Source organism: Pantherophis guttatus, chromosome 1 (assembly GCF_059756535.1).
Source record: "Pantherophis guttatus breed Tessera chromosome 1, ASM5975653v1, whole genome shotgun sequence".
Classification (NCBI taxonomy): domain Eukaryota; kingdom Metazoa; phylum Chordata; class Lepidosauria; order Squamata; family Colubridae; genus Pantherophis; species Pantherophis guttatus.
Genome location: NC_142063.1, coordinates 78305381 through 78377469, shown reverse-complemented (window position 1 = coordinate 78377469; position 72089 = coordinate 78305381). Strand labels below are relative to the sequence as shown.

At 38.8% G+C, this 72089-nt stretch overlaps 2 protein-coding genes and 1 long non-coding RNA gene across 4 annotated transcripts in view; 1 reads left to right on the top strand and 2 right to left on the bottom strand.

The window, feature by feature from the left end:
• LOC148116458 (uncharacterized) overlaps positions 1-5523 on the top strand; it is a 6047-nt gene extending 524 nt beyond the window's left edge. Inside the window, exons 1-2 of the long non-coding RNA XR_015729519.1 lie at positions 1-1139; positions 5166-5523. The exon at positions 1-1139 is cut by the window's left edge and continues 524 nt beyond it. This is a non-coding gene — a long non-coding RNA (uncharacterized LOC148116458). The remainder of the gene's footprint in view (positions 1140-5165) is intronic.
• SYT13 (synaptotagmin 13) overlaps positions 1-25072 on the bottom strand; it is a 30874-nt gene extending 5802 nt beyond the window's left edge. The window contains exons 1-5 of one of the 2 annotated variants that reach the window (XM_034417424.3): positions 24566-25072; positions 13984-14206; positions 10054-10188; positions 8021-8334; positions 1-6 (exon numbers count right to left, since the gene is read on the bottom strand). The exon at positions 1-6 is cut by the window's left edge and continues 124 nt beyond it. In XM_034417424.3, coding sequence (XP_034273315.1) covers positions 1-6; positions 8021-8334; positions 10054-10188; positions 13984-14206; positions 24566-24748 — 861 coding nt within the window. In that variant the 5' untranslated portion in view covers positions 24749-25072. Of the gene's footprint in view, positions 7-8020; positions 8335-10053; positions 10195-13983; positions 14207-24565 lie in introns of both variants that reach the window. The other variant, XM_034417423.3, reaches the window with a different exon arrangement.
• Positions 25073-45136: 20064 nt separating this feature from the next.
• LOC117666166 (astacin-like metalloendopeptidase) lies at positions 45137-71857 on the bottom strand. The gene is made up of 11 exons (XM_060687250.2): positions 71773-71857; positions 71623-71647; positions 66075-66215; positions 63739-63856; positions 62702-62880; positions 59985-60066; positions 58169-58296; positions 54833-54948; positions 50639-50864; positions 49799-49917; positions 45137-45463 (listed from the first exon to the last, which is right to left on the bottom strand). The coding sequence occupies exons 1-11, from the start codon at positions 71842-71844 to the stop codon at positions 45236-45238; spliced, it is 1434 nt and encodes a 477-aa protein (XP_060543233.2). The 5' UTR covers positions 71845-71857; the 3' UTR covers positions 45137-45235.
• Positions 71858-72089: the final 232 nt, after the last annotated feature.

The window sequence follows — 72089 nt, the reverse complement described above, 5'->3', positions numbered from 1 at the left end:
TGGTTCCTGCAGTTCAGGGAGGAACAAAAAAGGAATGCTCAATATATTTTTTACCTTTTTCTACACAAAGAAGATGACTGACAGCCACAGAATGAGATATGTGGAAAAGACAAAGATCTGTACAGTAGAATATAAAAGGTGAACACACATCACAAAACACAGCTTTGTTTTGTATCAAGATGTAAAGATCAATACACATTTCATCTTTCTTCCAATGTAGGCTTCTGTTTTTTGTTTACATTAGCCTGTGGTGAGATTTAAACAGGGTATTTGCAGAACTAAAATAAATGCAGAGACAACCATGGTTGGAAAGCATGCTACAAAGCTACAAACTCTGGGTTATCTTTCAGTAGCATCTTCAAGGTATTTTGAAGCCATGAAAGCCATGAATGTGCAGCTACCTAGTAACTCTGGATGCAGGTTTCCTAGCAACCAGGTTTAACAAGGAGCTTTCCTTCTGAAGTTCATAGGGAATGAATAGGGGAACATTTCTGATGTACTTATTGGTGGTATTTCTCTGGTCTGCTATTTTATTAGGCAAAGTCGTGAAGTGTCATTCTGTATGAAGTGTCATCCTGCAACAAGGCTACAATTTTATTCAATCTACTGGTTAAAGTTTTGATATTAAAGTTTTTTTGTCTTACTTATTATGTTATATTGGTATATTGTATAATGTTGTATAACAATTTTGCTGCCAGCAAGAAAGAAAACGAGTGCCTACAGAGTGTGTTTATCCTAGCATGACTTTAATTTAAGGGCTATCAAAGAAAAGTTATCTATCTGACATAGTCCAGTCCAAACAATTATTTTAATGAGAAATATCAGGAAGAGGTAAAACGTGAACAGCTGGACTTGAATAGTAAATTGAACAGGCATTGAATGGTCTACTGGTCACACTCTTCAGCACAGTAATTTTTAAATCCAAATTATGTTATTTCTAAATTTCAATCTACAATACATTTCTTCTAATATTCTTTTTTTTTTTAAAGAGATCATTGTCTTCTATTGATGATACGTTTCATCATTTTTGGAAAAGTATGAGTTTCACTCCTTGCTTCAGTGATAGCAATTTGAAGGTGTTATGCAGGGTAATTATAATATATTTTCCAGTACTGAGAAGAAGAAACAGCATTTCTCAGGTAAAGCATCTTGATTATGTCATGTTTGTGTGATAAACATCTACACTGATTTATAGCAAGGGGAGAGAATTGCTAGCTTTCAAATCCAGTCTGCCCAGAAGAGCCTCATATAAATCCCTTTCTCTGCGTCATCTTCCTCAGCAGCAAAAATCAAGCTTTCAGTCTTTCATCTAGAGGACTCACAAGTACACTCTGATTCATTTGCTCTATCTCTTACTTCTTCAGGAGAGGCAAAGTAGATGCTCAAAGTACATTCCTGTCATTCTACCCTTCAGAGGAAGTGGTGAGCTGACAATGCATGGGGAAGAATAACTCCATACAGAATGTAATAGGGAGTGATGACTGTCCACCTCACTTATGGTAGAGTCCTTTGGGGTGGGGTTTTGGTTGCCAAAGCTTCAAAACTTGACATCATCTCAAAACCTGAAATCAAGTGAAATGAAGTACTGGATCCAGTTTCCCAGATTAGATTTAGTTCCTCCAATTCATAGTTAGTTGTACAAATAAAATCATCTAAATTATGTTTCATTGATTGAGAATCAAGTTTTGTAGCAAATATGAATGTGTATGTTTGTGTGTGTGTGTGGAGGGGCTTTTTACTTGTACATCTCTTTGCCTCTCTTCAGGGGTGAGAAAAGACTTAGAACAAGCCCTTGAGAAAAAATGAGAACCACTGGTGAAAGCACTAAATTTTCTCTTGGAATATTGCAATAGCCTGTGCCACCCATAACTGTCACACATGGCTCAAGACAAACACAATCCATCCAAGCAAATTAATTAGTGCAACAAATAAGTACAGTATAATAATGCCAATTCATGGATAATGTTATTATTGTAATTTTAACACAATATATTAGGGGTAATAAATATGAATACAATAATAACATTAAAACATACATTAACATTGCATACTTCTAACTTTTGGCTTATATATTTACTAGTGAAGTGAGTCCAGATTGAAATATTGGCAAGCTTAGTAAAGAATAAATGGATACCTGGGGAAAAATATGATGTTGGTCTGAATTATCATATTTAGTAAATAATTCAACAACTCTCTTAAATTTAGCAATTCTTATAAACATAATCTTACTCAAGTCCTTTGCTGTAAGTTCATTTTCAGCAATCTCTGATACATCTTTCTTGAACTTTCTGGATGACTACAGAATGCTAGTGATTCTTCTAAATTTCTCTTTTGTTTCCTAATGATTCACATAGCAGCCTTTTCACTGCTATGTGAATCATTATTTCACTGTTATTTCATTCATTCATTCATTCATTCATTCATTCATTCATTCATTCATTCATTCATTTTTCTTTTTGCACAAACCCGTCAATCCCACTAACAATAAAAAAAAATTGCCTTTATTTATTTATTTATTTATTTATTTATTTATTTATTTATTTATTTATTTATTGGTTTGATTTATATGCCGCCCTTCTCCAGAGACTCAGGGCGGCTTACAATGCGTTAAGCAATAGCCTTCATACTTTTGTATATACCCTGCTTAGTAGGGCTTTCGGCCTCCCCTAAACGGTGTTCTTTTTTTTATATACAAAGTCAGCTTATGGCCCCCACAATCCGGGTCCTCATTTTACCTACCTCGAAAGGATGGAAGGCTGAGTCAACCTTGAGCCTGGTGAGATTTGAACTTGCAGTAATTCAGGCAGCTGGTGCTATTTAACAGCACTTAGTCAGCTGCGCTACCAAGGCTCTTTATATTCAGCAGGTTAAAATTTATTTGTTAGTTGATCTCAAAGTCACAAATTAATTTAATAAGGACTCGTCCAGTGGAAGGCAAGGGGTGGATAGAAGAGTAAATCTATAAGAGGTGAAAGGAAGAGAAAAGGGAAAGGAAACTGGAAATAAATATTCACTGTATTAATTCTATATTAAAAATGGGAACAGGTTACTAAAAATAAGTTCAGAGCATCATACACAATTAGCCTTGGGACTCCCACTCCCCCTATGTACTAGCGGCAATGTTATTTTCAGAGCACCAAGTATCATGTAATCAAAATACACAAGAGGAAAGTTTGCCTTTGCACATACTTTGGGAAATCCCCAAAGTATATGTAAGAATATAAAGTATTTAAGAGTAAATCTGATGTCCTATAAGAGCAGACTCTAGCCATAGTACATAAAATATCTTGCATAAAAAATAAAAACCGGCAAGGCAACAAGAAAAAGCTATTTAGAGAGGTATAAATATTTCAGAATTTTTTTTCTGACTAGATGACCCAGATTATTACAGACATGGTTTCCCCTCTCTGAGGGTAGATGTATTCTTGAAAGTCTTTTTTGCCTGGAATAGCTCCAATGACATTTTTAAAACTCAGTTTTCTCAGGAGAATTCAGAGTAAAAGATAAGGAAGAATATATTCAGCTCAAATTATGTATACCACTGAAACATCCATCTCATCTTGGCTTGAATAAATTCCCTCAAAATGCAGTAAACCAGACTATAAACAATGGATTCCACTGCTTTCATCCAAAAGGGATAATTTTTTAAAATTTTGAAATCTATTATTTTAGTTTAGTTTTATTTTGGGAATATGGTGAAATTCTTTCAAGAGAGTTCTCATGTAGAGATATATCATTTTGGGTTTTTTCCCCCCTAAAAAAGGCCTGTTTGGCAGAGTTGTTTAATGCTGAAAAATGAAAAGTGGTTGCCATTGTAAAACAAAATGTCTTATTTGCCATTCACTGAAGATTGCCACTACAGTGGGCAGTAATAGAATATTAGCTAAAGATACACTACATTAGTGATCTGTGGCCTGTTAGAAATTTTGTCGCACAGCTGGAGGTGAGCAGCAGGCAAGGGAGTGAAACTGAAACCATCCCCCCATCTGTGGAAAAATTGTCTTCCATGAAACCAGTCCCCGGTGCTGGGGACTGCTGCACTACATAGAGTAGCTCAATTATTATTCCAACAACTCATTTTATTTATAGACAATAGTGAGAAATAATCTGTAGTCCAATTCATGGACCTTATTGGATCTTACTGAACAGCAGAAATATGACAAATAGTACAGTTATATCCTATCAGTCAAGAAATACAAAACTTGAAGTGGCTACAGAAAGGATTCACATAGTAATGGTGAATTCATGTCATGATATTGTTGATGACAGGACCTTGATAGAGTAACTAAATAACTCATAGGGCCTAATTAGGCTTTAGGGTTATACTCAGTTTAACACTTTCAAACACAAGATGCAGCATGATCAAATAAGAATTGTTACTGCATACTAGGAAAAAGCTATAAAACAATTGGTTACCTTTGCCTACATGAAATTTCAATACTAGCTGTAGTTTAAGTTCTGTGGTTCTTTATCTCACACCTCCTATTGTTTAATAGACGTTTTGCTCTGCTGTTCTTGGCCTTGGGATTGGGCAATGGTTGATTCTGGTAGAACTGATACTTCTTCATCCTTGATTTGGCTCTTGAGTTAAATCCCACATCCCAATATTCATTTGAATATTTTGTCCAATTGACAAAATACTTCCAGCTGATTTGTCCAATTATTATTTAATCTATGAATAAGGGAAAAATATACTACCCATTCTAATATAGACTTTAACTTCAATTCATCAGTGCTAAGATAAGAAATGCACTGAATATTTGCAAAGCTGAGCTAAGACATTTTGGTGTTTGTCAGTAAACTATCCAAGCATTCTTCACTTTGCATTCATTTTAGTGGTGTTTCATCAGAATAAAAAATGTTTTTATTACATGGGTTAACATATTTGTTATTATCCATTTCTAAAAGCCCTCAAATATTCTTACAGTATTGAAGCAAATGCCTTTCATGATAGATCTACTTCTAAACCAATTCCTCTAACTGGAGTCTGTCCTTAAAATGAGTGATAAACTCATGCTGAAATTGTATTACAATTATTATTTCTAAGCTAGTTGGTAGAATGCAGGAGATACAGTTTTATATTTTGGTGATACCAGCAAGTACTGTGATGTGATACATCTTTTTGGAAATCAATGAATTTACTGAGTCCATTTTTAAATCTGCAGGACAGAATTACAGTGAAGAAGAATCTGGCATTTTTCAATGAAACTGTTGAAACGACATGGAAAACTTTCAGCAGGGCTATTCAAGTCATCCAAAATCATTCTAAATTATCAGTTCAACTCAATTTCAGTAGTTAAATTGACTGAATATTAATCATATATCTGATTGGAAAAATGTATGTTTCTGTATATAGAAAGCTGTTCAGAGGCACCCAATTTGATTGATACATCAATTTGATTCAGCAATTAGAAGGGGATTCAACTGAATCATTTTCCGATCAAAGCTTGAAACTGATATTATCATACAACTTTAACTTTCAACAAACCTAATAAGCTCATCTGGGAAATACAGTACCAAAAATATTGCTTCTTTTCCTTGTGCTCTTTTTTAAAAATCTCTTTTCTGCCTCGCATCTGATTAATGATTCAACTTCATTCAAGACTTCTGTCTTGGTTTACAATTTGATTGCAGTCTCTGAGATCCCCTGTGAGTTACCCTTTCTTTCTATATGTCAAATTGCAAAATGAGGACACAATTCCAAGCATGTTAATCTGGTCTTTTCAGGTTGGGAATAGCATTTCTACCTTATTACAATCTCAGAGGATTTTTGAAGAAGACCGATCAATGAGAAATATGGCTGTCAGTTGCTCAATATAACTGGATAGTATATCTTGCACTTATTATGTACAAACAATTTCTTGGCATTCTTGGTATCGTATGTTCCTGGAGACCATCTGTAAATTGACTGAGGCCATCTGTTTGAGAGGTATAATTAGCCACTTGCTAGGATTCTCCTAGGTTCAGAAGCAATTTTTCTAGAATAGTAAGACTTTAGTAGCAGCATCTCAACTTTAGCACCTCCAAGCATCTGCTGAAAAGCCGTAGTGCTTGCCCTCTGGAATCAAACCCAGAAAGTCCCCACCCTGTTGGTTTTCTGCATAGTTACAGATATAGTTGCTCTCCTTGGGCTAAGGTAGTTGATTTTCCTTTTCTTGCATATCAGTTGGTAGTGGCATGTTTTGGAGTTTGGTGAGTTCATTATATTTGCATGGATTAACCAGTTCAGAGGACAATGTAGCTGTGTGTGTGATCTGTTAGTGCATTCCAAGTCTGTATTACAATTACCCTAATTGTTTTTCTCCAACTGATGGTCTTCTATGATTGCTAGAAGCCTCTCCCACAATGCTCACAGCAAGATAGATTCCCCCAGTATTTCTACATTTGATTTTTCTTGCTGAATATTACATATCTCTTCACTGAACATTATTCTTTTGAACTTGTCTTAATCCTAGCAAGATAACTTTAAATCTTGATCCTGTCTTTTAATAAGGTGGTTCTCAACTAATGTGCCATGTGACATAGGCTGTTTTTCTTATGTTATTTTTTTTTCATTTTTTGTATTAGGTATATTCTATATAATAGGTATATTCAATACAGTGCAGCGATCTTAAAAATTTCATAACTTTTTCTCAAACCATGACTTACATGTTTAAAAATAAGTATATAGGATTAATATGGATGGGGAGAAACAGGCTTCGACTCAACCCTTCCAAGACCGAGTGGCTGTGGCTGCCGGCATCCCGGTATAGCCAGCTGACGCCATCGCTGGTTATTGGGGGCGAATCACTGGCCCCCACGGAAAGGGCCCGCAACTTGGGCGTCCTCCTGGATGCATGGCTGTCTTTAGAAGGGGATATGACGGCCGTGGCCAGGGGGGCTTTTTATCAGGTTCACCTGATACGCCAGTTACGCCCCTTTCTGGATCGGGACTCCCTACACACAGTCACTCAAGCACTCGTCACCTCTCGTCTGGACTATTGTAATGCTCTCTACATGGGGCTCTCCTTGGGGTACACCCGGAGGCTCCAACTGGTGCAGAATGCGGCCGCGTGAGGGATTATGGGAGCGACGGGTGCTCCCATGTGACTCCTCTCCTGCGCGAGCTGCATTGGCTTCTGGTGGACTTCCGGGTGCGCTTCAAGGTGTTGGTGATCACCTTTAAAGCGCTCCATGGCTTAGGGCCAGGGTACTTACAGGACCGCCTTCTGCCACCAATAGCCTCCCACCGGCCAGTTCGCTCCCACAGAGAGGGTCTCCTCAGGGTGCCATCGGCCAGACAATGTCGGCTGGTGACCCCCAGGAGGAGAGCCTTCTCTGTGGTGGCACCTACCCTTTGAAACAATCTACCCCCAGAGATACGAGTGATCTCCGACCTCCGGACTTTTCGTCGGGCCCTAAAAACTTATTTTTTTTAGTTAGTCGGTCTGTCTTGATTTTATGGTTGGTTTTAAAATTTGATACGGATTTTAAATTGATAAATTTTTAAACTATGGGCCAGATTTATCTAATTATTTTAAATCTATTTTTAATTGTACTTTATGTATAAATGTTTTTATTTTGGCTGTTCACCGCCCTGAGTCCGAAAGGAGAAGGGCGGTATAGAAGTTCGAATAATAAATAAATAAATAATACTTTTTGGTGTGCTACAGAATTGCTACTATATTCAATATTGTGCATCTGATTAAAAAAGGTTGAGAACCACCACTTAAAATTATTAGCCAATTACTTAGTATCGGGAATTAGTATCACATTGTCAGCCTTTCTATCCCTTCCATTTCATCTATATATCATTCATAAAGATATTGAGTATTGGACCAAGAATGGAACCCAAGGAGGTTCACGTTCAATACGTCTTTATACGCTCATGGTGAAATATTCAAAGAATCTAATAATGTCACTGTGACCATGGAATAAAGTTAATTAAGACTCTTAAGTTTAGGGACACTCACATGCAGCGTTCTATATCCCAACAGGAGAATATAACATGCAATAATCAATAAAAATGAATTGAAAATACCTTGTCAAGGACTTTCACTTTCTCAGACTGTACTGGTCCATATTGCTCCCCTACAGAAGCCAGATTTGGTTTAATTTCACCAATAATGCTGTGTCTAGAGAACTTGTCACAGTTCCTCAAGGTGAGGGTTAATGTCCCCTCCGGCAGCATCTTCTCCTTAACTGGAAACAGTAGAGCTTCTTCCCAGACAACATGGATTTGCTTCTTCTTCATCACAGTCTGGGCTTCTATAGTTCCAGAGTTGCTCACCAAAGTGCCTAAGATGTAGCAATCACTTCCATTGTTTTGGTCTCCTGATGTGGTTCCATATAAAACTGGTAGGGGCAGAGTAAAGGTGAAAATGCAATTATCATTTAAGTCCTGTGCTAAAATATTTTCAAGAGACCACTTGAAACCATTTGATTTGATTTTATTTAGAGCCAAGTCAAGGTTTTGATGTAATGCAAAAAAGCAAACTTCTATTTCTGCAAGCTTGATTGGACATGGGTCAAACTATAGACTTCTGTCACCTGTCATCCTGATTATATATAGATTACATATTTGCTGTTGTGATAACAGAGTTGAATTCTGACATAAATGAATGGCAGCAGAAAACATATTTATTTTCCTTTAATTGTAATTAATGCCGTTCAGATCTTGGTTTTATGGTGATTTAGAAATATCTAGAGATAAAGGAAATGAGAGAATAACAATGTCTTCTAATGAACTCTGTTATGTTTGATTTTTGAATTAAAATAATAAATGATATATGCCCACATTAGGCATAGTAGTCTTGAACCTGTTAATTGTCACAGTGGGGAGGAGTGTTGGGATTGAGGGGGGCATCCAGAGATCTCTAAATGATAATTCTTATAGTCCTAGCCAGAATGGCCAAAGTAAGGGATGTTAGATTGTATAATAGTTTAGCAATGCCTAGAGGCCCACAGAAATACCACTGCTTTTTTTTAATCAAGAGTGACCAACATTCTTTTGCATTACCCTCCATTACTTCCTAATTCAGATATCATAGAAAACCAGTAAAGCTTTTCAAACGTCAGCTGTATGAGAAGAGAGGGGAAGAACAAGGAACTAATAGATGGAGACATAGCTTATTACTAGGGTAAACTAAACTATAATTTATTAGATAAAGATAATGATTCCTTTATTGGACCTTTATATGACCTAGTAAATTACTTATTCTCTTCTGTTATGTTTGCCATATGCAAAAATAGTTTAATTTTATATGTAGAATAAAGTAAAATGAGGAGAAAAGGGAGACATTCAAGTTTATTAAGTAATTGATTGGCTACTCCTGCAAATCATTGCTTGGAAAGTAAATTATATGATTTTTTAAATAGACTTTAATGTGCTTTTTCCTTGCTTTTTTATGCTTTATACCTTTAAATCCAGACCTGAATCCTGATAAGTCCCTACCATCTCCTAGGCAACATTTTTCAGAACATTTTTGCCTCACCCTTCTTCCTGGGGATGAGAGAGATGGTCACCCAGCTGGCTTTGTACCTGAGACAGGACTTGAAATAACAGTCGCCCAGTTTCTAGCCTGATGCCTATAACCACTACACCAATTGACTGACTATATAAATGTCTTCTGTTAAAGTCTTATAGGTCTGGAATAGTCCTATGTCAGGCTTTTTTTTCCTCAAAGAGATTTGGATGGTCCCCATTCTGATGTTTTTTTTAAAAAATATTTTTTTATTGTTTTATATCATACATTCCATATTTATGTTGAGCAGTTTGTTCTCTAGGTGTCCATGGTGTTAACGTACAAACATTATCATTCTGATGTTGTTAAGAAGAGCCATGCAGACCTGGCTCATCACTCAGGATGTTGACGAGAGAGAATGATACCCCTTGTTTCATCGCATTAGCCATCATTTATTTTATTTTTACATTTTATTGAATGCATTGTAATTTCTTTGATTATTCTGAGCTGGCTAGAGACATTAAGAATCAGGTGACATACAAGTTTAATAAATTATAATTATCAGTACTATCATTTTCAATCACCAGCTTGCAAAACTGGAGGTCTTTACCTTCAAGGAAAGCAACGGACAGTGCTTCTTTCTGTCGGTTGTAGCCCAGACAATAATGAAGTTCTGGGACTTGATTGCAGCCTGCAGCACTTTCAGGACTGAGGTGCTCAGTGACACAAACATCCTTCACACCACCTAAAACTCAAAAGAATGTTAATTATAAATTGTGTTCTATTCCAGTTAAGATGACCATTGATGCATGTTGTTGTATCTTTCCACTTGAAACCATGATATCAAATGAATGGATGGTCTTTTGGAAGGCGACGTCAGGTAATATCTAGGAACTATACTTCAAGACAAAAAATAGGTGTAAATTATGTCAGAGCTAAATTTGATTTGACCAAAATTAAACTTAAATTAGAATTAATATGAAAAAAATTATCTCTGGGTATGGTAATTTTCCTCTTTTATCATATCAAAATGCATTTTGACTACTTTTGGAGAATATCAAAGTTTTTGTGGAAGAAAGCTGCAAATGTCTGACGGTCTCACTTATCCCTCTTCAATATAAAATTACCTATCCTATTTGTAGGATAGGCACAGTGGTGGCACAGTGATTATAGTGCAGTACTGCAGGCTGCTTCTGCCAACTGCCAGCTGACTGCAGTTTGGCCGTTCGAGTCTCACCAGCTCAAGGTTGACTCAGCCTCCCATCCTTCTGAGATCAGTAAAATGAGGACCCAGATTGTTGGGGGCAATATGCTGACTCTGTAAACCACTTAGAGAGGGCTGTAAAGCGCTGTGAAGTGGTATATAAGTCTAAGTGCTATTGCTATTGTAACTCAAAGTTTTATGATGCTTTGAAAATTTGGACATTTGTTATGGCATAAATGTTGATGAACTACTTAAAAATTACTCTGTAAATCGCCACTTTCAAGAAAGTAATTGCTTCATTGACTTCATTCTTTATACTCTACAACTTCCAATTTGGATTTCTATGTATACACAGAGAATCACACATGAATCACAGAAATTTCATCATGAAATCAAAGATGATGGTGTACTAGGGAGCCAAAAATATTTGTTGCAGGAATGCTGTGGGCTTCCTGGACATATCCTTGACCTGATGGCAAATAGGACAGATGGACAATAGACCTTGGTCTTGATACATGGCCACCAGAAATCCCATGTCACCAGCTTTAATCTCCTACCCATGGGCATTTTATGAGCTAGACATAATATTTACTTTTGAAATTCAATCATGTGCTTAAAACTGGCTTCACCATTATAGATGTATGTTTTGGACATTAAACAGGGAGATTATGGACTGGCCTATTCTTGCCCAGTATTTCTGGGGTTGGCCCTGCATATATTGGTCATTTCTCTAAAAGTTTTGAAAGCATGCCATCAAAGAGTTTATGGAGAGAGCCATGGAGATGAACTTGAGGAAACTAAGCAGAAGCAGTTGTTATATATAGGAAAGCATTCTTTAAAGTCAAAGAACAGCAAAAATAGGAGAAGAAACTCATTGACTCCTCCCTAATTCAGAATATGATCAGAGGGAGGGAAGAACCCATGCAGCCTTTCAACAGCCTTTCTTAATATAATCTATATCAATAAAATGTAGTTCCCTAAAGACCTCCATCTCCATCTTGATGTTTATACTTGCAGGGTCAAAGGCTCAGTAATTGTATTCACATATCCAGTGTAGTTGAGTGCTCCAAGGTTGAAGAAGGATATTCTTCATGCTTTATTTGAATCACACTAAGCATTTGGAACAATGCCAAGTTAAAATAATGTAGTCGGATTCAGAATTGTAGAGGAAGGAATTGGATGCCAAAATTTCTTCCAATAGCTGGGGAACAGAGATGCTTGAGTGTAATTATTTTTTCAGCTGGATGTGCTCAACTGCTATGCCATTTCAACAGCTGGTGCTAGTAATAAGGCTGTAAGGTATAACAGGACCTTTTTCGGGGCATGGGACAGTCTGCTGGGCCACTTGGCAAGCCCATCTTTTAGAGAGACACCCATATTAACTGAGCAGGGTCCCAGCAGTCCTAGAACCAGGAAAAGAAAGTTCAGCATCTTTTGTACTCTGATCAGTCAATCTCTTCCCGTATGCAGAGGCCAAATCTATCTCATGAGAATGACAATATCTAGAAGGCATCATTTATTTTTGTTTCTGCTCATAACTTTAGGGCGATCTTTCTGTTATTGGCACAAAGATTTGTTTCTCGATTCCACCCAAGATTGTTTTACTTACATGCTTATCACAAGACAGCCTGTCATATCTTTTACAAAATAGCTGCAATAAGGAGCTTGCCTATCTGCAACATGGTTGCTATGGTAGACCTAAGCAACCACAAAACATAGAAGGAGAGTGGGTGACACTGTTCCTCATAACATTCCTCATTTCTCAGAAGTTCTTTGTGGTTACCCTTGATATTAGAAGGGGAGACAGATATACCAAGCAAACACTAGGTTAAAGCCATTGGTCTTTTGATATTTTTCAGGAAGGTGTTTTGGGCAAGTGTTGATTTCAGAAATATTCTTAAAGAATGTATAGTATGCCTATCTGTCTGGCTATCTATTAAAAGGAATAGAGTTTCTGATAGGAGCAAGGATAAAATCTGAGTAGCCAGAAAAAATGATCCATTTGAAACTCTAAAGTTAAAACTGGACAAACCCTTTAAGATTTCAGAATCCTCTTCCACCTCACTCCTAGGAACATTTCCAATTTGCCATCTGACACGAATCTTTTAAGTTTTTTTCCCTTCTTTTCTTTCTTTATTCACAACCATTGTAGTGCATGCATCCATGAGCAAGCAATCACTGTTCTTTAAAAGGCTGAATTGTAATAGCAAGTTAAATTCTTTAAAGGAAATAAATGCATCAGTTTAATTTCTGTGTGAAACGTTCAGAAAAACAGAACTGGATTTTCATTTATTGTCATTAAAACCAGCTTAATAATATATATTAAGAGATTCACAATGCCATACTGAGCTGTCAACATCTGTTGTGCATTCGAGTGTTTTCTCTACATAAGCTTTTCCCTTGGTGCTTTCTGATTGGGTTGAATTATAAATTAAGTGCACCTGCTCTCTGGAATAATCTGCATCCTAATATCTGTAAGGTGTTCATAATGTTAGAGCATTCAGGTGCTTGTTCAATCTCCTCACTCAAGGCTACCTTTTGGATAGATGGTTCAGTTTCATTTTTCTTCTCCTACAACATTTGGATTTATTTTTTTAAAAAAAAACATCATTATAAAAATTCTTTTAATGTATAGCTGGTATTATACTTTAATTTAAATCACTTTGAAATGCAGTTGCATAGAAAATCATTTAAAAGTAACACAAGTAAATTAAATTACCTTCAGCCACTATGGCTATTGATCACACTCTCTGAGGAGGTTGTAGACCACAAAATAGGAAGCTGACCTATTAATATCCAAATTAAATCTCCTAGCTTACTCAAAATAATTACTGTTTCTTTTATTCTTTCATTAGTATAACAGGCAGAGCTCTCTGTCCTCAAGAAATTGAAAATAATTAAGTGCAAATGATTTTTCCATTCAAAATACATTTCTTTATATGCTTCTAGAAGTTTTGTCATGCCTGCTAGCAAATCCCCTAGAAAATTGAATAGCAGCTACCATCCTAAGAATAAAATGAGTTTTTTAAAATGATGCTATGAAAAGGAGAAAATCATAAGGGTGTTGAACAATAGGATGGAATTTGCCAGATGTGAACAATTACATAGATAATTTGCTCAAAGTAGAGATAATATAGATTAACATTGTTAAAAGCCTTGGTCCATTTCACCTTTTATATGGTATATTTTTGTGCAGTGTAAGCCTGACCCTTAATTGCATACTTTTACTATGTTGATCATGTGCGCTGGGATAATATTCTATAATTATAAAGAAAATCCATTATGATTCCTCATTTAAAGCAGAAGCAATCATAAGCAATTTAACAAAGGCCCTACCATTTTGAGGGAGAAGAAATAGCTCTTCATTGACTTGTATGGTCATCCTTTTCTTATCCAGAGCTTCAGGTTTTCCCTTGCTTGGTTCTTCTACTGTCTTCAAGTTGTAATCTACATAGTTAACAATTTCTGAGGTGGTCACAACAGGCTTTGGGCCATAGATGTGAGGAAATCCGAGGATTGTCCGGGGTTGTACTGGCTCTGCTGTCTTCTCAACATTAAACTGAAACAAAAAGACCCAGATTTTATTTTTATTGCATTCATTTAGAATTTATTATAGCAAAATGTGCTCCTTCGACTGTGAACTTACATGAGAGGAATGTACATTGCTGCCACTATTCATCATATTTTGGAAATCAAGGAATTTTCCTCTTAAAGAAACACATTGGGGCCTATTTTTAATTAGTCATTCCAGTCCCTACTCCTAATTCTCTTGTAATTCTTTCCATCTCCTTTTCTCTATACCCGTGATGGCGAACCTATGGCACGCATGCCACAGCTGACATGTGGAGCCATATCTGTGGGCACATGAGCGCTGCCCTAGCTCAGCTCCAGCGTGCATGCGAACACTGGCCAGCTGATTTTCAGACCTTCTGGGCCCTTCATGGGCTGTTTCCTGCCTCCGGAGGGCCTCCCGGGGGGGGGGGGGAGGAAGGCTGTTTTCACTCTCCCCAGGCTCCTAGAAAGCCTCTGGAGCCTGGGGAGAGTGAAAAAGGAGCTTTCCAGTCCCACCGTGCCATTGTGTGCCAAAAGTGGAGGGAGTGCAGGGTGTGTGTGTCACATGCGCATATGCAGGAGGATGGTGTACATTGAATTATGGATGAGAGCACGCATGCACGCAAACCCCCCCCCCCACGCGAACCCCGCTTTTGGCACGCGATGGCAAAAAGGTTAGCCATCACTGCTCTATACCATGTGGATTAGAAATCATTTAAGCAGAAAATGCAATTGCTTCAATATTTTGTAGTACATACATGTAGGTCCCTAGAGTAAACAACAGGAAAGAGTCACAATAAACTCCCCCACCCCCCACAGCCCCAACAATCATGTTTTATTATATAAACTTTGAATTCGTAATAAATATGTCAAGCTTTCCTGAAATAAATGCCGATTCATTCATATTGCACATATTTATGTTCTGAAAATATTTTTCATGTGTGTGCGGACATAAGGATGAATGAATGAATGAATGAATGAATGAATGAATGAATGAATGAATGAGGAAAAATGGAAGTCTTGATAATTCTAAATGGTATTTTCTTCCCTCACAAATGTTTCTAGATAAATTCCAAAATGCTGAGGATTGCTCTTTTCTTGTGAAAAAGCTAAGCTTACTGACCGCACAACCGCAGCTCTCTTTCAAGCCAAAGTAGAGAGAATGAAAGCATATGCTGAAGTGTAATTAATGTTTTTCATTCTTTTTTTTTTAATTCTTGTCCTGTTAATAATGCATGTAGACCGCATCCCAGAGGAAGCATTCAGTGCAGCCAAGTCCTTTCCTTGCCAATCAGCTTGTCTGTGGGGAAGCTGTCTAATTCATAATGCACTGTATTGTAGCATCTTTTGCAGCCACGATGAACTCCAGATCCTACAGTTCTAAACATAGCCAAGCAGAGCCAAGAATAAAGATGATGGGAGATGTAGCCAAATAGCTATGAAAGGCTGGATCACATTGTGTTCAAAGCAGTATTTTAGTTTAATCTTTGTATGCCACTTGCAAGCTCTACAAATTAAGCTCCTGCCCAAATTAAGTTAAATAATTATTTAATTATTTAAGGAAATAATAATTGTCTATTTAGTCCATTAGAGAACCTAACTAAGAATTATATGGATCCTTCTGTTCTTTTTTCTTTTGTTTTGCTTTTCATTCTATGCTTCCATCCTGTAAGGCCCCACAGTGAATTTAAAGCACATATAATTTGCTTAAACTGGTTCTTTTAATTGAGCTTTATAGTATGTTTATATTTTTTATTGCTGAGACTCCCATTGGTAGATGGGGAGCCATATAAATTTGCTGAATAAATAAATGGTAATAGTCCTAGTATTATTGCCTATGTTTTAAAACAAAGCACAAGGTTGACAGATATTTTAAAAGTAGCATGTTCTTCAAGCCTTAAGATAAAAAAAGCCAAAGGGAAGAACATCTTATAATGAATATGAGAGACCATAATACAGTTAATCACATGATCTATCTATCTATCTATCTATCTATCTATCTATCTATCTATCTATCTATCATCTATTGAGAGAGAGAGAAAGGGAGAGAAACTGAGCTATTAACTTTAAAGGGGTTGTTAAATTATCTCTCTCTATATAGATATCATGTATGAAATTATTTAATTTCTCCTTTCTTTGAAGGACAAAGTTTGGGCTTCATCCTTGGAGGGAAATATCAGAAATTCTGGTTCCTCACTCTTGTCTGTCTTCCAGCCTCTGCAAGCCAGGATTTTTCCAAAATCTTCCAGAATTTCCAAAGAAGATGAGGGAGTATTATTAGGGAGGTGGAGTAGAGATGAAGCAGCAAAGAGTGTACATCGAAAAAATTGTAATGATTGTCACTTGTTACTCCCCATAATGGGCCCTGATTTGGCAGTAAGCAATCATGTCTCCCCTTATAGGTAATAAAATGAGAACCCCCCCTTTTTTTGGAGGGGGGGAAATGGCTTATTTCTTTCCTTCTACTACAGGTACCATGAAATTGACTGTACCAGACCATGTTACCTCAGAGTAACACTATTCTGACAGCTGCTCAGAATTGTCCTGTCCATAAAATACTATTCGAACAAGGTTTTGTACATGAACAAAACTTTACTACTGATATGTGTTTCTACTCTATCTTTACTAATGCCTAAATGGATATTTTAGACCAGGGGTGGCAACTGTGGCCCTTTTACAACCTGTGGACTTCAACTCCCAGAATTCCTGAGATAGCCAAGCTGGCTCAGAAATTCTGGGAGTTGAAGTCCACAGGTTGTAAAAGGGCCACAGTTGCCCACCCCTGTTTTAGACAATCGCAAAGCTTATGTATCTGTATATTATGGAGTATTTTGTCTTACTTAAGTAACAGTGGATTTATAAATATGAGGCACTTTATTGAAGCCATCCTGCCAAAGCCAGACACTCTAGTGGCACTCTGTCATCATGTAACAAGAGAGCATCCCTTTGGGAGCCATATACAACTACAGTGGGGAATGATCGACTGCATTGCATCTGTTCCTGTTTATTGTGTATATGACCTACTCTGTCAGTCATAAAAAAGTGATCTATGTTCCCTTTGACAGATAGGTTTTGTGTTAAATAAAATTATCTAAAACGAAAGTTTGAATAAGAACAATCTGTAAAATACTGAGGCTTTAAATAACACTTTGGATCCCCCCCCCTTTGGCATGAGTAAAATTGGCAATAAATCACTGCTAGGCTGAACAAACACCAGCTGCTGGCTTAGAGCAGAAGAAAGAATCCTGCTATAAGGCAGACCCATCACAAATTAAAAATATGCAAATAAAATATATTTAGGTTTTAGACTAGTTAGACTGCATTTATTAACTAGATGTTAATTAACTGCTAGTTTATTAACTGTATCCCAAACTTGATTGCTTCCATTTGGGTTTAGGATTAGACAAGTTTAAGAGCAATACATTTGGAAGCCATAATTTTGAGAAAAATTAGTCTCAATTTGTGGCATTTCAAACGCAGACAGGCAATAATAATGCATGGAAATATTTGTGGCTCCTACTAAGCCATGGTCTTACAATTGGCCAAACACACTTAACTGTGGTTTACAAAATACAAAGATGGGTTCACATCTTTGCCCAGTTGTAACCATGCCCAATTCAAGCAAACCAAGCCATGGAATGTTAGTTCCCTCAAGGATATTGCAGTTATTAATTCAAACATGAACGTATGTGCTCGACATAACGATACTTTTTAATGGATTAAAACTTATTGCAATTATTATACTGCATCTGCAAAGCAACTGTTATAAATGGATACAAGAGACATGAAAATACACCTCACACACAAACAAACCAAATTCAGTTTCAGAATTGAAAGGAAGACGCTTCTCTTCTAAAACACACATTTGGGAAGGAATAATTTTCCTGGCATTTTTTAAAGGTAGAAGCAATAATCAGGATTACGCAGGCAGGCAGGCTGATCCTTTAATCATGTAATTATGACACCAATTCACACTAGATATGATCCTTGCTCATTGACTGTGTTGGCGGGTAGTGAATATGTCTAGAGAAACAGACGCTACAGATTCACATTCAAGGGATAGATTTCCTATCATTCCATTACATTAGAAACCTAACACTAAGAAGATGGATTCTGAATAGGCAGAGTAGTTGTAACTGTAACACAATTTTAACTTCTCTTGCCCCACATTTCAATGATGTGATCAGTCCTTTGTCTTGATTTATTGGGCCTTAAGTATCTCAAAAGCTATTTCATGTAAAGCTAAAATCACAAGGCTTTCATGGAACCTCTGTAGCACAGAAAAAACAGAAAAGAAAGCCTAAAGCAGCATGCACATATCATGTTCTCTATATTACAGGTAAAATCTGGCATCAGGCTAAATTGCTAAAATGTCATTACATGGAAGGAATCATTTTTCCTGTGTTTCTTTTAATAGAACCCCACTCCCACCCAAAGCAGTCTAATGTGTGCTTTTTATTATTATTGTTTTCCTGCTTGTGCCCTTGTTTTAAAATAATGCATGTCCCATAGAGTCGCTTTAGCAATTGGGGTGGCTTATAAATGGAGAAACTAAGCCAGTGGTGGGTTGCCCCCGGTTTGGACCGCTTCGCAAGAACCGGTAGTAAAACCGGTGGGAGGCCCTGCCCACCGCCCCAGATGTTGTTATCGGCGTTCTGCGCATGCGCAGAAGCAAGGCGTGTGCACGAGCGAAGCGAGCGTGCGGGCGCGATCCTGTTGTGAACTGATAATGGTCATGGGGGATTTCAACCTGCCATCCGTGGGTGAGGCGTCTGAGGTGGCTCGGGAGTTCATGGCTTCCATGACGGCCATGGACCTGACCCAACTAATTCATGGCCCTACGCACACTGGGGGAAACACACTGGACTTGGTTTTTGTCTCTGGACAGTGGTTGAGTGATCTCGAGATAGGGGATATAGTCATCGAGCCCTTGTCATGGTCAGATCACTCGCTCCTTCGCCTTGACCTTCGAACCGCAGCACCCCGCCGCAGGGAGGCGGAACCGGTAAGATGGTACCGCCCCAGGCGCCTGATGGAACCTGATAGGTTCCAGATGGAGCTTGGGCCAATCCCGGAGGTTCTGGCTCATGCCTCATCTGGGGACCTAGTGGCCGCCTGGGATAGGGCGGCTGCTGGAGCCCTGGATCGAGTCGTGCCTTTGCGGCCTCTGACCCGGCGTCGATCTCGCCTGGCTCCTTGGTTCACCGAGGAGCTGAGGGAGATGAAGCGCCGGAAAAGACGCCTAGAGAGCTGTTGGAGGGCTAGTCTTTCTGAATCTGACCGAACACTGGTAAGATCTCATATTAGGAGTTACCTAGTGGCGATAAAAGCAGCAAAATGTACTCATTTTACTGCTCTTATTGCGTCATCAGATAATCGCCCGGCCACCCTGTTTAGGGTGACCCTCTCCCTGCTCCACCAGGAAGCGCGGGAGGACCCCTTGGAGGGAAGAGCCGAGGATTTTGTTCAGTATCTGTATGACAAAATCACTCAGATTCGGGCAGGTCTGGACTCTGACGGGATAGATCCAGCGAGGGTGACGGAGACAGGTCTTGAGACTGTTATCTGGGATGAGTTTGATCCTGTGACCCCAGATGACGTGAACAGGATTCTGGGTAGATTGAACGCGACCACATGTTTGTTGGACCCGTGTCCCTCCTGGTTAGTGCTGGCTTCCCGGGAGGTGACGCGAGGCTGGCTCCAGGGGATTATAAATGCTTCGTTGGGTGAGGGTGTCTTTCCCGCCGCCTTGAAAGAGGCGGTGGTAAGGCCTCTCCTCAAGAAGCCTTCCCTGGACCCGGCAGTATTGGCTAATTATCGTCCAGTCTCCAACCTTTGCTTCGTTGCGAAGGTTGTTGAGAGTGTGGTTGAGCGACAGCTACCCCAGTACCTGGATGAAGCATCGTATCTAGATCCATTCCAGTCGGGCTTCAGGCCTGGGTACAGCACGGAAACAGCATTGGTCGCGTTGGTTGATGATCTCTGGAGGGCTCGGGACAGGGGTTGTTCCTCTGTCCTGGTCCTGTTAGACCTCTCAGCGGCTTTTGATACCATTGACCATGGTATCATGCTGCACCGGCTGGAAGGGTTGGGGGTGGGAGGCACCATTTTACGGTGGTTCTCCTCCTTTCTCTCAGACCGGTCGCAGTCTGTGTTGACAGGGGGGCAGAGATCGACCCCGAGGCCCCTTATATGTGGGGTGCCACAGGGATCGGTTCTCTCGCCCCTTCTGTTCAACATTTATGTAAAGCCGCTGGGCGAGATCATCCGTGGTTTCGGGGTGAAGTACCATCTGTACGCTGATGACACCCAGCTGTACATCTCCACCCCGGACCACCCCAACGATGCCCTTGAAGTGATGTCCCAGTGCCTGGAGGCCGTACGGATCTGGATGGGGAGAAACGGGCTCAGGCTCAACCCATCCAAGACCGAGTGGCTGTGGTTTCTGACGTCCCGATATAGTCAGCTGGCGCCATTGCTGGCTATTGGGGGCGAATCATTGGCCCCCACGGAAAGGGCTCGTAACTTGGGCGTCCTCTTGGACTCACGGCTGTCTTTAGAAGAGCACTTGACGGCCGTGACCGGGAGGATTTTTCATCAGGTTCGCCTGATTCGCCAGTTGCGTCCCTTTCTAGATCGGGACTCATTACGCACAGTCACTCATGCCCTCGTCACCTCTCGTCTGGACTATTGTAATGCTCTCTACATGGGGCTCCCCTTGAGGTGCACCCGGAGGCTCCAACTGGCGCAGAGTGCGGCCACGCGGGTGGTTATGGGAGCAACATGGAGCTCCCATGTAACACCTCTCCTGCGCGAGCTGCACTGGCTCCCGGTGGTCTTCCGGTTGCACTTCAAGGTTCTGGTTACCCCCTTTAAAGCGCTCCATGGCTTGGGACCTGGTTACTTACGCCTACTACCATCAACAGCCTCCCACCGACCAGTACGCTCCCACAGAGAGGGGCTCCTCCAGGTGCCGTCAGCCAAACAATGTCGGCTGTCGGCCCCTAGGGGGAGAGCCTTCTCTGTGGGGGCACCGATGATCTGGAATGAGCTCCCCCCAGAGATACGGAGGATTCCGGATCTGCGCACCTTCCGCCGCGAGTTGAAGACGCTTTTATTTCATCAAGCTGGCCTCACCTAAATCTTCTCCCTTTTAAGTGTAAATTCTAAATTTTTAATGGATTTTAAAATATGGGTATTTTAAATTATGGGTATTAATTCAGCCAAATTTATTTAATTCATTTTATTCGATTTTAAATTTTGTATATCTATGTGTTTTATTTCATGGCTGTACACCGCCCTGAGTCCTTCGGGAGTAGGGCGGTATAGAAATTCAATAATCAATAAAAATAAAAATAATAAAGGTAAGTAGAATCCACCCCTGAACTAAGCTGTACATAAATAGATAACCAGGAGCCTGGTGGCGCAGCAGACTAAAGCACTGTTATTAACATCAAGCTGTCTGCAATTACTGTAAGTTCAAATCTCACCAGGCTCAAGGTTGACTCAGCCTTCCATCCTTTCTAAGGTAGGTAAAATGATGACCAAGATTGTGGGGGCAATAAGCTGACTTTGTATAAATATACAGCATGAAGTAAGCTGCCCTGAGTCTCCGGAGAAGGGTGGCATATAAATCAAATTTAAAAAAAAACCAAAAACCTACACACCCCAGGCTCAACTTTTCCAAGCAGAGGTCTCTCATTTTACAGTAGAAGAGATCAAAGCTGTATTATGTCTAGAATGCAATAGGTCTTTTTAAAAACATGCAAGAAGTATAGTACATGTTTATTTGGACCCCCTAGTTGCTAGGCAACATGAGTCAGATCTACTAATTAGGGCTGCACCCCAAATGATTAGTACTTTTTATAGTAATAAACAAATTATTCCTTCATGCAAACCACCCCCATCTCCTGCCTCACTGTCATTCCAACCCATCAATCCAGTACTATCTATTGTGAGTCTTAGTCCCTTTTGTCATTTCATGGTTTTTAATATATGACTTACATACATTTTTAAACAGCAGAAGAAGCAGAATATTTGTCGCATTAAGCTCAAACATCTATTTCAAGAAAATGGATGTATGTATTTGTCTATCTGTTATTTCTATTATCTATAGATATAGTTCTAATGTGAAGGAGCATGGTGGCTCACATGGTTAGAATACTGGGCTGACAATCATCAAGCCCTTGTTTGAAACCCAAGTGCTGCTGTGTGATGGGATGAGCTCCTGGCATTCGCTCCAGCTCCTGCCCACTTAGCAGTTTGAAAGTGTGCAAATGCAAGTAGATAAATAGGTACCACTTCAGTGGGCACATTAATGGGGATATGAAAGGAGCCTCCAATCAGGTGTTTCCGGGCAATGGTGATATGACTGGCTAATACTTTCAACCCAGAAGTATCTTGGTGCTTCCGACATGAATGGGATGGGGTTCTAATATGTATGCTCTATGTGTGTGTGGGGGAGGGGTGTGTGTGTTAAAGCTCCACACACATACACATGCAGGTTGCTCATTGATTTGGATTCAGTTTGGAAGAATTGGTAAGGAACAGGAGTGTGAATGCAGCATCTGACTGCAAATCATTAAAGCAGCTGCATCATGCAAATCCCAACATATTTATGTGTGTGCATTTTTTTTCAAGGGAAAAAACAGGAACAAATTGTTACATTTTAAGCAATATGTTAAATTCAAATAATTGAGTTGAATATAGTGATCAATTATCAAATTACTTTTGTTCTCTGCTGCAACAAGATAGGATTTTATTAGTTAAATTGTTGATTCATGATAGCAAGGATCAACATCTTCCATTGATCGAAAAAGCGCAAAAGTGTAGCACGAGGCCATCCAGAGTTTTATGGAGTGAAATGGGTATCTTAAGCATCTAAAAGGATTAAAATCTTTTCTCAACTTCTCCCCAATGTGAAAAAAAATGGTTCAAATTCAGGAGTCCATCAATCTGAGAAACTCTGGGACCCACAAAATAAAAGCCTTCATACACTTTTTGCACATGCAGTAAAGCAGACACACACAGCACAATCCCAGAATCCATCCTTTTGTATTTATTCATGTCTTTTAATATAACAAAGAATATTTTTGAACTTCACATTTTGGATACATTCTATTTATCTCTTTTTTTTTCTTTTTTTTAAAAATTTGATTTATATGCCGCCCTTCTCCGAAGACTCAGGGCGGCTTACAATGTGCTCAGCAATAGCCTCTTGAAAGAAAACCAATGAACAGAGTGATTTACCATTTTCCAAATAAATAGCTAAACTCAGGAATGAATGGATGCATTCATACATAATTCTTACCAAAAATATTTTTAACCATGGTTTATTGAACTAGCTATAATGGGCGGATTTGCACATCATGTTAAAGCAAAAGCAAATAACACACATTTTGCTTTATCAGAATATATGGGCCCAGAAAACTATTTGACCATGTCCATGAATGGCTAGTAGGGAATTTGAACCCTCATCCCATACAACTGAAATCTTTGTCTAAGTGCTCTTTGTTATTTTCACCTATTATTCATATGCTAACGTAGATATTTGCAGCAAGCCAGTATCACATCAAAATGATGATGCTACATGGTGATGTCATAGTTCAAACTCCACTTTTACTTATGTAAACTGCGGGATTGTATCATGACACACATTTTGTCGTTTTCCCTCTCCCTCCCTTGTGAACGCTATGTATGATAATTTTCCATACGCTGTATTATTCAAATCCTGAAATGATTCAAGAAGATTAACATACTACATCTAACCTGTGTTACGGACATTTAAATGTATATTATGCCATAACATTATATTCTTCATAGCTGTCTTAATATCTTTCATTAGTATCTGTTTATTGCAAACTAGATGTTATTGTCTGTCTTAAATTTTAACCAACATATATTATTATGCCTGATACTTGCCCAGAATTTAGCACACTAGTTACACACAAGACTTTCCTGTGTTGCAAAAGCATATAGACATAGGTGTTTACAGATAAAACAATGAGAATTATACAATGTTCAGACATTATTACTATCTGGCATCTAAGCTTCAGTATTCCATCAATTATACCCTGTCCAGCTATCAGACTGACTGTGAAGTCACTGTATATTTGTTATGCCATTTTTCTCTTTCATAAAACAAAAGCTGTCTGGCTGTTGCTTTCGTAATCCCATATGCCACCTGAGCCCCCTTCCCCCCTCCTTTGTATAGAAGTCACGCTACACCCTGAAATTCTGCAAACACAGACAATTGCTGTAAATCTTAAATTATCCCATACACTAGGTGACCTTGCTCAAAATCTACACTTGTTAAGCGACAGCATCTCTGAAAGAAGAGGAGAACAAAATCAATACACTGCTTTACCTGATAGAGTGCCTGAAGCACGCTAGGTTTGGCATTTTCCGTCTCCAGATCCTGTTCCTTGTCCGAGGATCCTTTCCCAGGTCGCTTATATTTGCAGAAGCAGGTAAGACCACATAAGGCAAGGAGGCTAGTAGCAGTCCCCAATGTAGCTCCCAGAGCAATCACTGGGACAGACAAAACCATTATCTCAGACTAGGAAGCCACAACTTTTATTCAGCCAGGATGATCCTCATTCCTTGCTTTGCAGAACTGAGCCTGATCATAGCTTCTTTCAAAGCGTGCAGTAGATCCTCTCAAGCTGTTGATAGAGAAGAAACTAATGGATCACTCCTGTTCTGTGAGATGATCCCATGCACTCACCATCCCTCCTGATAGTGTTTCTGGCTTAACGCTCCAAGGGAGCCAAGCAGAAGCAGCAGAAATAGTAATTCAAATGCCTGCAGCCCTTTAAGACTGCAAGCAGACAGCTTTCATTGAACTCATTCTCCAGCTCCACTGGGAAAAGTCTGATGTGCGATAGAATCAGACGTCAGCAAGAAAGGGGATGGGCCATGCTGGCCAAGTCACAAAAAAGTATTTCCAAATCCCTGAATGACCCCTTAAAGGAACAAGCAACAAGCTTGCTTTAAAAACTGTCAAGGCTACTGTTGCTATCTTAATGTAAAATTACATCATGATGTAAAACCAAAATAACAAAGTTGTTGGATTGACATCTGTATACAGATAGCATTTTTTTAGGCATGACAAGCGAGGCCAATATGCATATAAAAATTAGCAACAATGGGATCTCTGCTCATTAGGGGCATCAAAATGACAGGTGTAATTCAACATGACAAGTGTAAAATGATGCATATTAGTGTCAAAATTTCTAACTACTCACACAACCTAAGGGGGTCAGAACTCACAGTGATTAATGAGGAAAGACATTTTGGAATAATGATAAACAGGCAATGGAAGTGTTCAAACAGTGTACATCCACTGTAAAAAAGGCCAGCAGCATGTTAGGGATAATAAAAAACAGTACTAGAAATAGAGATGCCAACATTATAATGATTAATATAAATCGATGGTGCAACCACTTTTAATTCAATTTTAATGTACTTATTTTTATCCCACCTTTATTATTTTTATTAATAATTCAAGGCACCAAATATACCTAATACTTCCTCCTCCTATTTTCCCCACAACAACTCTGCAAGGTGAATTGACCTGGCCCCAAATCATCCAGCTGGCTTTCATGGTTAAGGCAGAACTATAACTCATTGTCTCCTGGTTTCTAGACTAGTTCCTTAGTCACTAAGCCAAACTGGCATCTGGAATATTGTGTGCAGTTCTGGTTGCTGCACCTTAAAAAGGATGTAGTGGAACTAGAGAAGCTTCTAAGGAGGGAAATTAAGAAGATCAAGGAAAGGCTGTGACGTTTGGGACTTTTTAGTTTAGGAAAGAGATGAATGAGAGGGGTGTGATTGACATGTACAAAATTATGGGTGATGTGGATAAAGTGGCAAGGAGAAGCTATATTCCCATTCCTCAAATGCTAAATCTAAAGGTTACCCCCTGGAATTGAACCCTGGAAGAATCAGGACAGAAAAAATTGACACAATTATCACATTTTGGAATTTGATACCATTGCTTATTTCTTAACAGAAAAAAAAAGTTATGGAATCACACTTCTTGAACATAAGAGCAAAATGCTGATTTAGGGAATGAGAACAGTCTGAACTGAAGCTGTTGTGAACTGTTGTCAAACTGAAACTAGTTTTTCTTCAGGATTCTGCCTGTGGAATTGTGGTAGAATTGTCAATATTAAAGGAGCTGTACTTTTTCCTGGACTTACTAACTATGGAGAAGAAATGATGAGTTAAACTTCATCTGTCACTTCACCAATTCTCCAGGATTTCTCAAAGTTAATATATGAAAATTTTCTTATATCATCAGCAAACTCTGTCCTTGCTTTAAAGCAGGGGTCACCAACCTTTTGGACCTTAGGGACCACTAAATTCCTAATTTTAAATCCCGCGGACCACTAATACAATCTGCCTAATGACTGTCTGGGTGGGCATGGAAAGGTGGTCATGTGACTGGGTGGGCATGGCCAACTCAATGTCACTCACGTCAAGGGGTGCCTTGCCAGCCTTTACTCACTACTCCTCGCCTGCCCACCTGGGCTCCTTAGGGCCCCAGCAGGAAGCAGTTGCTGGAGATAAGCAGCCACCATGAGAAAGAGTTGGCAAAACAGCTGGCTCAGCTCAAATTGGATCTGACCAAGAAGGAGGCTCAGCAGAAGCACCTCACTGAGGACTATGAGCATAGGCTTTCCAAGCAGAGGGAAGACCTGCAGGAGTGCAAGGCCAGGTACCAGCGCCTGGAGGCTCAAGCAGCCTGAGATGGTCAGCCAGTTCCAGGCTATGATGCTGTCCCACTGGAACAAGGCCCTCTGGCTCTTTGCCACCAGTGGCACTTTCCTCCAGCCTTCGCCCAAAGCCCCACACCAGGAGGTTGAAGCAAACCCCAAGTTGGAATTTCTGCTCCCCTCCAACCCACACAAAAAGACCCAGAAGGGGGAGACTCTCTGCAGCAACACAAACGTTCATTGCACGTATCCGGCACAGGGACCATAGTTTGAGGACCCCTGATTTAGTGCAATATAAAAAATGTAAATAATTTTTCTACGGAGCACTAAAATTTTTTTGCGGACCACCAGTGGTCCACAGACCACCAGTTGGTGACTGCTGCTTTAAAGGATGTGGTTCAAAGTCCTCTTAGTCAGCCCTTTATGCAGCAGCTCAACACTGTTTAAGCTGTCCTAACTGAACCCCATCTCGTGTCAGAAATCCATCATCCTGATAATTCAGACCACCATTCCAGAAACCAAATATCTCTGTTGATACCACATCTAAAGTCAATATATTTGTTCCTATAGCTGTGAATCATCAATTACCATTTCAGTTGTTATTCTCTTCTTGCAAATCTCAGCTACATTCCCTCTAGCCTTCAGATATCTAGTATCTGTTTCCTGTTCCACAGGACCATTCAACTCCTCTGCAAAGGTTTGTAACTTCTTCCAAGGTCTCCCCACACCTCCTGAATTTTACAGTCACTTGTTTTTAATTGTTTCTTTTATTCACTAGGTTTGGTCCTTTGTTCTGTCAGCTTCTGCTGTAATTCCTCCTTTGCTTGCTCTGATATGCATTCATCTTTCCTTATGTATTTAAGTGTGGCTCCTTAAATACTTTGGCCACCTAATGAGAAGGAAGGACTCACTGGAGAAGAGCCTAATGCTGGGAAAGATTGAGGGCAAAAGAAGAAGAGGATGACAGAGAATGCAGTGGCTGGATGGAGTCACTGAAGCAGTAGGCATGAGCTTAAATGGACTCCAGAGGATGGTAGAGGACAGGAAGGCCTGGAAGAACGTTATCCATGGGGTCATGATGGATCGGACACGACTTCGCAACTAACAACAACAACAACCTCCTGTTCCAACCCTCATTCTTTTCTTCAGGTACTCTTGCAAGAAATGTATTTCAAATACATTTCAATTGTTTTCAAGGAGAAATATAAACTTGCCAGACTGAAGTACTTGTCTTCATTCTTCATTCTTAAAAGCATTACTACACAGTTTTTTTTAAAAAAAAATTCCTCTGTCATCCTTTCTTAGTCGATCTTCATTTAGAGAGACAATTTGATAGAAACCTATCCTTAAACTCTTCTGCTAAATTCCTCTTCTTTCTATTTAATCAATAGAGTCTTCATTAAAAAATAATTAGAATGACTAGAAATAAAGATGAACCAGCTACTTGTACCTTTCAGTATGTCTCTACAAATAATTTTATCAAGAGTGTCATGGCCTACTTCTCAAACAGAAGGGGAGATGGTAAGTCTTTTGCTTGGATTTATCAGTTCAGACTGAAGGTAGAGTATATGTGGTGTCATGGTCCCTCTAATACATATGTGTCATTCACACAACTAGAAAATAAGCTTGTCAGATTTTCCTCTGATAAAAGTTTTCATATGTAAAGAGATTGATTGGTTGGTTGATTGATTGATTGGTTGGTTGGTTGGTTGGTGAAGCATTGGTTTTATATGAAACCCCACTTGCATTCTGAAGTGGGATTTCATCGTTATCATCTTCATCATCATCATCACCATCTTTATAATGTACTATTTAATAAGATGCATAATGAGCAATAGTTCAAAATGCAGCTATGATATTGGAATAGTAAAGACAACAGGTATTTATAAATCTTTATGTTATTACGTACTGTAATAACATTACAAAAGCAGGACAACATAGTAAAAAACTAATTTATAGCAATTCAAATAGCAAAACCATTTAGGACAGATGCAGCAGCATATTGCCCAAAATTGTCAGCAAAACAATTCAATTTAACTTCTAAAATTTACATGTTGTCTGATAATTAATGATCAGTTTTACAATATGGCTCAAAATGCATTGAGTACATCTTCTGCACTCTCAGCTGAAATATGTATGTTTTAAAACAATTCTAACATATGTTAAACACTTCCCCCCCCCAAAAAAAATCAGATAACACCAATCCTGTTATAAGGCACTGAAGACTGGGCTGTTTCTCCAGGCACTTGGGTCAGGGAGTCAGTGAGCTTTGTTTCTATTGATGGTGAGTTGGATTAACAGTTTATCCTTGGACAGCAGGGACTTATGCTTGGTGGCTATTTTGTTTTAATCTTCTGAGATGCCCAGAGTCATTTGTGTGAGATAGGTGGCTATATAAATCACATAAATAATATGTTGTCCAAAGAGTAATCAGAGGGAAGTCATCCCATAATCTAAGTGCCAGATACTAGAAACTCTTTGGCATGAAGAAACTCAGAAGAAAAAGGCTCAAGCAAAAATGCCAATGAAACTGGATAAGTAACTCAAGTAGGAATCCATCAAGAAATAAGAGAAAAATGGAAGATGGGGTGTTGCAGAAAAACTCTTGAAGGGATCTCAGCTCTACAACATCTACCAGACTAAGAAACCAATACCATGTAGATCAATACTACATTTACTTCAGGGGTGAAATTCAGCAGGTTCTGATAGGTTCTGGAAAACCAGTAGCAGAAATTTTGAGTAGTTCGGAGAAGTGGTAGCGAAAATTTTGAGCAATTCGGAGAACCGGTAGTGAAAATTTTGAATAGTTCGGAGAACCAGCAAATACCACCTCTGGCTGGCCCCAGAGTGGGGAGGGAGTGGAGATTTTGCAGTATTTTCCCCTGGAGTGGGGCAGGAATAGAGATTTTGCAGTATCCTTCCCCTGGAGTGGGGTGGGAGTGGAGATTTTGCCATATCCTTCCTCTGCCACACCCACCAAGCCACGCCCACCAAGCCACGCCCACAGAACTGGTATTAAAAAGATTTGAATTCCATCACTGGTTTACCTTAACAGCTATTATAAGAGAATCTTGCAAGTCTAAATAAGGTTCCCCCACCTCCCTTTATCTTAATGTGAACTGGGGAGGGGCTTGTCCAAGTCTTTTTGTCAAATTACTTTTTTGCCCTGGTCTCAAGTCCTTTTTATGTAATTGTTGTCCTGGCAATGGCTCCTGTCCTGTCCTTCAAGGCCATTCTCTTTTACCTTCACAAGGGTATACAGAAACCCTTATGAGGAAATGTAAGAGAGATTTCATAGAAATCAACTTAAGCCTAAACAAGATGACGAATTGAGAAAGGATTTCAAGTTCCCCCACTTCTGATTCTCTTTGGTATTGGGGAAGAGAGATCCTGTCAGGCTTTCAAGTTCTTTCAATATTCTTGCCATTATTGCCCTATAATCACGTCTTGGGATTCCATATCATACAAGGCATATACCAAAAAAAAGGAGAAGGTCAAAGAACATGAGGCAGACCCAGAAGAAGATGAAGAGACCATCAAAGACACACTACAACAGCATCAAATAACAATGCTTGAGGCCTTTAGAAGAGCAAGAACCAGAACTTTTTCTCTCCCTCGACACCTGAAGCAGTAAAAGAGGAAGTCAAGAAGAAGAATAAAGTAAAGTTTCAATGGTTCATGTGATGCTCCCTGACCTGCCTACCTAGAAGATTATCAGGAGTTGAAGGGCCCTGTGGGTATAAAAAATATGGAGAAACTCCAGAAGGTTCAAAAGTCAAATTGAATATCACTGGATATTCTGGAGTCTCTGGACCCAGAATAAGAGGGGAAAGACCAAAGTGAGAAGACCTGACACAGGTTCCCCATTGCAGGTACTGCTTCTGGGAAATAAAATGTTTAAAGCAGAAATTTCTGGCCTTTTTTTTTTTTCATCTTACAGACCAAATATCCAAGTATCTTCTATTAGTGGTGGGTTGCATCCGGTTCTGTCCGGTTCTTTAGAACCAGTAGTAAAAGCAGCGGGAGGCTCTGCCCACCTGCCCGGCCATCATAATTGACGATCTGCGCATGCGCAGAAGTGCACGTGTGCTTGCTTCACTCGCGCGCACGCGCGCTCCCGTTGCAAACCAGTAGTAAAAGTAAGTAGAACCCACCCCTGTCTTCTATGTACGTGAGGGTCTTCCCAAATAGGACATCAGCATATGCATTGCCATAGGCACTGCATTTTCATGAAATATTCATCTATGATAATCGTCAGTCATCTTTCTTAGGCTGAAGTCAGATATTAGGAGTACAAGGATGGAGTGGTACATTGAAGAACAGGGAGACAGAATAAAGATTTGAGGCAGCAGCTATAAAGCTGCAATTGGAAATAGAGGAATAAATCTACAGGTTGACAGCTGAGGGGAGAGGGAAGTAATTAGGGTTGAAGCAGCTTGCTATGCCAGCAGAGAAGTTCGGTTTTTGTGTCTTTGGAGGATAACAGAGTCAATCAGTGCCAGAGTGCTTCAGATCAAGCAATTTTGCCTATTCAAAACATTTTGCTGACTGGCGTGGAACCAAATATATAACTTGCTGTATTTGTAGAAACATTTATTTGCTACCTATTATTTTCCAAATGATTTTCCAAATGAATTTACAGCAACAGCAACAACAAAACACAATTCAATACTATAGGGACAAAAAGATAAAATACCAACAAAATGTCATCATTCAAAGTTTGGTAACAAAGTGTTCTAATTGATATCCCCCTAAGAACATAATAAAGGACCAGCATAACTGCTCCTGAGAATTTGCTAATAGAATCTGCCCTTTAGAAAATCTTGTCTTGCAAGATACTGTCAACTCTCTCTGTGGAGAGATGTTCAGGAAGGTCTTTGATGATGATGGAGAGATCCATGCAGAAAGAGATGCTGTTAAGATATACCACTTCCCAAACTATTTGGGGATTGAGTTGGCACTGGAAATTAACTGGAACCACTGTGCTGCTGATACAAAATCAGTGTAATTTGATTAACAATAGCAATAGCACTTTGACTGATATACCCTTTCTAAGATGTTTACAGAATCAGCATATTGCTTCCAACAATCTGGGTCCTCATTTTACTGTCCTTGGAAAGATAGAAGGATGAGTCAACTGTGAGCCATTCAGCATTGAACTCCTGGAGTGAGCAATGAGTTAGTCTGCAGTACTGCGTTCTAACCACTGCGCCACCATGGCTCTGTAGATTAGAAAAGTAATTGGCTGAGAGCATTATCATTGCTGAATATTGTATCAGTTTTAGTTTCTGAAAAATATTGAAGGCAGCTACATGATGAATTGCAATAATCTAATGGTAATAAGAGAACTAATTTAATCTGGTGTTTAAGGTAGGTGGACTAGGAGTGGGGAAACATGAATGCTAATCTTGCCTTAGGCACAAGGCCAGTTTGGTGACTTTGGACTAGTCCTTCTCTCTCGGCCTTAAGAAAAAGCCAGTGACAAACCACTAGTGAAAATGTTGCCAAGAAAACTGCAGCAACATCTTTATTTGGTTGCCAAGGGTCAACACTGACTTGAACACACACACACACACATACACACACACACAGGGAGGGACCTCCACATCCCACCCACACCCAGGAACAGGAAAGGGTAAAGTAAAGAGAAAAGTAAAGGGGAAGGGGAAAAAGGAAAGAGAAAGGGGAAGGGGAAAAAGGAAAGGGAAAGAGAAAGAGAAAAAGAAAGTAAAAGTGAATGGGAAAGGGAAAAAGAGAAAGGGAAAGGGAAACGAAGGAACATAAAGATTTGTAACAGTCTACCAGAAATGAGTTTCTTTTCCTTTCTTCTAAATCCTTCGTCCTCTGTTTCCATCAGTATCCTCCGGAAATATATCCATCCAGGGGTAAAATCGACTTACCTTCTCTACCAGTTCGGAAATGCATGTGCGCAGGCGGATCCTCTGTGCCTGCGCAAACCCTTCTGTGCAGGCGCAGAGGGTAAAAAACAGGTTACTTCCTGGTTAAAACCAGGAAGTAACAACGACCAGGCAGATGGGTGGAACCTCGCACTGCCATCACAACCAGTTCTCAGAACCACCCACCGCCATCGCTACCAGTTCGGTTCACATTCTACAAACAAGATACCCAGAACTCAGGATGAAGGTGTCCAGCAAGGGATTTTGGGTGCATGAGTCACAACAAGGAAGCACGTTAGAATCTCTTGGGATCATTCCTTTCCTCACTCTTTAATAAGAGTATGGCAGAATCATGAATCAGGAAACAGAATCGTAATGCCAAAAATGTTTTCTGCTAAAAAAAAAAAAAAAAAAAAAAAAAAAAAAAAAAAAGCAGAAAAACCTCTGCTGAGCTTTCCAAGGTCAGTGGGGAGAAATCTGAATTCATCACATTTCACTGTTTTCTGCCTTCAGATATCCATTACTGCCATCTGCCTGCTATTCATATAAGTAATGCTTGAAACCATGACAGGTATCACATCCCTTCCATCACTTCATGGTTTATGAAAGGCTGAATTGCAGCCTGTAATGCAAATTACAGAGAGAAATCTCAATAGGGAAGCGTAGGTATCTGAAGCTATTTGGCTTTTGCCCATGAACTCAGCAGAGGTCTCACATTGCATTAAATCCAAATGTGGTTTGAGTGGTTTGCTTCTTGCTGTGAACCCAGCTAATGTTAGTTTAGTCAATAAATTGTGAATAAGCCAGTCTGTGAAGCCAACAGTAGCAGCATAGAGAAATTGGACAGGGAAAAAAAAGTATCTATTATGGATGATTTAGCTGGGTTGTGAAGCCATTGAAATTATTTATGAAAATAAGAGCCGTGGTGGCCCAGTGGTTAGAATACAGTATTGCAGGCTACTTCTGCTGACTGCTGCTAGCAGTTCGGCAGTTCGAGTCTCACCAGCTCAAGCTTGACTCAGCCTTCCATCCTTCCAGGATGGAATGAGGACCCAGATTGTTGGGGGCAATATGCTGACTCTGTAAAACCGCTTAGAGAGGGCTGTGAAGTACTGTGAAGCACTATATAAGTCTAAGTGCTATTGCTATTTAAGGATATAGAGCAACTCAATGATTCTCAAGTGGCATTGTGCAAAAATCTTCTCTGAACTGTTAATCTAGGCCCATGATGGCAAACCTATGGCACGCGTGCCACAGGTGGCACACAGAGCCCTCTCTGCGGACACGTGAGCCATCACCCCAGCCATCAACTCAGCTCAGCTCAGCTCCACTGCACATATGAGCATGCCCTCTGCCGGCCAGCTGATTTTTGAGTCTCTACCATGCATGCGTGGGGCATGGGGCGCATGCAGGAGACACGTGCCCATGCTCGGGGGGGTGTCATGTGCACATGCATGGGGGGAGGGGCACAGTGCACCCCCTATGGCCCATTTTTGGTACCAGGTGGCTGCAGGGAGGCCTGCTAGGCCCAAAACGGGGTGCGGGGGTCACGTGTGCATGTGTGGGGGCGGGGGTTGTGTAGGGGGTTGTGACAGGGCATGCACATTGCATTATAGGTATCAGCATGTGCACGCTGTCACACACGCACTCGCATTCAGCATGCGACGACAAAAAGGTTAGCTATCCGGGATAGGGTGAGAGAATACTACGAATCCCTATACAAAGAAGAGGAGATACCGGATGACAAAATAGAACAATATTTGATAAAAGCAGAGCTCCCACAAATAACTGATGATGAGAAAGAAATGCTCAACAGAAAGATTACAATTGAAGAATTAAAAACAGCCCTCTCCAAATTGAAAAATAATAAAGCGCCAGGACCTGACGGATTCCCAGGGGAAATATATAAAAAATTAGAAGAAACACTCCAACCGAAATTAGTAGAAATTTTCAATGATGCATTGTTAGACCAAAAAATTCCAGAGTCATGGAAAGAGGCACATGTTACACTTGTGCCGAAAGAAGGTGCCGACCTAAAACAAATCCAAAATTACAGACCAATTTCGCTCCTAAATACTGACTACAAATTATTCATGGGTATAATGGCAGAAAGAATGAAAAAGATTTTAAATAATTGGATATACAAAGACCAGAACGGATTTTTACCGGGGAGACAAATTAGGGATAATTTGAGAATCGTGCTAGATACACTAGAGTATTATGAAGAACACCCCGGAAAACAGATGGCTCTGATCTTTGTTGATGCTCAAAAAGCATTTGACAATCTAAATTGGAAATTTATGATTAAACAAATCGAGATTATGAAATTCGGAACAAATTTTGAAATGATGATTAAATCTATTTATAATAACCAAAAGGCGAGCATCCTGGTGAATGGGGATAGGACCAAAACATTCCAAATTAGTAAGGGAGTAAGGCAAGGTTGTCCCCTATCCCCCTTATTGTTTATTTTGGCCCTAGAAGTTCTTCTCCGGAAAATTAGAACTAACGAGGAAATAAAAGGATTGAAGATCAGGAAGGAGACCTACAAGACACAAGCATTTGCGGACGACGTAGCTCTAATCCTTGAAGACCCCATAGAATTGGGACCTAAAGTATTAGAGGAATTAAGTAAATATGGAGAGGTGGCAGGCTTTATACTGAACAAAACTAAAACCAAAGTATTGATCAAGAACACAACTGAGAGCCAGAAGAACGAGATAGAAGAAGTATTAGGATTACAGGTTGCCAAAAAAATTAAATACTTAGGAATTTGGATTACATCAAGATGTTCGACCCTGAAAGACGATAATTATATTCCCCTAATTAGAAAAATGAAACAAGACCTAGATAGCTGGAAAAAAATAAGACTATCACTTTTGGGCAAGATAGCCACAATTAAGATGAACATCCTCCCCAGAATATTATTCTTATTCCAAAATATACCGATAAATTTAGATTAAAATTTTTTTTTTAGAATTAGACAAAATCATCAGAGAATTTATATGGGAGGGGAAAAAACCGAGATTTTCCATTAAAATTTTAAGGGGCAAAAGAGATATAGGCGGATTTGGATTCCCGGATTGGGAAACATACTACAGGGCAGCTAAGTTAGTTTGGTTAAGAGACTGGATCACCCTGGAAAATGAGAGGATTCTCACTTTAAAAGGCCATGACTTACAAAAAGGCTGGCACGCCCACATTTGGGACACGGAGAAGAAAAGGAAGACACATTTCCATAGACATAAAATTAGAGACTCCCTGATACAAACATGGAGTCAGATTAGGCAGAAATATTACAAAAAAATCCCAAACTGGCTCTCAACGATGGAGGCCCTGACCCACCCAAATAGGTGGGAGAGGGAGAAAATGGGCAGATACAAAGATATTTTGGACGAAGTAGGGAGGCTTAAACCAAATGACACCTTACGAGAGCAAGGAATAATTTTAGATTGGTGGACCTACTCACAAGTAAAATCCAGATATCAGAGAGACAAAGAACAATACGGTTTAGAACTTGGACCAAATGGATTGGATAAAGTCCTGATGGGAACAAACAAAAAGATTCTGGCAAAACTATACAATTATCTATTAGGCGACGATAAGTTCGAAGATGTCACAAAGAACCAAATAATTGCATGGGAGAAAAATATAGGGCGCGATATAAATTTTGGGGAATGGGAGGAGGCATGGAACAGAAATCTTAAACTCACTAGAGCGGTGGCATATAAGGAAAACCATTACAAAATGTTGCATAGATGGTACCTAGCCCCGGCCAGACTAGCAAAGATATATCCCAATATACATCCCAACTGTTGGAAATGTGGCTATGGTCAAGGCACCTTCTTTCACATGTGGTGGACATGCCCGGAAGCGAAAGGATACTGGAATAAAATTAGGAGGTGGTTACAAGAAATAATTGACGAAGATATTGAACTAACACCAGAGATTTTCCTCCTGGGAATAATAAAGAAGCCATATAGAAAGGAAATGATACATTTAATGATCCACATAATTACAGCCGCTAGATTGGCATACGCACAGTACTGGAAAGAGAAAACTCAACCACCAGAAGAGTTTACAATTAAGAAAATACTCGAGTGCGGAGAGATGACTAAATTAATTTATGAATTAAATGATGAGAAGTCAATTTATTATATGGTATGGGAAAGGTGGTACAAGTGGTTGCATGACAAAATGAAAGAAAGATCTAAAGGTGTGTTAAATATTGGTTAAAAGTGAGTTGAAATGTCACCAAGTACTATTTATGTAAATAGTTAAAACACTGCACATCCGATACTAATTGAAAATGTTATCATACTTATGTGTTTTATGTTTCTGTTTGAATGTTTGTTTTTCCTTTTTCTCTTTTTTTATTATTATTTTTTATTTTTATTTTTTTTGTTTTGTAAAAAACCTCAATAAAGTTTCTATATAAAAAAAAGGGGTTAGCTATCACTGATCTAGGCATAATGCTAGACTAGATTCCCTTGTCAGGGTAATGATGATTTAATAGCTGACCAGCTGCTGTAAGGCTGTAAACCGAGATGATGAAATAAGAATGAGTCAGCAGGGTTACTGCCACTTTAAGAAGCTGTCTATATACGGGAGGCCATGTGAGGGTGTCTCTCTCTCTCTCTCCTCATGTTCTATCTCCATTGTAGTGCTTTGTGTATTTCTCTCCGTGTGTGCTTCCTGTTATAGTTGAATATCGATTGATTGCCTGGCTTCGCTTAGCATGTGTATCAGGAGTGGGTTCTACTTACCTTCACTATCGGTTCACAATGGTATTTGCTTAATGTGGTCATTAAGCAAATTCAGCTTCTACATTGACCTTGCTTATTAGAAGTTGGTTGGGAAGGTCACAAGTGGTACTCACATGATGCCAGGACACTGCAAATGTTGTAAATACATCCCAGTTACCAAGTGCCCAAATTTTGATCATGGATGGTACCACAATGGTTATAAATGCAAGGACTGGTTTTAAGTCATTTTTTTTCAATGCTTCAAACAGTCCCTAAAGAAATAGTTGTAAATCAAGCACTATTTGTATATGCCATTCCTGTAGTTACTATTCAGCATTTGCCAAATGATTCACACTCTTTCTTTAGTTGCAGCCTCGGTTTCTCCCTGAAGATGTCCACAAATCTTAGCATCTGTACAAGTTTACATTTAACAAATGCCTTCATTTCAGTATTTGAATTAAAATGTATCCCAATTCCTTGTTTTGTGCTAAATGGGTGTGGTGAAAAATTGGTGAAAAGAGAATATATCCAAATAATATTCAGGATAGTATGATTAAATAGTTACTGTATTTTTCGGAGTATAAGACGCATTTCCCCCCTCCCTAAAAGAGGGTGAAAATTTGGGTGCATCTCATACACCAAATGTAGCCCTGCCCACCTGCTGGCCCCCACCCTTCGGCTGTCCTCTCAAACGGAGCTTTTGGAGGCTGCAAATGCAGCCTCCCAAACAGAGAGCCTCTCAAACAGCCTCCAAAAGCTCCATTGCAAATGGAGCTTTTGGAGGTTGCAAACGCAATCTCTCAGAGAGCCTCTCAAGCAGATTTTTTTTTCTTATTCCCCCCCCCTTCTCAGAATAATAATTCTGAGAAGTTCTAAATATACATGTGGCTACTGACCATTTTGTCACAGGGGAAATAACTGAAAATCTTCTGACTATAATAAATACAGGCATCTCAGTCAATGAAGGCCGCAATTCGGGAGGGTGGAATGCAAGAGGAGAGGGTTTAGATGAAATGCTCTTGAGGGAACTGCCATTTCCAGTGACTCTTTCTTCTCCTTGCAGATTTGCCTCATCCTATTTTAAATCATCCAAACAGAGGCCAAAAGTTTATAATGATCTGGAGATTGGTTTCTGCAGTTTGTTTTGTGCAGATAAAGCATCAATCATGCTGCTGTCAGTCTCCTGCCACTGCCCTGATAGCTTTCACTAGGCAGATGGAACAGGGATCTAATACTGAGTTGGCTAGATCTAACAGCACAGAGAATCCTATCCAATTCCTTAAGATATAGAAGCTCAATGTGATCACAGATAATCTTGCAAGAAGCTTCTTCTGCCATCTCTGCTGGCTTTGTCAAGTCAGTGTCCACCTCTGGGTGAACGTTGAACAATTGTAACTTCTAAATGTTGTGGTTTGGTTTTCCTAATAGGATCCAAGTGACTTTAAATAATACTGCTGGATGACTGTAGATGTGATAAGGATAGAACCTCTTTGCCATTCTTACTGCTATGATAGGGGTTGTATAACTATTTTCATTTACATTCGTTCTTCATTTTTCATCAGTGTCACTCCAGATGTCTCTTCTATCATTTCATCTTCCAGGATACCTAAGTAAATCAAGAATTTCCTTTGGGAAGGTTGGCAGTGAGATAACAATTTTACAGAGTATGGCACCACCACCCCATCCGCTTCATATTCCAGTGGTTGATCAAGGACCAGAGACTCAAGAAAATTGCCTGCCAGGTCTTCTAGAAAATCCTGAAGGAACCTGTGGGAATCCAGAGAATCCATTAGGTACCTGGGATAAACCATTCAAATGGGTCTGAACCCCCTTGGAAGTCCATATGGTTGGTCACTTCCTTGGAATCTAGAGAATGGTAGGATGACAAGGGCCTGATAGAAATATCCTCCATCCTCAGATCAAATCTCAGTGCTTTTAAACATGTCCTGCTCAGATCAATAACCACCTGCATAAAACTGTGATGGTCAGGAACTCATTAGCCGTCTCCATCCCATGAGCAAACAAATTGTTGTCTCCCAAACCCATCAGCCCAAGGAACTCCAATACTAATCATGTAGTGAGGTCCAGCACTTCAGGCAGGATAGAAGCTTAGCAGTATGATAACCAGCACAGTGGCAATACTCCCAACTGGTATTTTGAGCCAGTAACACAAATAAAGTCTTATATCTAGTTATCTGTGAAAAGTGTCTCTGTTCATCTGTAGAGTTTTTCAAGCAATCACTTACATTCCTTCTCTATTGCCATAGGATGAATGGCACCACTGATTTAGATGTGGGAGAAAGATTGAAGGCAAAACGAGAAGGGGTTTTGGTGGTGGTAGTGGGTAATCCAGGAGACCTTGGGGAACAGAGACGCCTGGTGTGCTGTGGTCCCTGGGATTGCGGGGAATCGAGCACGACTACAGCAACAACAAATTACTTGAAATCCAGATGAGCCTGTGATCTCCAATCTCTCTCCGCCTATCAGTAGGTTAATCATTTCTCTCCTGTCCTCTCTTCAAGCCTACTCACCCCTCAGGGCAAATCATAAAGACACCTTTCTCATCCCACCTCTTTTATTATTCACTCCAACTTCTCATGCTAATATTAAGGTATGGTTTACAACCAAAATTTTATGGTATTCTTTCTGTTATCAAAAATGGGAAAATTATATGAACCAGTATCAGTGGTGGGTTTCAAAAAATTTTTACGGTTCTGTGGGTGTGGCTTGATGGGCGTGGCATGGCTTGGTAGGTGTGGCAGGGGACGAATCTGTAAAATCTCTATTCCCACCCCACTCCAGGGGAGGATACTGTAAAATCTCCATTCCCTCCCCAATCCAGTGGAAGGTTACTGCAAAATCCCCATTTCCTCCCGATCAGCTGGGACTTGGGAGGCAGAGAATAGATGAGGTGGGGCCAGTCAGAATTTTTACTACCGGTTCTCTGAACTACTCAAAATTTCCACTACCGGTTCTCCAGAACTGGTCAGAACCTGCTGAAACCCACCTCTGACCAACATGTCTACGGAGAAATAAAAGCAGATGATTTTAAGGAGAGGCTGGCTCTGACAACCAAATGTTGGGGATTTGGTGTTTCCTGACTGCATGCAAATACCTATATGCTGCTATCTTCAGGACATGAGAATTTTTAGAAATAATCTACAATTTATTTTTAGAAATAAATGTGTTTTTCATTTTCACAATTTCTGTCTGGGCTCAGGCTGAAAGGCAAGCAATTTCTGAGGCTTTTAGCGATCTCTCCATTACTATATATTTGGACAGAAAATCCGTCTAAAACTGAATTGCAAAGGTGTTCAGGAACAGGAAAACAATTGTTCCTGCTAAGAACATTTGCTTTTAGGTATCATTTGTCTTTTGCTGCCACCAAGAGGTGATAAATAGTTATAAACCACCTAGCATTTGCTTATTAGTAAACCGATACTTATCTGAGTGGCTGAAATGACAGAAAAACTTGTGGCATTTTGAAAATTAATACATGTACCATAGCATAGTGAGGAGGGAATGGTGATTTTGCAGTGATCTCTTCTGGAGCTGAAGTGAGCGTATCCGTCAAGAATGTTGGCAATATTTGAAAAATTGTGCCATTTAAAATCAAAGAAATATTACACACAACACTACATAAAATTCCTGGTATAAAATTCCTCTAAAATCTATTAAGTGTGTGTGTGTGTGTGTGTGTGTCTGTGTGTCTGTGTGTCTGTGTAATACTAGTTTGGGTATAGAGTTTAGATAGCTTATACCAGGGGTGAAATCCAGCAGGTTCTAACAGGTTCTGGAGAACTGGTAGCGGAAATTTCGAGTAGTTCGAAGAACTGGCAAATACCACCTCTGGCTGGCCCCAGAGTGGGGTGGGAATGGAGATTTTGCAATATCCTTCCCCCAGGAGTGGGAAGGGAATGGGGATTTTGCAGTATGCTTCCGCTGCCACGCCCACCAAGCCACGCCCACAGAATCGGTAGTAAAAAAAATTGGATTTCACCACTGGCTTATACTATAAAAAGAATAATGACAAATGATTAATTAAAAAAAAATAAAACTCATAGTACCTAATTGAGGTTCTCCACTACAAAACACTGTGGAAGAGCATCATTTTTATAGTTTTCCCTAACGTCAATAGGGGGACAAGCTTTTTTACAGTGAGGAATTTTCAAGCTATCCTTAACTCCACGTTACCCCAATCTCCCAAATTTGGGCACCCCACCATGCTGTTCCCCACTAGCACATACTGAGTAGGCAGATTGCCAGAAGAAGGAGATAAACTAAAGATAGCTGCAGATTAAACCCATAATAACTTTATAGATAACAACTGGAATTTGGAATTGGGCCAGGAAGCTTTCCAGCAATCATTGCAACTGTCTAAAGATAGGTGTTATTATTCTGAGAAAGCTCTCAGTATCAATCAGCAGATGTGAAACTATATTTTGTTCCAGCTGTGGCTTCCAGGTTGTGTTCAAGAGCTGAACCATTTAATGCAAATTGCTGTAGTTGTTTTATTTTGAACGATTCACAGACAATGCTAAACCTCCTTAAATGGCAAGCTATTAATCAAAGTCTTTCTAAATTGTATTGAACAGCTTGTAATCAAATTACTTCCATCTATACAAATGTCCATTTGGGTAAAAATATTGGATATGAATATTTAAAACTGCTTATCTTTAGAATTACAGATGTATTTATATTAATCCCAAAGCACGCGTGTGTGTGTGCTTGCTTTTGTGTGGTTTCTGTTTTTAAAGATTTTTCTTCTAGTTCTGTTGAACATTGTAAATTTAAATAAAAATTTTTAAAAAGATGACGGCACTTTTATATTATTGCAGTTAATGCGATTAATAATGCCCTGCTGGTTATGAATATTGTTGAGCACTGCATAAAATTTTCTTTCTTAGCTGGAAATAAATATTCATAAATGTATTTCTGACTATGGTTAGTATTTAATTCGATCGCTATTACATTCATTAGGATGCCAATAATTAAACCTTGCTGAAGAAACACCTCTCAAACCATTCTAAAGATAAAAGCAGAAAATAAAAATATCTGGAAAATGATTAAAAGGCAATTTCCATTTCTACTCAGAAGATTCACGTATTATTTGCAGCTACTTGAAAATCATCTATTCTTCCATTTCCCTGGTGTTAATTTTCCAAGCTGAACTCATGCCACCAATAATTAATGAGATCTAACTTTACATGTTGTTTCAAAAAAATTGCATTTTTGTAATCCTTAGGGGTTTTTTTTTGTCTTGTGTGCACCCTCCTCTTCCAAAAAGGCAATGTGCATATAATGAGGTAATGGGGCCATAATTTCTGTCTCTTTCTGTGTCCCTCTGTTACTCACAGACAACCTTGTTGCGTAGTTCCTTCTATCATTCTGTTGGGTCTCATAGCAAATAACTGCAGTGAATGGGAATACTATTTTGTTTCCACATAAGATAAGTGTGTATTTTTGTGTGCCTTTTCTCATATTTTTATACTAGTTTAATAGTAGTAGCAATAATAATATAGTTTGCTATTTGAAAAATTTAATATGATATTTAAAGCTGTTTTAATTTCAGTCAGTTTAAGATGGTGTTTTTAAAGATAATGCAGTTGAACAAAATGAATGCTTTAAAAAAAAGTTTCTTACTCCAGATTTGGAACTTGCTAATACATGATGAATTATGGATGTATTGAAAAGAGGAGAGGCACTTAAAAATTTAATTCTTCAGTGTAGGAAAGAAAGTGCAATCCCAGATTTACAACTTTATATTTCTGCAAATGGGGTGAGAACATGGCTGTGTAGCCTTGCGTGGGGGGACACAGGGTCCCACACAACCATGGGGCTGGTTGGACCCCTGAAAACCCACACACATACTGCCTATATTAACTTTCTCATCTTGGAACTCCCCATCTTTTGAAATTTTATAATGTTGTTTTATACTTTTATTTATTTTTTATCTTAAATTATTCTGTTTTCTAATGCTTAGTTTTATTGCTTAAATTATACCACCCCATAGCCTGTCTCTGAGGAAGATGGGTGGTTAAGAAGTGTGAAATATGAATAAATAAAAAATACAAATAAATAAATAAATAAATAAATAAATAAATAAATAAATAAATAAATATTGGTGAACTGATTATCAGTGCAAATGAAAGACTTTAAAACTATTCCACATAATCAAAGTTGAATGCTCTGTTTAAAAAATTGGTTGAATTATTTCTCACATATAACTAAATATGCTTTCCCTCTTTCCATTTTTTCTCCTAATATTCATTCATTCATTCGTTCATTCATTCATTCATTCTCTATAGTTGCCCATTACAATTCTAAAAGTATAAAACAATTAAAAACATCCAAAAGAAAAAAATACAGCATCCAAGATCATTAGCCAACCAATAGTAAAGCCAAGAAATGGGGTCCTTAACATACTCAGAGCCCCAGATCTGGGTACCCAGCCAGGTCATTAAAGTTTTATGGAAGGCTAACAAGGTTAGGGGCTATTGTAAGGTCTTAGGAGAGAATATTCCACAAAACAGAGAAGGCTTGCCTTCTACTTCCCACCAGTCAACATACTTTGGCTGACAGCATCTGCAGTATGCCCAGTCTGCAGGATTGAAGTGGACTGGTAGAGATTCTTGAAGAAAGACAGTTTTTAAAAATTATTTTTCCATCCAGGGATAAATCTCTTTTACTAAATAAATAATAATAATAATAATAACTATGCAAAGGGATAGAGCAAAATAATGGGAGAGTGGTGGACAGGGTCTGTTGAGGACAGCTTCGGGAATGACGTATCAGGCACTAAGGGGTACAGGAGACAAAGGGATGAAGAGAAACAAGATTAGAGAAGGTAAGAAGAAAAGTGAGTTCTCCCCCCCCCCCTTTCTCCCCCTCCCCCCCTTTCTATCCTTCTAGCAGTTGACAGATTCTGCCTTTTAGGATCAACCATCAACAGTAAAGGAATAGGCCATCTAGAAATGTACCATAGACTCTCACTTGGTAGAGTAGGCCTCAAAGGCCTGGAAAAGATAGTCAAATGTCACCATGTGTCTATACCTACAAAAATCAAAACTGTCAAGCCGTAATATTTTCTATGCCTTTCTATGGAATTGAAATTTGGATTTTGAAGAAGCAGGATATGAAGAATATTGATGCCTTTGAACTTTGGTATTCAAGAAGACTCCTGAAAATACTCTTTTGTTTTCTATAATGACCAACCAGATGACTCCAGGATGCCCACCAGAATGAAATGAAGTCATGCTCTCCTGCCAATTTCCCTCCCGAAAATGGTTTTGTGGATATGAAGTCTTCAACCCAGTGGCAATACTAAGTCTCGAGATAAATAGCCCTTGAAAGACTTGTCCTCCATGACTTTATCCAATTACCTATCCAAATTAGGAGCGATCACCATTTCTTGTGTTGATCAATTTCACAAGTTAAATATAATAAAATATATGGTCTTTCTTTTAATAAGCTTTGCATAAATAAATTCTTGAAATTGTTTTAAATTAATGTTATCTATCCAGCCATTTAATCTCTAATGTTTTGCAAGCACAGAATAGAATAAAACTTCTGATTACATAAGTAATTCAATTATTTATTAAGCTATGTAGCATACAGTATTTGACAATTTTTCATAACTCAACCCACAAACTGATGTTCAGAAATTCTAGACGTTCTATTTAATCGAGTAGTCCATCTTGAATCCAGACAGCTGAAAAGCAAAGTCAGTGTAAAACTCTATACGAAGAAAGTTTCCAGTAGAAGTATAAGGAGGAACTTCCATTTTTCCACAGAAAGTGCCAATAAGGGAAGAACTGCTTTGACTGCCATCATAAAGCACAAGTCTGTCGTATCTGCAGCCATCAATGTCTTCCAGCTCAAAAGAGGTCATGGTCAAAGATATCTGAGGAATCCAGAAAAAGGTACAACTTTTTGTGTGTGAGTTTGTATAACATAACATTTACTCTAAATTCAGCATCATAGTATACAGTAAGTTTAAACAATGAGAATCAGAATTTGGGTTTGATTTTTTTTATATAAATCAGTTATGTGAAATGAATCACCATGTTTTTTTTTTAAACTGGTCAAACCCATAAATTATTTGGGAATAACCTGTTGCTTTACATGCTGTCCCTGGTTATGTGAACATGTGCATGCATGTGTTCTGCCCCAGCTGTGGACCCCAAAGAATACAGCACACACCAAGTCTGTACAAAACTTAATTTACTAAAATAACTCAGTCTTCAAACAAAAGCTGTTAATAAACTTTCTTAACAGCCTACAAGAAACCAAAGATAAAGTAATCACAATCTTACTATGGTTGGCAGAAAGCCCAGAAGCAATTTGCAGAGAATCCAGACACGAAGGAGAGTGAACTAAAGTTGGCATTCCTCCTTAAATAGGCTAAGGGAGTGGCCAATTAGCCCCAAGCCTTACTCTCCTGAGGAGCCATTCCTGCCTTTTGGCAGCTCTGCATGCCCGTGCATCGAGAAGAGGCTCCTCCTCTTCGTCCTCTTCACTTAAAGGAGCTTCTGGAGGTTCTGAAGGCCCTGGCTGAATCCCTGCCTCTGGCACCACATCTTCTCCAGCTTCCTCATTGTCTGACTCGAGTGCCAGCTGCATAGGCTGCTGGCGCAGCACCACACCAGCCTCTTTGTTGTCAGAATCAGCTACAATCCGCACAGACCGCTGACGGGCCACAACAGCATGCTTGAGTGTTCTACTGTTACTACCAGGGAACCCTCAAAGGTGTTTTTCAAGAGGCAACTGGACTTTCTGGTTTTTTTCTTTGAAGATGTTTCACTTCTCATCCAAGAAGCTTCTTCAGCTGGATGACTGATAATTTCCATAGACATTTACCAGAGAAGCATGTGGATGAACCGATATACCCAGAAGCCCAGGTACATCAATATACCTATATACCCAGAAGCCCAGGTACTTCAAATATTTTACTTGCTTTAAAATACACTGCAAAGTGCCCATTTCAAATACTTTTCAGAGTTCTCCTACCCAGTTTCTTTTGTTGATGTTACCACTGACAGTTTGGAGAAAAAAAATAACATCCAAGGTTTTGATATAAAGTAGAATATTCTTTAATAACTTGCAGATTCTATGATACTTTCTCTTCAGAATCCTACTAGAGATGTAGGATGTCTCTAATTGGAATATAATAAAGGTCATGCAGTAGCAAGACTAAAGACGATTTTGATAAACCATTGGCTATTTTTATCATTAATAGTAAATAATCACAAAAATTGCTATCAAGAATCTTCTGGCTTTACACTAGAAGGGTAGATTTAGGTAGTTAAAGCAAAAGACTGGCTTCAATTAAAATGTACGGTAATTATGATTCTCTTTCAAAACAATAAGACGGAACTGAAGTCATGATAACATGATTCCTTATCTACGCTTGACAGAATAGCTGCAATTAAAATGACAGTTTTTTCCTAATTTTTATATCTACTTAAAATTCCCTTATCGCTTACTTGGGTTTACATATTGGAAAAATGCTTTTTAATGCATAATTATGGTGACTAAGATTACATAAACCGTATAAAGAAATGTATGATGTCAGTTAATCTGAAATGTTATTTTGATGTTTTTCAATTTAAACAATTCATGCTATTTGGAGCTTGAAAGATGGTCAGATGCTACAAGCTGAGTTAATATTACACCCTTAATATCTCAGCATAAAAATGCTATTTACTATCATAAACCCATATTTACAAAGATTTATAAAAATGAATAGAGATTCTGGCCTTTGATCCTTTCCCTTTTCTCTCATAATTTATCATTTGTCATGGTTAAATAGGATTAGTTACAAGAAATGGCAAGATCAAGGGCTTTCTACTTTTATTGACTTGAGTATTATTTAAAAGACTTATTTCTGCTGAGCGTACACTGGAAAAAAATTGATTGCAAATTCTGAGTTGTTTTTAAATGAAATGATTATAATACTTTCTTCTTAAACTCACGACAACTTACCACTGAAGAATATCAACAATATTTTAAAAATGCTTCAAATCTACATTTAATGTCAAAGAAATATATATTGAACATTACTCAGTATTTCTATATCTATCGCAACAGGCTCTTTTGAAAGACTAAAAAATATTGAAGAGGACTTAAAAAGGGAACATGATTGCAATATGGAAATTTTGATGATATTAAATTCTTTAAAACTGTTCAGGTTTGACTATAAATAAATTTCATAACTGATACTACATTTTCTACAACTATATTATATACATAAATATTTTTTCTATATGATGTTGGTAGAACCATCTCGGTGTAGTGAAACATGTCAAGACACCATGACTTCTATTCCCCCGCACCGTCCCGAGACACAAAGCCGGCTGGGTGACCTTGGGCCAGTCACTCCCCCTCAGTCCCTGGAAGGAGGAAATGGCAAGTCTATTCTTAAATCTTCCCAATAAAACTTCAGAGGACTTGTCAGGCAGTTGTCAGAGTCAACACTGACTCAAAGGCACATATGTGATTAAACTGGTACTTAACAGAATAACAGAATGACAGAGTGGAAGGGACCTTGGAGATCTTCTAGTCCAACCCTCTACTCAGGCAGGAAGTCCTATATCATTTCAGACAAATAGTTGTCCAATCTCTTCTTAAAAACTTCCAGAGTTGGAGCATCCACAACTTCAGGAGGCAAGTTGTTCCATTGATTAACTGTTCTAATTTTCAGGATTTTTTCCTTAGTTCTAGGTTGCTTATCTCCTTGATTAGTTTTCATCCATTGCATCTTGTCCTGCCCTCAGGTGCTTTAGAGACTAGGTTGACTTCCTCTTCTTTGTGGCAGTCCCTTAGATATTGGAACACTGCTAACCGTAAGTACTTGAGCTGTCCAATAGAACAGCTTGCCTTCAGAAGTTGTGGGAGCTTCATCACTGGAAGCTTTCAAGAAAAGACTGGCCTGCCATCTGTCAGAAATGATGTAGGGTCTGCTTGGGCAGGGGGTTGGACTAGATGACCTACAATGTCCCTTCCAACTTTGTTAATCTGTAATCTGTAATCTCTAATGGCAACAGTACTCAATTTTCTACCCACCCATTTATGATTCCTTTCCTAAAAACCCTTCATAATCCAATCCCACTTAACTCTCTCTCTTGCACATGACTAATATTGTTTTGCCTAAAGAGCCCAACTTGCCCAGGTAGACCACTTGCCACCTTTCAGATTACAACTGCTATTAACCTATTACAACTGCTATTAACCTTAGCCAGCCTACATTGGGAAGTGATGGTGGAAATCGTTTGTCTTTGATATGGAGGATGTCTGTTGCCTTCAAGGATAAGTTAAGAAGGATGTTTTTTTAAAATTTTTTATTGTTTTTTAAGTTAAGAAGGATGTTTTGGGTTAATTATGAACCATTCTCTTGTTATTGCTGTGCTTTGAATCAGAGGCTCATTTCACTTTCATGACACTATATATTTCTGAGAAAAGTTGTAATCTGCACCCAATTGTGTTTCTGTAAATTTAATCTCTGTTCAGAGGCCTGTGCAGGAGGGGGCCAAAGAAACCCTCAAAATAGTGGTAACAACCACATAAATGAAGCCCTGTTTCTTTTGGCATACATTGTGACACATATAAAAAGGGATAGGGCTTCAATCACACAGTGTAATGGTATGTGGGAATAACCTTGGGAGACAGAAGGAAAACCCACAGACTGGGCAATCAGCATGTAAAATATGTCTCAGCCAACAGAAGGACAGAGGTATGTAAAACATTTCAGAAGGGACTATCCCTAGTTTTATGGAGAGTAAAAGGAAAAAGCCTTGGTAGCACAGTGGACTAATGCACTGTTATTAACATCTGCTGCTTGCAATTACTGCAAGTTCAAATCCCACCAGGCTCAAGGTTGACTCAGCCTTCCATCCTTTCAAAGGTAGGTAAAATGAGGACCCAGATTGTGGGGGCAATAACCTGACTTTGTATAAATATACAAAAGTATGAAGGCTATTGCTTATTGCTTAATGCATTGTAAACCGCCCTGAGTCTCCGGAGAAGGGTGGCATATAAATTAAAGCAAAAAAAAAAAAAAAAGAAAGAAAGAAAGGAAGGAGAAATACTTTCAGTCTTGCGAATGTTGATGTAATCTTTCAATAAAGCTAGTACTGATTGTGCTTTTTGTCTGGAACACCTCATGAGGTTAACACACAGTCCCAGTTCCCATCTTCCCTTTTTTTGATCTTCCTCTGTCCCTTGCCCCATTGTGTCTTACCTTGTTTCCTGGAGGAGCACTGATAATCCATAGGCAAGCTTGATTTGGAGGGTATTTTTTAGGAAAGTTTGGAGTAGTAATGGCTCCCGAAGTATTAGTGAACGTTCCTCCACACTTTACTATGGTTAAGAAAAAGAAAACTTCATGGAAGTAATAGTAATAATAATAAAATAATAATAAAATAGACTAGACTAGATAAAATGGGTTATCTTATTACCTACACATTTTAAAAAGATTTTCTTTCTTGTGTGTTTCTTGAGACTCTAAGGAGTGCAAGATTTTGCAAAATAATCATTGGAAAGCATTGGAAAGTGTTATTCCTTTTTCATTTTTTTTCTTGTTAGTGTAGAAATATGAGCTCAAAGAAGCCAAGGGTAAAAGAGAAGATGGCTGCTGACATGTGAAATATCTGCCAATTATTGACCTATAACATGCTTTACGATTGGCAGACAATGACAAAGTCTGAAATCCTGTGACAATTCCTAGCTCAGAAATATATGACAAAGGACAAAGCAGAGGACTTCATCCTAGAGCTATCATCCTCTTATTGATGATAGGGTTGAAGATATTGAGCTACTTTGAACTCAATGGAACCAGTATTTACTGGAATTGCATAAACTGGAATTGAAACTGGTTCTCAGATAAGCACCAAATTAGAAGTCATGCAGTTTGATGAATCATAAAGTTGCATTTAGAGAATTTAATTGAGATTCTCCAATGGAAGGTATAAAATTAACTGACCTTACAGATACATTTAACCATTGCAAGTGATTTATTTTGTGTGTATCTGCTTTGTCATTTCACAAGTAACTAGTAATGAGACTTGAATACCATTCATACCATGTGGGTAGGAGGCCATAAACCCTGTTGCAGTCTCATCTTCGTCACTTACAAATTCTATAAGCATTGTGTTCCCAGAAGCCAACACAGCAGGTAATTGCCCTGCCCCGCAACACTTGTCAATGAGAATCCGATCTTTTCTACTGCTTCCATCATAAATTCGGATGTAATCAGAGGAACAGTTTGGAGAACTCTGGAGATCAAGGACATGAAAATTCAGGAAGACCTAAAGCAGAATAAGAAAAAATAAGCAGCTTTAAGTTATTAAATCTGTTTCTTATTAAGTGTATCTTGATTTTGGTAAAATGTATCTTCTTATATTCACTATACCTTAATTGATATAGTAGATGCTACATACCACAAGAAAGCTGGGAAGAAAAAAACTCTTGTCATGTATAATTCAGTGTCACTCTGCCATACTATAGAGGGTTGCTTTTTTGTGTGTGTGCTATGTATGTAATATGTTTTATTCTGCATGAGAATTAAGAACTGATTGATACAGAAATGTTGAACATGATGGAACTAATATATTTAATAATTAATTCTATACTTCATTTATCTAACTTTTCTATTTAAAAAAATCATTTTCTAAAGGCTCTTCCACTTTTAATCTGCATTTAATCACAGTTCTCTGCTTCATTTCATATTCTGAGCATAAAAACATATTGTTTATTTCTAATTACAACATACTCTTTTGAGTATTGCTCCACTGTCAATTATCTTCTAGTACAGTATCTTTTTGCCATCATGTGCCAAAAGTGGGGGGCGCGTGTGTGTGGGGGTGTCACACGTGTATGTACCATAATTTAATGTGCCCCATCCCCCGCGCATGCATGCACAACCTCCCCGCACTCCTCCCGCTTTTGGCATGTGATGGCATGGTGGGACCGGAAGGCCCGTTTTTCACTGTCTCCAGGCTCCAGAGGCTTTCTAGGAGCCTGGGGAGGGTGAAAACGGCTTTCCCCCCCCCGGAGGCCAGAAATGGCCTGCTTCCTGACTTCCAGTGGGACTGGAAGGCCCGTTTTTCTCTCTCCCTAGGCTCCAGAGCCTTTCTAGGAGCCTGGGGAGGGTGAAAACGGCTTTCCCCACCCACCCAGAGGCCCTCCAGAGACCAGAAATGGCCCATTTCCCAACTTCCGGTGGGACCGGAAGGCCAGTTTTTCACACTCCCCAGGCTCCAGAGGCTTTCTAGGAGCCTGGGGAGGGCGAAAATGGCCTTTTCCACAGCCCGGAGGCCTCCAGAGGCAGGAAACAGCTGTTTCCGACTTCTGGTGGGCCCGGAAGGCCTGAAAATCATTTGGCTGGCACGCACATGCATGTTGGAGCTGAACTAGGGCAACACTCGTGTGCCTACAGATATGGGGCACACATGCCATAGGTTTGCCATCATGGTTCTAGTATATTAATTAAACATAGAGCTAGTTATACATAGGGCTGAAATAGAATTATTTTAACTAAAATTTCCCATTTCTTTTATAACATTCATTTAAGAAGATGCTACGTATTAGATATTATTCACTGCAAAAATTACAGCAAAAGATCATCAGCAATCATGATGAATATAGTTCTGTGCACATTTGGAAGTGACCTTGGAGGGCTTCTAGTCCAAGTCCCTTCTCAAGCAGAAAACCTATACCATTTCAGACAAATGGTTGTCCAATCTCTTCTTAAAAATCTCTGGTGTTGGAACACCCCAACCTCTGGAGGCAAGTTGTTCCACTGATTAAATTTTCTCACAGTCAGGAAATTTCTCCTTACTTCCAGATTGCTTCTCTCCTTGATTAGTTTCCAACCATTGCTTCTTGTCTGACCTTCTGGGGCTTTGGAAAATAGGTTAACCATATCTTAGAGCAACTCCTCAAATATTGGAATACTGCTATCATGTCACCCCTGGTTCTTCTTTTCATTAAACTAGACATACTCAATTCCTGCAATGTCTAATTTGTATGTTTTAACCTCCAATCCACTACTCATCTTTGTTGGTCTTCTCTGCACTCTTTCTAGAGATTCAACATCTTTTTTTATATTGTGGCAACCAAACCTGGGTGCTATATTCCAAGTCGGATCTTACCAAGGCATTATAAAGCAATATTAAGAATTTGTAGAGCATAGCACTGTGCCAATAACTATGGTTTTCACTGAATTCTGACATATTTAATTCAACATCAAGGAAACAAATAGGAGAATGAGCAAATAAGACCACTGAGCAATACATTTTATCTTCAAGTGTTGTTTTTTTTTAAAGGAATGTATGTTCCTTGTTTGATCTTTTCCACCAGTTGTTCTGATTATGGAAGTCATCAGCTGCTACACTAAGACCTTTGAACATGTTCTCAAACATTTCCATGCCAGCTGTGGAGTTTGAGTTAGCTCCAATTCTCAAATTTCTCAAGCAGCCCTTGTTAAATCTGAGAAATGGCCTCCTGAATGGTTCATAGTACTGACACATGAAACACAATGAAGATTTATTAACTTCATATGCAAAACTGTATCAGCAAAAGGCACCAGCCCAAAGATAGAAATGAAAATTGGATAAATGCAACATACTTCTTAATTTAGAATATATTAACCTTTACCAACCCATCACTCTATAATTTTGGAAATTATAGTGGTTTAGTAAACTTGTCAAGTTGGAAAAAGGTGATTCAAGATGTTTGTTTTCTTTCTTAACTGTCACAGTTTCTTTCTGAAGAAGATTGGCCAATGACCTCCAGCTTCTTGATATTTTGAAATGTTTTTCCTCAGAAGACATGGAGTAAAACAGTAAAAATGTTTATTTTATTTAGAAAAATTCTTTCTATCTGATTTTGACCACCATTCAATGGATTTGCAAGTATCTTGCCCAGAAATTATGAGGAAGAATCCACATTTTTACAGGTGTTTTTTGCTTAATACATATTTTAAAGAAAAAATAGGCATAGTATTGTTAAATCTGTATAGTATTATTTTGATGAATTAAAGAGATTTTAATGCTATACAATTAAAAATCAATCTGTTCTGAAGCGTCCCTTCACCTCAAGAATGCACAATAGTTAGATCTGGGAAAGTTTCTGCTTAGCTCTAAGAAAGATTTTCAAATCTAAACATAATGGTTGGAGGACATTTGATGTGGGTGAGTGTCTTTTTTTCTCTTTTCAAATATTGTATATTATTATAAAATACAGCTAATATTATTTGAAAGCTCAAGCAGTGCATTCTATTACAGTGGTAAATATAATGTGTTGACTCGAGTTTAACCCTCCAGACAACTTAAACATTTAAAGATAAAGGGAGAAAAGCTGGAATAAAACCTTAAAGTAAATGAATTTTTTTTAAAAAAAATCTCCCTTTCCCAACAATTCCCTGTATTGTTACTCATCCCACCTAAGGATATCAACACCTGCGAAAGTAGATATGAATGCAACATTCAAACGTATGCTTGCGTGGATATATATGAATGCACAAGGATGTGTTTTTGTGTGACTGTCTAGTCCCTGTGTATGCATGTATGTGTAAATGAGTGAAAATGTGTCCTGGCCCTGTTTGCTTTTGCTTTAACTCTGCCTACATTTTACTTTGTTCCCGCTCATTGTGATTAGAGAGCCCATGGAAGAGCAATCATGAAAAAATGTGTAGCTCAGACTGAAAAAATATTTCTATTCTGATATGGGAAATGGATGATATGATATATGATCTATGATAGGGGTGAAATCCAGCAGGTTCTGACAGGTTCTGGAGAACCGGTAACAGAAATGTTGAGTTCGGAGAACCGGTAGCAGAAATTTTGAGTAGTTCGGAGAACCAGCAAATACCACCTCTGGCTGGTCCCAGAGTGGGGTGGGAATGGGGATTTTGCAGTATCCTTCCCCTGGAGTGGGGTAGGAATGGAGATTTTGCAGTATCCTTCCCCTGCCATACCCACCAAGCCACACCACGCCCACCAAGCCACGGCCACAGAACTGGTAGTAAAAAAAATTGGATTTCACCACTGATTTATGGTCATTGATCTATGATCTATGATATGAGGTTTCTGCCTAGACTTGGGACTGATGAATTAGAAGAAATCTACTTTCAAAGATCCTTAGAAAGCACATCTCTAAAGTTTACAAGTAATAAGAGGTCATGGCTCCCATGTATTATCCATGGCTTCATTTTGTATCGCATCTAGATATTACTGACTATCCCCCAATGTAACTACAGGTTTCAACATCTTACCTTTCCTTGTAGAGTTTGGATGAGCCACAAGCAGGTGATGTTTCTGGGATATGAATGGGGGTAATTATAAGAGCAGAAATGACCATCTGGATTATGTAGCACAGTGCTACAATCATCTATAGGACAGAACAACACGTTGGCAATGAAGAGGAGACGTTTAAACAGAAAATTCAGCTAAATCATCTAGATTCACAAGGGAAAAAGCATGTTTATTAAATAACTTTCAATGTAGTTTAGTAGAAATGTAGTTTCTTTTGTAGAAAATAATGTAGTAATTAAATTCCATGTCAGAGAAACACCTTTCAATGACCACTGGTCTCACAACTCAACAATGAACAATGTATTCGGAACTTTTAGCTCAGTTAAGAACAAAATATAATTATTACTATAAGGGAGGCAGAAAAGGATGCAAAAGAATAGCTTTTATATTATTTGAAACATTAGGATGTGCACTGATCTCTACTCTGCCTTCTGCAGGCCTTTTGTTGGTAAGGGCAAGGCTTCTGATATTTGGCTGATGGATAGATTTTGCTTTCATAGAAGCAGCAGTAGCGGTTTCAGTATAGTGGGTATAGTGCAGTGATGGCTAACCTTTTTGCCATCGCGTGCCAGGAGAGGGGGGCGGGGGGGAGGGTCGCACATGCACATGCCCACGCGCATGCGCACGCAACCCCACCCACCCCCGCTCCTGGCACATTATGGCCTGGTAGGCCTATTTTTCTTTCTTACCTGATTCCAGATCCTTTCTATGCATCTGGGAAGGTCGAAAACAGTCTTTCCCACTCCCTTGGAGGCCCTATGGAGACTGAAAGAGCCCATTTCCCAACTCTCGGTGGGACAGGAAGTGACATTTTTTGCTGTTCCCAGCCTCCAGAACCTCTCTAGGAGTCTGTAGGAGCCTCTCTAGGAGTCCGTAGGAGCCTTTCTGGGAGTCTCTGGAGGCTGGGGACAGGAAAAAACGTCACTTCCTTCCCACCGGGAGTCGGGAAATGGGCCCTTTCAGCCTCCTTAGGGCCTCCAAGGGAGTGGGAAAGGCTGTTTTCGCTCTTCCCAAATACACAGAAAGGATCTGGAGCCAGGTAAGAAAGAAAAATGGGCCTTCCCCACCCCGCCCCAGGCCCTCCAGAGGCAGGAAACAGCCTGTTTCCCTACTTCTGGTGGGCCCAGAAGGCCCGAAAATCAGCTGGCCGGCATGCGCATGCGCCCCAGAGCTGAGCTGGCGTGCCCACTAATATGGCTCCGTGTGCCACCTGTGGCACGCGTGCCATAGGTTCGCCATCACGGGTATAGTGGGTGAATGGATATGGAAATGTAAGTGGGGACAACAAGGCTCCATTACAGTAAGGGAGCACAGTGGCTCATGTAGTTAGACCACTTGGTTCCCAATTTGCAAGCCTGCGTTCAAAGCTGAAATGCTGCGGTGTAGTGGGATGAGTTCCTGTCATTTGTTCTTATTCCTGCCAAAAGCATGCAAACATGAGCAGGTAAATAGGTACCACTTCAGGGGCTCATGAATGGGGACATGAAAGAAGACTCCAACTGGGCAATCCTCAGGCAATGGAAATGTCACTGGCTAATCCTTTCGCTACGAAAGTGCCTCAGGGCTTCCAACATGAAAATAGAATCCATTGCAATTCCATTGGAAGCATCATATGAGGTTTTTCTATCTGGAACTTCCATAATTAGAGACAAATAGAGGGAAATGATGAGGAGAATTAAATTACAGATTACATATTTGAGTCAGCCATAATCTTCCAATGCCAGAAAACTCACATCCTTGTCTGAGAAATATAACTGGAATCCAAGGAAATTATCTTGTTAGTTCAGTATGAAGTGTATAGTATATCTCCCTGAGATCAGATGACATTCTAACAGTGGCATACCTCTCATGGCTACACCATTTCTGAAATAGCTCCATTATTCAATAAATTTTATGGAGCCATTGTTTGTCCATCTTATTTCTAATTGAGATCCATAATGCATAGCACCTTTTTTGGCATGCTTTATTTGGATTTCCAGAGATCCCTTGTTTTTTCCAGCTACTTCAAGCCCAAAGAATCAATTGGATTACACACCCACCTATAACTATTTTCAGATTGGAAATCTTTAGTAACCTATGTAGTGCAATAATCAATGCAATAGGCATCTCGGTGTTTGAAAGATCTATAAGGAGATTTCATAACTAGGCATACATAAATACATGCCTATGTATAATGTTACTCTCTTTTACAAATCAGAAGTGTTATGCAAATGCATGGAAGAACTTTATGTAAATAAGCACATTTTATTTCCACCATACAGTATTTCATATATATGTCCCTTATTCCTTAAAATTTCTCACCCTTCTTCTCTCAGGATCTCTTCACCTTCATTGAATTATCACTTTTTCAGTGTTCCCATCTTTTCAATTGGCTCACTCTTATTTTATATATTTGTTTTAAGATTTGATCTTTATTCAATTTATGTGAACAAACCGGTGACTCAGTCTTGTGTTCTATCCACATTCATTTATTACCCATTCATTCTTGCTCCATTTTTCTTATTTATCATGTGCTTTTCTTAAATAACCCATTCCTGTTACATTATATTTAATTTTACATGTCTTGTAACATAGCCAATGCTCATTTCCATATATCAAGATGGACAGAAGCACGTTTTTATATCAAGCTGTTTTTACTTTTCAATAAGCATTAATTCTTTATAATAAATCACTGTTTTCCTACCAATATTTCCATGTTGTAACATTTCTCCTTTCATTTCCCCATCTTTGGTAAACATTCTCCCTAGGTACACCAATTTATCTATGCACTCTAATTTTTCACCTATTTTATCTTTAATGCATACATATTTTCCCCTGCATTTGCTATAAATTATTTGAGTTCTCAAGTACATAAATATTCATGTCCCCAACTAAGTCACCAGTAAGTCTGGTGACTTAGTTGTAAGTCTGTACATTTCTTTAATCATTTATATATATATATAAATCATAAGCACATTAGATGATATCATGCATCCTTATTTTACTTCCAGAATCACTCCTTAAGATGGGATGCATTCTTTTCCATCACATATTGCTCTTATCACATTCAGCAGCTATTCTTCAACTTTATACTTATACAAAATACTCCATATTTTGAGCCAGTTCACACTGTCTTAAACTTTCTCTTAATTAACAGATGCACAGTAAATTATTCCCTATGTTTGAAGCAGTTTGTTGAATAATGTCATGCAATGTCCAATTATTTTATTAAATTTGGCTGCCTTGTAATTCAATGTTATAAAAATTCACAACATTAAGATGAAAAGTGTGTTGTGATATATGACTTTATTACTCACTGCAGCTGTAGAGCTTATTGATTTTTTTCACATCTAAGTTGCTCAGCCCTACTCTTTGACCAATTGGTACAGATCCATTAGGAATGGGGATAATGGTTGGTTTTCCAGCAGTATTAGAAAAATCATACCTGCAAAAAAAAAAACCAGGTACAAATTACAAAGTCTAATTTGGCAAATTTATTAACAGCCCGTATCTTATATAATATATGAATGACAATCCTGGAAAACCAGGATCAGGATAAAATCCAAGAAAACAAACCCATTAATTTCTAGGATAATATCTGTCACGTATAATATTTGTCACGTATAAGCATGAGGACTGAATTAGACAACAATGTGGCAATGAGAGTTTTTCCCTTCTATTGGAAACAGGAAGAAAACCCCTCTCTTGTTTTAATAAGAATTTCCAAAAAATAATAGCCAAAGTAGGAGCTGGAAGGAGGGGGCGAATTAGGCAACAATAAAGGAGAATATTTGTAGCTCAGGGAGGAAATGAGGGGTCCTTGGTGCTTCCTCTGGTTGTTTTCTTGCAGATGTTTCATTAGCTAAACTAGATAATCAATGTTATCACTAGCATTACAATATCACTGATGATGTTACCTAGTAATGAAACATCTGCAAGAAAACAATCAAACTCAGAGATTACCAAAGACCATTAATTAGATAACAAAAAACTCCTCATAGCCAATGGAATTGGTCTGGTTCTCCTTTTTTTCTTGCTTTTTTTTGAGGGGGGTGGAGATTTGTTGAATTAGATGAGAAACTATTGGTTTCAGTTTTTTTGAGTCTTTCCTTAACTTGAGGCAAATTATTCATAAAGCCATTGAATAATGATCAAACAACTATCACTTAACCATGCTTTTCAGCCAAAAGTTCCATGAAACCTTATAGTTTTGTTTATGGCTCCCCCACCCCCCAAATGACAATTGTGTTATTGGTTCTCATACATTGCTAATCCCATACCCAAGAGTGGTAACAAATCACTGATGTCCAGACACTTAACCCTTAACTGAGTTCTTGGAATAACTTGGCAGAAGGCTCTCAGTCATGATTCTGCTGCGTTAGAGTTGTTACAAAAAAGAATGAAGTCCCAAACATGACGGTTGAATGGTTGAGCAAGGAGAGAATTACATGTTAAGGTAATGATGATTTAATAGCTGACCAGCTGCTGTAAGTCTGTAAGCCGAGATGATGAAATGAGAATGAATCAGCAGAGTTACTGCCACTTTAAGAAGCTGTCTTTATAGGGGAGGCCATGTGAGGGCGTCTCTCTGTCTCTCTCCTCATGTTCTGTCTTCATTGTAGTTCTCCATGTATTTCTCTCCGTGTGTGCTTCCTGTTATAGTTGAATATCGATTGATTGCCTGGCTTTGCTTAGCATGTGTATGTATATATAACTTGTAGATAAACCACTGTTTGAAAAACCTTTGTGTACTGTATTTTGCTCCTGGTTTGCCTCAAAATAGTAGTCACACTGTGCACACTTTGACATTACATAACTATATTTCAGATTTAAACCTCTAGCCTTCTCTCTGCTTCCTTCCTTTTTAGAAATTAAACACTGCTCTCAAAAGAAGAAAACAGAAATATTTTTTTTTCCTAATTTTAAAAGAAGGGTTCTTATTTGAAAACAATGTAGATTCCTTCTCCTATAATTGCAAAGAATTATGTCAGAAAAGAGAAAATGCTCTGAGTCAAACTGAGTTAACTGAAACTGTTTCTGTTTTGCTTAACATCTGTTGTATGTGCCAGTAGTTATGGTGCTGAAGTTGGGTGACTATATAAATTCAGTCAACTACTCAGTCAATAAACTTACGCGCCATAATGCATAACTGAATCATAGTCATATGGAAGACCCAGATTGGTGGTGTTTCCTTTTTCAAAATTCCCCCGTTCTCCTGAAATATATTAAAGTAAATAATAAACAGATTTGCAAACACAAATTCATGCAAACACAAATAGAAAAAAAATGAGTAAGGCTGGTTTTCATCCACCTATTTTAGATTTAAGGATTTGTGAGTGTAGCAATATGTCAGTTAACTGTCACTTTGTGAATTCCAGATTGCTTTTAAACTTTATCCTGTAAGAAGGTTTTGTTAATGGAATCTAATTCAATCTTAGCATATTAGCACAGCAGACTCACATCAGACAATTAGCCATTAAAACTGTTAATAAAACATAGAATTAATACTATATATATATATATATATATATATATATATATATATATATATATATATATATATATATATATAATAAAAAATAGATGAGAGAATTCCGCCATTATGAAAAAGATAATAGATGGTGCTTAACTTATGTTATAGAATCATATGGATAGAAGGGAGATTTCAGAAATCTTCTAGTCCAGGGGTCTCCAACCTTGGCAACTTTAAGCCTGGAGGAATTCAACTCCCAAAATTCTTTGCTTTTCTGGCTGGGGAATTCTGGAAGTTGAAGTCCCCCAGGCTTAAATTTGCTAAGGTTGGAGACCCCCTGTTCTAGTCCAACCCCCTGCTCAAGGCAGGCAGGAGCCTTATGCCATCTCAGTCAAATGATTGTCCAGTTACTCAGTGATCATTTGAAGTTACCATAAACCCCATCCCCCCAGGGCTACTTACAACCCAGATTTGAAATTCCAAAGGGCCCCAAATGGTCATGTGATCGTTTTGGGTATAGGCAACTGACTCACATTTATGGTTGTTTGCAGCATCTGATAGCCACATGACTGCAATGTATAGTACAACATATTTTCTCTGAAACCGGTGTTACTTTTGGTTTTGAGCAAAAAAACAAAAAAAAACAATCAATACAAACAATGGATTCACTTAATGACTGCCAAATTTGCTTTATAACCGTCACATGCTCTTTACAACTGCCATGTTTGCTTCTCAACCACCGCTAAAAAAGGTCATGGGTGATTTGCAAGACAAAGTAAGCTTTATTACATGGCCACTAATCGTTTAATAATAAAATAAAAAGAAAGCAGGAATATCTAAGCTCTGGAGTCATGATTTCTCAGGGTGGGACTGAATCCTTCAATTCAAACATTGGAGTAAAGCCTTTATTTTATAAAAATTGAAAAAGATCAGAAAAGCTTTCACCCATGCTTTAAGGAGCTTATCCCTGGAGACATCTGAAAGCGTCTTTGTCTTTATTATGCTTTCTGGAAATCAGAAGTAGTATTAATTTGCATTGTATTTTCTCACCACAACTGAAGGTCTAAGTTTTACCACATTTTGGATGTTATACAGTATTAATTACTGACCAATAGATGCGCCCCAGGCAGGGCTGAAATCCAGCAGGTTCTGACAGGTTCTGGAGAACCGGTAGCAGAAATTCTGAGCAGTTTGGAGAACCGGTAGTGGAAATGTTGAGTAGTTCGGAGAACTGGCAAATACCACCTCTGGCTTGCCCCAGAGTGGGATGGGAATGGAGATTTTGCAATATCCTTCCCCTGCCACGCCCACCAAGCCACACCCAACAAACCACGGCCACAGAACTGGTAGTAAAAAAAATGGATTTCACCACTGCCCCCATATCCAATTTTGTCCTTATTGAACCTCTTCAAGCTAGGTATCCTCCATACTATTGTAGGTTAAAATCTCATTAAAGAATTGAATGTGGAGCTTCTAGTATATCTAGCTCTGAAAACTCCCAATAAGGACAAAACAAGTTATGCAGTGCCTCCTACTGATCCATAGCTAATGTAGAATCTAAAGGTTCATTTAAGAAGCAACCTTGAAGTCTCTAGGATGCTCAGACCAATACAAATCAGGGTAGTTTCTAGTATAAGACCATATAGAAACAAAGAAAAGCATAGTTGCATAGCTTCTACAGTACATTTTAACACAAATTGTTAACTGTATTTATTGTTTGCAGATACCTGGAAAAACTACAGGTAGCCCTCTATTTCTGACTATTTGTTTAGTGGCTGTTCAAAGGTACACTGGTGTTCAAAAAAATTATTTTACAACCGGTTCTTGTACATATGATTCAGGCACTTGGCAAGAGGCATGCATTTAGGACAATTGCAGGGGCCATGTGATCACCATTTCTGGCCACCCCAATAAGCAAAATCAATAAGAAAGTTGGATTTGTTTAATGACTGTGTGATTCACTTAATGACCATGACAAGAAAAGTTGTAAAACCAGGGACAACTCACTTAACAACAGCATCACTTAATGACAGAAGTTCTGATCCCAATTATGGTCCTAAGTCAAGGGCTACATTTAGAGGAAGATTCATTTTGAAGTCACACTCTGGCTGCTTTGAAAACTTCGGCATCTAGTTTGAACTTTTCCAAATATTTAGGCTTAATTAAATCTTCATTGGAAACCATTCTCTGATTCTGGCGAAATCGCCTTGGGTCATTTAATATGTACATATGCATATGTGTACAGCTGTTTCAATTCTAAATGGATTTAATGCACATTACTTCCAGAATGCTTTGATGCATAGACAGTCATAAGAAATAGAAATGTCAATCAATTCAGGCAACAGTTGACATGCTATCTGAGTGCCAACACACCTACCTTTGGCAACATATTCCAAGTTAATTTTAACGTAATTGTCTCGGTCGCTGCGGGTTTGTTCATGTAGAAAACCTAGTGCATGGTTGAGCTCATGCTGAATCAATCCTTTGTACATGCAGCCATTTTTCAACAAACTGAGTTGCTGTCTGCCTCCAATCTTTCCAAAGTAGGACCAGCATCTGATAATACAGAAAGGGAATGCAGTCATTATGTAAATTATGTTCTAAGGCAGTGATGGCTAACCTTTTTGCCATCGCGTGCCAAAAGCATGGGAGTGTGGGGAGGGGGGTTGTGTATATGCCCACACCCATAATTCCATGTGCCCGCCCTCCTGCGCATGTGCATGTGCCCCCCTCGCTTTTGGCACGAAATGGCATGGTAGCCCCGTTTTTCACTTTCCTGAGCCTCCAGAGGCTTTCTAGGAGCCTGGGGAGGGTGAAAACGGCCTTCCCTACCCCCCTTGAGGCCCTCCAGAGGCTGGAAACGGCCCATTTGCCGACTTCCAGTGGGACCAGAAGACCCGTTTTTTGCTCTCCCCATGCTCCAGAGCTTTCTAGGAGCCTGGGGAGGATGAAAACAGCCTCCCCCACCCCCCGGAGGCCCTCCAGAGGCTGGAAACAGAAGTCAGCAAACTGAGCTCGTGTGCCCACCAATATGGCTCCGCGTGTCACCTGTGGCATGCGTGCCATAGGTTCTCCATTACAGTTCTAAGGAATAGAAAATCATTGTCTATAAAAGGTAAGGCTACCAGGTCTGAGAGTCACTTTGTGTTCTGGTTAAAGCATCAGGCTAGAAATGCAATATCATCGCAGTTTTAACAAGTGGGGGAGGGTATGTAATTTAAAAGTAAATATCCCTTGGGCGCTCTAGGAAATGGGTTGAAGAATGATTACCTTTGTTAAGAAATATATTGAGCTTCATCCATATAATATATACTCATATCTTATAGCTCAAATCTTCGTTTTAATGCAGAAATACAACAGCAGAGATAATTCAAGGAATATGTTGTTAATTCTTGAAGGATAAATGTTCCTTACCTGTCTCCAGGGACAATGTTTATGTAGTCGTATTCTACTGTGTGTTTGATAAACCGGATGCATGTCAGGGTGACAAATTCTTCTATTGCTTTAATTATCACAGCTTTGTGCTCCACGGCTGAAACAAAAGATTATAGAAATGAATGCACTCATACACAGTACATTATGTTAAGTCCTAAGAAAATCATTTTTGCTGATATGGGAAAACTGCTCACTTCTGGAGATTATTCTAATAGTAAATACATTTGCTTCTCAAAAATAAAGTATGTTTGATAAAAGATTGCTGTAATGTTATTATTATTTACATGGCTTCCACTCAAACAGCAGGGTTTTTTTTTTAACCTCTATTATTGCGCAGCTAGGAAGTAGTTCCAGTTTGGCTAAGGGTTCCAATTTCAAGGAAGTTTAGAAAATTGGAAACCATTATGACTTTGGGGCCTTTCTGCTGGGCTAATAGAGGGGAAAGTTACAACATATTTGAAATGTATGAACATCTCACATACAAGTGTAGGTACATCTGCATGAGGTTTTTTGTGTACTTAGAAAGATAAAAGTCCATAATTTGAAAAAAACTCTATCAGAATTATCAGAGAAGTATCTGAGAAAAAGAATGTGGGGTGATGGTGATGATTTTGAGTTAGTATCTCCACCACCAAGTGGACTACAGGATAGTCCACAAAACTTAATTCTTTTTAAAGACTACCTTAAGGAATTCAGTCTGGAGGTGAAGGAGGGGATGAGTTCCATTTGCATAAGCCTTGTGAACAATTTAATAATTGTGTTAAGTTTATGTACATTTGTTATGAAAACATTTTGCAAATAAATCCTAGCCTGTCCATGTTACAAACAGCCTAGTATTTTGCTACCATTTCAAGCATCCAATAAAGATTGAAATCCTTTACATATAAATATTTGTCAAGCAGTTCTTTGTTTAAGCATTTCAAACTATGAGATCCTATCAAAAGGACCTTCTGATTAAGGATTTGCAATTTTTTTAAAGCCACAACAATACTTAGCCAGTGAATGGTATGCCAGGGATCACACTGCAGAAGCGTTTCAGTGTGCCAGACAAAGGAAGGGCTCAGGCATGCTGAAAGCTGAATTTTCTTTAATTGAATTAGTTTAATAGCATTCAAATGATTATTTTCCATGTGTTTAATCATTGTACTCTTCAGTTGCAATGAAATTATAAATTAACAACCTTGGTAGGGGTTTTGAAGATTGCAGAAGTTTTATGGGGAACAATTATCATACTTGCTTCCTACAAATGCATACAAAGTGGAAGAGTTTTTGCAGAGAATTCTTTGAGACGGACCTGCTGTAGGCATCAAGAATTATTTTATAAGTGATCCAGCCCTCAAAAGCTGTTGCCTTATAGTGTTAATAGTACTGAGCTAGATAGACCATTGGTTTGACTCTGTATAAAGGTGGCTTCTTATGTGATAATATTTTATTATTGATTCCAGGTCAAATGCTATCATTTGGAATCCCTTGCAATCTTAGCTGTATCATCAAAACCCATTTGGAGATAAAAGAATTCCAGTAGTCTTTGCTATCACCTGAACCTAACTTGCACTGTATATAATACAGTGGTGGGATTCAAACTTTTTTACTACTGGTTCTGGGGGTGTGGCTTGGTGGGCGTGGCTTGGTGGGCATGGCAGGGGAAGGATACTGTAAAATCTCCATTCCCTCCCCATTCCAGGGGAAGGTTACTGAAAAAGCCCAATTTCCTCCTAATCAGCTGGGACTCGGGAGGCAGAGAATAGATGGGGGCAGGGCCAGTCAGAGGAGGTATTTACCGGTTCTCCAAACTACTCAAAATTTCCGCTACCAGTTCTCCAGAACTGGTCAGAACCTGCTGAATACCACCTCTGATATAATATACTTTAGTACTACAGCTAATATTATTGATGCTTGCAGTTTGCAGGTAGTGATGATGTTACGTAGGTCAGTAAGGAACCATCTGTAAGGAAACAGCTAATCTCAGAGAACACCAAAAGTTCCACAGTTCAATCCTTAACTAAAGACATTTTCTTCATTTGGAATTATTCTTAAAATGTGAATACAGCTCTTCAGTTTAAAAACGTACTAACAGAACTTAAATAGGAAAATTAAAAACAATACTATAAAATTATCCTATTATTGATTGAATAAGAATTCTATTTTATTATTAATAACCCACATCACGATCAGGCCCGCTATGACCTTGGTTAGCAGGAATAGAAAAATAACCTCAATAAATCAGTAACAGTTCCTATTTGTTGCTGTCTATTGAAAATGGTTCTTTAATTCTTTTGAATGAAAGGATGTTCCTTGAAGAGATTTAGACGTACAAAACTCAGTAGAGATATTAACTGGGATCTTGACCAGGCCATCTTCTGATCTGGGCCAGTAACAATTTCCACTACAGCTCATTGCACTTCTCTGTGTTCTTCTTTTATAAACAATATCATCTTGGTGAAAGTCAGTTTCCCCTGCAAAGAAAAATGAGAGAAACAACTGAAAAATGTTATCAGCTCCTGAGCAATTATATTACTAGCCCTTGGAGGTAGGCAGAGTCAAGAAACAAGCATGGTAGAGATTCCAAAGATATTCTTTTTTTATAGTCAGATAGAATAATGAAATCTTGAAAGCCTGACCAAGTTTTTGTCTGCCCCATTGTTATGCTACAAAAAGATCAAGGAGTTGTTTTGATTTTTTTCTCATGCTTTCCTCTTTCTCAGCATCGAATAACCTTTTCTAGAAGTCCCCCCTTAATGGTTTTCTCATCCCCTATTCACAAGGTCAAGTCTATGTTATTTCATACCACCTCCCCAATCAGAATCCCTGCCCTTTCCCATCTATGAAAATGGAAATTCATCATTGGCAATCGATACATAATAATACCTCCTATCTGACTAACTGATGGGCCTTCCAGCTTGCCAAAGTCAGCAGGTAAATCCAGAAGAGAAGAATAGATAGAGCTGGTAAGTACCCACTCCCTCCTGTGATACAGCACCTGCAACTGGAGGATCCATTGTAGCAGGAGACAAAGACTCTCCTTTGGCTTGAAGATCATCATTGGGTGATTTTGATGGCAGTTTGTGGGAACAGAACTTGTGTAAGAATTCCAGAGGGAACTGGCAGACAATTTGAGTATCTTTAGCCTCTTCCCACAACTTCTCTAATTCAGACTAACCCTTCCAGTAATTATGATATTCTAAGAATTCCATTCTGTGTTTACAATCTAGACTATATTACACTTTGCATTTCTCTTGAAGAGCTGTGGTGGCGCAGAGATTAGAATGCAGAATGGCAGGCTAATTTTGCTGACCGCCAGAAGTTCCGCTCAAGGTTGACTCAGCCTTCCATCCTTCCGAGGTCGGTGAGGACCCGGATTGTTGGGGAAAATATGCTGACTCTGTAAACTGCTTAGAGAGGTCTGTAAAGCACTGTGAAGCAGTATATGCTATTGCTGCTATTACTCTTCCTCATCTGCCAGAAACATTGGGGGGTCAGGTGGGGAAAGAGGTACAAAATGCAAGGGACAGGGAAACTCCCCATGAACAAGGAAAGGAATCTTGAGTGAAAACTATAGACAACTATAGACACAAGGCCACTGAGCAGTTATATAATAAGAACGTAATAAATTTTATTTCTTAGGTAAGAAGAATGTAAAAAACTTAGAGAGAAGTATTCCAAATCCCCCAACACAACTTTGTCTTTGACGTTTTGTTATATTTGTTTACAAAAGCCAAATATACCTTTTCCTTTAAGAAGAGTTGAGCAGCCTTTCTCTCTGGAAAAAACTGCTCAAGGAACAATGGAGGCAGGAACTCTGGACATCAATATGTGGAGATTGTAGCCATAAATTGCTTGAAATGGAGGTATGATGAGAGAGGAGTGCAGCAAGATGTTATAGGAAAATTCTGCAAGAGGCAATACTGTAATTCAACCCAATTTTCCTGCTGGTAAGAGACATAGCAATGTAAACACTAATCAAGTGTTTATTTTCTCTGATTGCTCAATAAATTCAGGGTGATGAGAGGATGATAAATGAATACAAATGTCCGGGAAGTGGAGAAGAGCCTTCTAAACCCTGGGTGTAAATTGAGTGCTGAGGTCTGAGGTCACACAATTGACTCAGCTTCTATATCTATAAATATGGCCTAGAAAAAGTTATGCATCCTCTTGAGTTATTAGTAACTCCTTACAGAGATTAAAATAAGCCACCTTGGTAAACAAATCTACCACCAAAATTGTGGTATACCTTTGTACAACTGGAAGATTAATAATAACATCCAAGAGACCAGAATCCATAGACCAAGCAGAGATGAGAGCAGCTGGATTAATTTGGTGGATTTTGTTATGAAAGTCTTAGCCCTGTGGCAGATGTAACAGGATGAAACATAGTCCTTGACACCAGCCCTTACTCTTGGCCCTGGTGTATGGATCTTGTTCTTGCTGCAAGCAAATCTAATCAACAAATCTATTGTCTCCCCATTCTTAGCTTTTATGGAAGTCCCTTAGCAGTTGTGATGCATTTAAAAGAAAAAAAGAGTTTTTTTTTCTTTTAAAAGCCTTTGAGGATCCCAGCTGAGCCACACAATCATCAGAGGCTTTTTTTTAACTTTTAAAAGCATTTTTTCGGCCAAAGAGGTTGTAGAAAAAATGCTTTTAAAAATAAAAAAAAAAGCCTCTGATGATTGCGCGGCTCAGCTGAGCAATGGGGGGGGAAGGGTGGGGGCAGGAATTTCTCCGAACCACCCGCCTCCATCACTACTGGATCGGGCAATCCAGTCCGAACCGGGAGCATTTCACCCCTGGATCAAATTATAAATTCTTCTCAGATCCAATTCAATAAAGATGTTTGCTTTCTGGAGGCTATCCAATAGATCTGATATACGGGGCAATGAGTAGTGGTTCCCAATTGACACATGGTTAAGAAGCTTATAGGCTTGAATAGGCTTCAAAGAATTATCTTTCTTTTTTAATAAAAAACTAATGATCCAGATGCGGATGAAGACAAAGGGCAGACAAATCCTTTCTTCAGATTGTCATCCAGGAAGTCTTTTTAAATAGCTAACTCTTGAATACATATGGAATAGTGTCTTTTAGCTGGAAATGGTCTCCTGGTTTCACACTGATAGTATGTTCACATGCTCAGAGGCTTTTTCTTTTTCTACAAAAGTATCAGTGAAATCTTTGTATTTTTCTTGTAAGGAAAAGAATTCAAGCAGGAGAGCAGGAGAGAAAGAAAAGAATGGGATGCCTGAAAATGCTACTGCATATACTTTTGAGAATAAAAATATAGTCCCTTGCTTCCAGTAGATATTATAGCCAGTCTACGCCTAGCATTATGGAGACACAGAAGGAAGCTGTGGTCTGGAGTGGCAAGAATTATTTTGATTGTTTCTTTTTTTTTTTCTCATAGAGTTTTAGGTTACAAAATAGGACAAGCTGGAAGCATTTTTTTTGTCGGTTATTTCAGCTACTAGGATTATCTGATAACCCAAATGCACCATAATGTCTTCTATGAAATTAGCTGCCAGAATCTAAAACAGCTGTATTTTTGTGCTTGAGGGGATATGAAGAGTAACAGGAACAATAAAATGCATTTGCTGCTGTCAGCTGTCTGAGCTCCTCTTAATTGTCTGAAGGTTCTCCTGCATAGCTCTTGAGAGGGAGCCTTGAATTTTTTTGAAACATGGCTTTGAGGTGATTTGTGCTTTTACTTATGAGGTAATGCACAGTCCTCCTAAAGCTGTGATACTTTCTAGCCACCTCAGAAGAAGATATCTTAGAAGGTCAAGCTATGGCCAGTTGTCCTGGAGGTCCACAGTAAAAATAAAAACCAAGATCTCACTTTCATTTCATTTCATTTCTCTGCTGCAGACAAGGATCTTTTTATCTTTCTTGTTTGCATGGATTGTATGATGCTGCAGCCTGAGGAGGCCACAAGGAAGGAGGATGGGGTAGACAAAATACTATAAAACCCCGTCTTCTCACTCTACCAATTGCCCATTGATTGACATGCCAAAACATCACAGCAGGATGCTTTTTATTCTTGTTATGTAGAATGTGAGAATCTTGAAAGTCAATTAGACTTGGCCCTGCTTATACCAAAAAGAAATGAAGTGGATTTGGGGTTCCTTCTCATGCAATCTACTTTCTTAGCTCTGAATAATATTTTTCTGAAAGTATCCCCTTAATGGCTCACTCATTCCTATTTCTTTTCCAAGATCAGGTCTATAATCCTTCGCTAATATTGAAAATGCATGTTTCACAAAGGATTGCTACTGAAGATTGTATTATGGCAGGTGAATAGTCTTAAGAAAAAATAAAATTGTGATATGAAATTTGATGTTACAGAGTAAAGTATATTACTATAGGGGATGCAGCATTATTATAAATAATAGGCTGATTAGGAAATTAGGAAAGCATTTTTGGAAATACATAATATTGGATCCCAAGCTCATTATTTACTCTGGGAAGAAGAGTTATAGTTCTTCTGTATGTATTTGCAACTTCTAAGGGATCTTCTTTTTGAGAAAGAAAATAAATAGGACACAATATGCCTTTAATCTATTGGGTACAGATGATTGGTAAATTTTATTAATCATGTTGTTACTGAAAATGAAAAAGAGAAATGATCCTGATTTGATTATGAAAAATATATACACCAGACAGTTTGATAGGAGATGTCCAAAACCAAGGACATAGGCCATCTTTTTCCTCAAGTGGAAATATTTTTTCTTAACATACTGACTTATTTAATTTGAAGAGGGAGGAAGCAAGCCTCCTATGTATAATTATGTGACAGGAATTCTATTTCCAGATGTCAAATTAAGGAAAGGTTTTATAAACTCAAAGATTTGACAGTTTTCCTCTTATCTGGATACACCAGAAACAATCTGCTATAATTCAGGACATTAGTACAAAATTGATAACTGACAGCCAAGATCACAACTTTGATTAGAGAAAAGACATTGTCTAAGTTTAATGTTGACTGGAACCTCTTATTGATTTTTGTGTATGAAACCGAAAAGTTGAAATCATGATATGACTTGATGATTAGGAAAAAAAAAAAAAAACAAATTATAGAAAATGTTAGTAATGTTGTAAACAAAAAGTAAGAGGTTAATTTATTTACAACTGTAATTGGAAGTCACTTCTTTATATTGTGTTTCTTTCTCCTTTTTTCTGCACTTTTGCCTTTGTCTTTTTCTTACCTCTTTTCTTTTCCCTTGAAATCCGTGTTAGTTTTTATCTTGCTTCTTTTAAACAGAGAGAGAAGGAGAAGGAAAAAGAGAAGGGAGAGAGAGAGTACCAGAGCCTGAAGGAGGAACTAGAAAGGTTTTATTTATTTATTTACATTCCACCTTTACAATTTTTATAAATAACTCAATAACATGATAATAATACCTAATACTCCTTGCTCCTCCTATTGTCTTCTGTGAGTTTAGTTGGGCTGAGAGAGAGTGACTGGCCCAAAGTCACATAGCCTAAACCTTTCACGTAGCCTAAACCTAAGGCGTGAGTAGAATTCAGTCTCCTTGTTTCTAGCCTAGTGCCTTAACCACTAAATAAAACTAGTTCTGTGGATTGTGGGTAGTGAAGGCCAAAGTGGTTCCAGTGGTGGTAGGAGCACAGGGAGCTGTGACTTCTAAGATGGGAAACTGACTTCAATGGATCCAAGGAACACCACCAGAGCTCTCTGTACAGAACAGTGCATTGCTAGGAACAGAACTCTCAAACAGAACTCTCAAAGTCTCAGGTCTTTGGCAGAGGACCTGAAGCCGAGAAAGACACATTCTACCATAGGAGTGAGAAGGGATTTTTTTTTAATAACAGTGATTTATAAAATAATTATAAATAAAATAATTATAAATAACAACTTACCTGAGTCCTTGGTTTCCAGAATTCCCTGAAAAAGAGAGAATATCTTTTTAATGTATATAATGTATTACTATGGCAGAGATACAAAAAAAAAAAAAAGAGTTCTTCAAAGCAGAGGTCAAGATAGCTGTCTTCAGTTGATTGAGGACGTACCTGGACAGGTTTACTTGTTGTAAACCTATGGAAGCATAACAATAAGGTGCTCAATAGTGCTAGAAGGTTCATCTTTGAATTTTTTTTCCCCACAGGTTTTTGTAAGTTACAAGCAGCTCCGCTTCTTCAGATCTAGTGGCTGTATTTGTTCATTGGATTTCAATTTTCAGTGAAGACTGCTGGCTTTAATCATTGTATAACAGTTAGATGGCAAGATGTATTTTTGCAGAAAGAAACAAGCTGTGAGAATTCCCAGTAGAATTGGCCAGGGATCATTTTGTGCTACTTTATCATAAGAAACAAAAATAAGGAATGTT

Coding starts and splice junctions, on each gene's coding strand:
- LOC117666166 (XM_060687250.2), bottom strand. CDS start 71,844: ATGAACCTTCTAGCACTATTGAGCACCTTATTGTTATGCTTCCATAGG. Junction 62,881..63,738: donor AACATTGTCCCTGGAGACAG/GTAAGGAACATT, acceptor CTGTATTATCAG/ATGCTGGTCCTACTTTGGAA. Junction 45,464..49,798: donor GTGCTCCTCCAGGAAACAAG/GTAAGACACAAT, acceptor TGGATTCCTCAG/ATATCTTTGACCATGACCTC.